The sequence below is a fragment of the Dendropsophus ebraccatus genome, chromosome 5 (assembly GCF_027789765.1).
Source record: "Dendropsophus ebraccatus isolate aDenEbr1 chromosome 5, aDenEbr1.pat, whole genome shotgun sequence".
Lineage (NCBI taxonomy): Eukaryota > Metazoa > Chordata > Amphibia > Anura > Hylidae > Dendropsophus > Dendropsophus ebraccatus.
The window spans coordinates 159,589,484-159,650,431 of record NC_091458.1 but is presented as its reverse complement, the minus strand read 5'-3'; the positions used below and the strand labels follow the sequence as shown (position 1 = coordinate 159,650,431).

Genomic DNA, 60,948 nt, shown 5'->3' with positions numbered 1-60,948 from the left:
ACCTGAACTTCTGCCTTTCTCTCAATTAATTAGTAACAAAAAAAACAACCATCAGCCCCGGATTACATGTCAGGTGACCGTGTACAGACGTCCGGGTAACAATACGGCTGTCCTCTGAGGACCTCATGTGGTACATAGGGGACATTACAGTATATGTCAGTAATGGACTGGTAGAATATGTCAGTACTGGACTGGTATGATATGTCAGTAATGGACTGGTGTGATATGTCAGTACTGGACTGGTGTGATATGTCAGTACTGGACTGGTATGATATGTCAGTACTGGACTGGTGTGATATGTCAGTATTGGACTGGTGTGATATGTCAGTACTGGACTGGTATGATATGTCAGTACTGGACTGGTGTGATATGTCAGTACTGGACTGGTGTGATATGTCAGTACTGGACTGGTGTGATATGTCAGTACTGGACTGGTGTGATATGTCAGTATTGGACTGGTATGATATGTCAGTACTGGACTGGTATGATATGTCAGTACTGGACTGGTGTGATATGTCAGTACTGGACTGGTGTGATATGTCAGTACTGGACTGGTGTGATATGTCAGTACTGGACTGGTGTGATATGTCAGTATTGGACTGGTGTGATATGTCAGTATTGGACTGGTGTGATATGTCAGTACTGGTCTGGTGTGATATGTCAGTACTGGTCTGGTGTGATATGTCAGTACTGGTCTGGTGTGATATGTCAGTACTGGACTGGTATGATATGTCAGTATTGGACTGGTATGATGTCAGTACTGGACTGGTATGATATGTCAGTAATGGACTGGTGTGATATGTCAGTACTGGTCTGGTGTGATATGTCAGTACTGGACTGGTATGATATGTCAGTACTGGTCTGGTGTGATATGTCAGTACTGGTCTGGTGTGATATGTCAGTACTGGACTGGTATCTGTCACATAATGGCCCAGATGTATAATTCAGTCTAGGACAAATAGATATTAGTCTCCTGGTGATCCACCTGTTCTCCGTCCTCACACGGGTAAGAAATCAGAGTGTCCTCCCCGCTGTCATCGTCTCATCCATGCGGCTACAACAGCTGGACACGTTTCAGATGGGATGGCGGCGGGCACTCCGACCATATGCTGCTGACATACTGCAGGCTTCTATGTAATGTGTATGTGTGTACATTGTATTCTTACAGGTCACATGATCATGTTCTCTATGGTTGTTGGGCAGAACGTTGGGGGATTGTGTTCGGTCGCTGTATATATAAAACATATATATGATTATTATCTAGACACTCCGACTTTCACATTTCCATGACCTCACAGAGAGACAACATTGTAGCTGACTGCTAGTTAAAGGGATCTTCCACTCAGACATCATTTTTAGTATGTTGCTGCCCATGGTGAGACTAACAATTCCTTCCATACTTGTCATTGTCTATTCAGTCTCCTTCCCCCAGTTCTTAGCTGCTGCTTTCTGCTCAAGACACAAAAATCTATGAGCATGCTTTTCTCTCTGTCTACCCCCTCCCTTCTGAGACGGCCGATGTAAACAAGTCCCTGGCTGGCTGTATCTGCAACATTGTAATGGCAATAGGATTAATCACACTGACCTCAGATTAACCCTTTCAGCATTACAAAGAAGCTACAATGTTGCAGATAAAGCCTGCCAGGGATTTTTTTTACATCAGTTGTCTGAAAAGGGAGAGGGAAGGAGAGGGAGACGGAGAAAAACGTTCACACACAGATTTCTGGGTCTTCAGCAGAAAGCAGCAGCTCAGAACTGCGGGAAGGAGACTTAATAAATAAAAACAAGGATGGGGTATGGCTTTGAGTCGTGGTATGCTATAGAGTGTGACTTTGAGATGTGGTATGGTATGGGGGAGTGGCTTTGAGATGTGGTATAGTATGGGGGCGTGGCTTTGAGATGTGGTTCTTATAAGGGAGTGGCTTTCAGATGTGGTATGCTATGGGGCGTGGTTTTGAGGTGTGGTATGCTATGGGGTGTGGCTTTGAGGTGTGGTATGGTATAAGGGAGTGGCTTTGAGGTGTGGTATGCTATTGGGGGCGTGGCTTTAGGTGTGGTAAGCTATGGGGTGTGGCTTTAGGTGTGGTATGCTATGGGGCGTGGCTTTAGGTGTGGTATGCTATGGGGCGTGGCTTTAGGTGTGGTAAGCTATGGGGCGTGGTTTTGAGGTGTGGTATGCTATGGGGTGTGGTTTTGAGGTGTGGTATGCTATGGGGTGTGGCTTTGAGGTGTGGTACGGTATAAGGGAGTGGCTTTGAGGTGTGGTATGCTATTGGGGGCGTGGCTTTAGGTGTGGTAAGCTATGGGGCGTGGCTTTAGGTGTGGTATGCTATGGGGCGTGGCTTTAGGTGTGGTAAGCTATGGGGCGTGGCTTTAGGTGTGGTATGCTATGGGGCGTGGCTTTAGGTGTGGTAAGCTATGGGGCGTGGCTTTAGGTGTGGTATGCTATGGGGCGTGGCTTTAGGTGTGGTAAGCTATGGGGCGTGGCTTTAGGTGTGGTATGCTATGGGGTGTGGCTTTAGGTGTGGTAAGCTATGGGGTGTGGCTTTGAGGCATTTTAAGCTATGGGGGCGTGGCTTTGAGGTGTGGTATGGTATAAGGGAGTGGCTTTGAGATGTGGTATGCTATGGGGGCGTGGCTTTAGGTGTGGTAAGCTATGGGGTCTGGCTTTGAGGCATTTTAAGCTATGGGGGCGTGGCTTTGAGGTGTGGTATGGTATAAGGGAGTGGCTTTGAGATGTGGTATGCTATGGGGGCGTGGCTTTAGGTGTGGTAAGCTATGGGGTGTGGCTTTGAGGCTTGGTATGCTATGGGGGCGTGGCTTTAGGTGTGGTAAGCTATGGGGCGTGGCTTTAGGTGTGGTAAGCTATGGGGTGTGGCTTTGAGGCATTTTAAGCTATGGGGGCGTGGCTTTGAGGTGTGGTACGCTATGGGGGCATGGCACATTTTGTTGAACGTCCCTCTTGGCTCTCAGCACAAGTTGGGTAATATGAGAACATCCTGGAAGTGACCAAAGGAAGAAATTAATTCAGGAAAAACATCAAGAAAAGTTAATTTCTCAATATATTGTCCCCTAATATGGCGGCCATTGTATACAGGGTTTCCTGCCCATCCTCTAGGGGCCTGGTACTGGTTATACACTGATGCCGCCTCCTCTAATATATGTATCTGTATGTCCTCATCTATATTACTCTATGAGCCAGATCCGAGCCCCCTGTATCCGCTGGCGGCCATATAACACCACAGTGTACCGCCCGCTGCCCATCCCCGCCATTACTGATGTCACCTGAGGAGAGACGGCCCCTCCGGCTGCTCGATGAATCTCCCCAAGAAAACCTTGAAGATATGGAGCTGCACCCCCTGTACCGCGCTGACGCTCGCTTCTTGTTCACACCATTTATCTTTTTGGATCTTTAACAGAAAATTTACATTTATTATAATTTACCCTTAAATAAAGTTTCCTGAGGGGAAGGCAGGTGAAAATGGCCCAAAGGGCCATTGTGTGATACAGTTCAGCTCCATTCACTTCAATGGAACGGAGGACAGGAGTGGTGCTGTTTATGGAAGAAAGCGGCCATGTTTTTCTAAGCTTGGATAACCCCTTTAAATGAGTCTGACCCACTCACAACTCTCGGCACTGTGAGGTCAGTGTCTCCAACCTATTTAACCCTTTAAGAACACCAGTTACTTCATCAAATCCATGGAGCGTGCTCATTTGCCCAGTCTGATGGCAGTTTATTTCACCCAGAACCCAGGACCAGGCCGGACTCCTCGGAGTTTGATGCGGGCATGCCTCTTTGTGTGTTGTCCACGGCCCATCTGTTTGCCAACCACGGGGTACTTTCCCTCATGGCACTTTATTTATGATTAAATTAAATTTTCTTAAAAAAAAAAAAATGGCTAAAATAGGAAAAAGAAAAATCCTATAAATAAAACAACAACTTCATTGTGGTCCTTATAAGGTTCTTACATGGAGGACAGAAAATATCATAAAACATCCAGCAAAAAAAAAAAAGTACATTCTGAAAAGCCCCGCCCATGAGAAGCTCTTAACCCCGCCCCCTGCTTAACCACGCCCAATAGGAGCCAAAGGGTCCCTCCAAAAATAATGTACCTATTGGCTACTATGCAGCAGTCTTCAGCCCTGTAGCTGTCAGCCTGTCTCTTTATGAAGCGCGCCATCTCTCTGTGAGGAGGTTATGTATCCGGGCGGCACATCCACAACCTCTTCCCGCTATATTCCTGTCAGCGTTCCGTCACGTGACCTCCTCCCCTGTAATGAGTGAGTGATCCGGCAGGTGGCGCTGCTGTCACCGCTGGCGCCGCTCTCCACTGTTCACGCTCTCTGTGGTATGAGCGGCGGCGCCGGGAGATGACGTAGCCTCCCACGTGCGCCCGGTAAACACATGTCTGCTGTCACCGGTCACGGAGAGATGAAGATGTCAGGTATTTGGGGCTCGTGTGTTAGAGAGTGAGTGACGCCATGTGGTCGGCTGTGGTAGATACTATGATATATATATATATATATATATATATATATATATATATATATATATATATATATACACCGCTCCTTTCCGCTGTGGACAAGCAGGGAGCGCACACACCTCATACATGGACCCCAGTGTATGAGGACCGGGCCGTGTTAGGGGGGGGGACCCCATGAGTGGGTACATCCCCCCCCCACGAGTCTCTTAAAGGGCATGTCCAGTCCCATTAATCCTCCTAGTAGTCACCACAGGTGGGGTCTCTGAATCCCTGAGGAAGCTATGGATAGTCATATATCGTCATACAGTAAGCAGAACCCAGGTGCTCAGGATCTCTGCTGATTGGTGGGGTCCCCAACAATCTTAAAGGGGAACTCCAGCAATTTTTATTTTCTTTTAAAATCAACTGGTTTCAGATTTGTAATTTACTTTTATTAAAAAAAAAAAAAAAAAAAATCTCCAGTCTTCCAGTACTTATCAGCTGCTGTATTTCATAGACATAGATATGTAGGACATGCAGCAGCTGATAAGTACTGGAAGATTTTTATAATTGAGGTAAATGAAAAATCTCGGGCACTTTCTGACACCAGTTGATTTGAAAGAATACATTTTTTTTGCTGGAGTACCCCTTTAAAGAGACTGTAGGATTACAGCGTCCTATCTCAGGGTAGGATACACTAGTGACAGAGAAGCTGAACAGGCTGATGGATCACTTACACTGATCTGTGCAGCTGATCCAGAGATCTCCTCCTGAATAACATGGACAGTAAGTAGTCCTCTCCATTATGTGCATGACCTCAGTAGTCCTGGATATTCATGAGAAGCAGAAAACTCCACCCACCTGCTGCTTATTGGCAGTTATCTATCCATGCTGTGTATAGGCAGTCACCTGTCAATCAGCAGCTGGGGGGCGGGGGAGGGGTGCGGCAAGAATCCTATTCTCCTGCATATTAGGAGAACGGCTGAACAGAATGATGTCAGTAATACACCCATCTGTCCAGCATTTCTGTCACTAATGTATGCTGCCCTCAATTAACGCACCATAAACCTAGTGACAGATTCCCTTTAAGTTTGTCGCTTATCCTGATAATTTCCATGGGTTAGCCTTCTAGGCTGTCCATGTTATACGGTCCATAAGCCGACTGTAGTGTATATTATAGACGGAACTCCCTGTAATATAACTATAATGGACAGCTAAAGCTTTTTGCTGCTGAGCTGACGCGGCTGCCACTTGCAGATAACAGACAGGTCAGGAATGGTGATTGGTTCTTTATGAACAAGCAAAAAGTATAAACCAGTGCATATCGTGTCCAGATCCAGTGTGGGGGAGGGGGGATTCTGTAAATGTCCTGTATGTGTTTTAGCAAGCCGCCACCTTTAAGAATTCTTTCTTTCTTTCTTTGCAGATATGAAGGAAGACGTGGGAAGAATTCTGGTTCAGTTTAAGAATGAGAGCGGGGAGCTGCTGGGCACCTCGTTTGATGTCCCTGTAGACATTACGCCTGAAAAGCTGCAGCTGGTCTGTAATGCCCTTCTACAAGAGGTAATGCCCACAATTTGTATCTCTTTACCTTAAGTAAAGGCGTTCTGTAAGCCTTAAAGGGATTGTCCGTCATAAACTACAAATTGCTGCTGCGGAGGACACAACAGTGCGGTATACTTACCTGCCCCGCTTCCCTGCTACTGCCAGTTCCCCGCCCTCCTGATGTCCTCTCTCTGTTGATGTCATTTTCTTATTACAATATCCAGTGACGTGCGATTCCCACAGGAAACGGCCTCTCGGCATAAACAGCGTTATACTATCTATGATTTCCTGTGGGAACGGCACGTCACCAGGTGTTGTCTATAAAAATGACAGCGGGGTCAGGAACTGTCAGCTGCAGGGAAGTGGGATAGGTAAGTATACCGCACTGTAGTGTAGATTTGTAGTTTCGGCCAGACAGCCCCTTTAACACACTTCTTAGTCTTCTCCATACATTAAGTACAGTGTTGTCTCTGTCACACCCAGTCCTGGTCTCCTCCTGTAAGCAGGTGTGCCAGAAGTCAGTGACATTCGCTAATATTTATATTACATGGTATTTTAGCCCATAGATCCTGGTGTGATCTGTTGCTGAACTGGGGTTTGTGGGTGATGACAGGTACCTGATGCATGAAGCTCTCAGCCAGTATTACGGTATTAGGCTATGTTCACACTACGTATCAGACCGGCTGTTAAGTGCTGGCCAGATGATCCATCTGGCCTCGGAGCTCTGATGCGGGCGCATCAGTGGGCGCCCGCATCAGAGCTTCCCATGGCACACAGTGAAGCAAGCGGCCAGAGCCGCTCGCTTCCCTGTGTGAACTGACAGGTCTTTCTGCGGACGGAATTCACTGAATTCCAGCCGCAGAAAACTGACATGTCAGTTATTTGTGGCCCCGTATGGGATCCCGGCCGGAGCATATACAATGTGTTTACGCTCCGGCCGGGATCCCATACCAGATAAGGTTATGTTGCGCTCCGCAAAAAGTACGGCCGTTGTTGCCGATGGCAACAACGGCCGTACTTTTACGTAGTGTGAACATAGCCTTAAAGTACGGGATGTCTTTATATTTAGGAGGAGCCGCTACCTCTGGCGTTCTTTGTCCATGATGTGGAGATTGTGACGTCTTTGGAAAAAACATTGGAAAAACAGACGGTAGAAACGGAAAAAGTGTTGGACATAATTTACCAGCCCCAGGCCGTCTTCAAGGTCCGAGCTGTCACACGGTGCACCAGTTCCTTAGAGGGGCACACGGAGGCGGTCATCTCTGTAGCTTTCAGCCCAACTGGAAAGTGAGTACGACTACAAATATACATGACTCCGATTCCACCAGCATTTGGTAAGCGTCAACCATATGTAATTGCAGGCACCTGGCCAGCGGATCAGGAGATACCACAGTGCGCTTCTGGGACCTCAGCACAGAGACCCCTCACTTTACAGCAAAAGGTAAACAGAGGGACATGCATATATACTGTGTGTGTTAATATTTCCTGCAATTTGCATGAACGTGTTATACGTTAAAACCAATCTGTATAAACAAACCAAAAAAGTAAAATTACCACGGCCAAAGTCAGCATTTTGGCCAAAAAGAAGACCGGTATTCGGCAGACTTTGGCCGTACGGCAGGCTGTGAGTTGATGTGGTGTAACAGCCGGGGAGCCTCAGGTTGGAGGACACTTTCCAGGGACAGAACAATACAGGGTTTTATAACCAGTGATGTATTGTAGTTTTATTTGTTTGCTTTTTAGTGACGGTTACATATGTTATTCCTTACAGGGCATACACACTGGGTGCTCAGCATTGCCTGGTCCCCAGATGGTAAGAAGCTGGCATCAGGCTGTAAGAATAGCCAGGTATGTGATGAGCGCCCGCCATGTTGTCTGTGTGCCGCACCCTAACATCACCTGCCATAAAAGCGACTCTGTACCCACTTTGTTCCCCCCACAACTACTTATACTTTCCTGTAGCTGATAAGTCCTTGCTGGTGGTATGTTTCTCCACGCTGGTCTCGCTTTCCAGTGCCTGAAAATCATACTTTATTGTAGCGGGAGCCATGTAGGAGCAGCCTAGAGCGATCGTGCAATAGGCCAGCACCGCCTGTGTGGTGGTGTTTTCGTCTCCTCCGCCTCCCGTTCCGCCCTCTGTCTGCCGCACATGCGCCGCCTCCTGACCCCCCCCCCCCCCCCCCTGGCGCCACTGCAATGATGTAGCCGCCTCTCTGGTGTGTCTTCTGAGCGCCGTCCCCGCCCCCTGTTCATGACGCTCACAGCCATTCCCTGCCTCTCCTGACTGTCCCCGCATCACTTACTGACACATGTATGACATCACTTACTGACACGTATGACGTCACTTACTGACACACGTATGGGAATGAACCCAGACGTGATAACTCGGGCACAGGCCTTGCACTCTTACTACTCAGGTATATTTATACAGTTCATCATTGTTTGTTTTATTGATTTCTTTATCCATCTAGATTTTCATCTGGGATCCAAACACCGGAAAGCAGATTGGCCGAACATTAACAGGACACTCAAAGTGGATAACATGGCTGTGCTGGGAGCCTCTGCATTTGTAAGTCAGGCTTGTTGCTTTGTAATGTATAACGCCCACCCGTTCCTCCTCAGATTGGAAATGGAAAGACACAACCCGCGCTGGGCTGTCAGGGTGCAGAGGCAACTACAAGGCTAAGGAGTTCCATTGGAATTCTGCAGGGAACCTTCCAGGCATTGAATGGACACCTCAGCAACATGAGATTACCAGGAGTTTAAAGGGATATTCCCGGGGAGCAAAAGATATTTGCCGATTGATTATTGGTTGTAGCTGAGCCCTTTACTGATACGTTTCTATTTATTTGTGTGTCGGCCCTTTCTCAATCTTACTCACCTCCTCCCCCACCGCATGTAACATTCAGCTACTTTCCTATATGACTGTGGACCCTGCACTCACTTCCCGTTCCATCAAGTAAATGGGGGGCACCATCTCTGGGTGCGGAGGTTACATTACTAATATAATGTAATATATTTATTATTTATTTTTCCCTTTTAGGAACCCAGAGTGCAGGTACCTTGCCAGCGCATCCAAAGACTGCAGCATCCGTATCTGGGACACTGTCATCGGCCAGTGCCAGAAGATCCTTACTAGTCACACACAGTCGGTCACTACTATTAAATGGGGTGGAGACGGCCTATTGTATTCCGCCTCACAGGACAGGACAATAAAAGCCTGGAGGGCCAGTGATGTAAGTTTATATAAAGCCACCAAAAGCAGGACTTTCTGTAATGAGGGCTCCCCAGCCAATCTGGGTTATTGTTGGGGCCTCACCAATGGATGCATGTTACTGTGCTGCATGAAATAAAACGGCAGAACCCGTATTATTTCCTAGCAAGTCGTCCTTTTACACTGTAATGATGGGCGACATGGTGGTGTCCTTTTCAATTTAATAAGCCAGAGAGGTCAGGTCCTTCCAAAGACAGAGCTGCTCTAGTCAGTGAAATAACATGGCTGTTTTCTTCCATATGCAGCTCCGTTCCATTAAAGTAAATAGAGTTGGGTTGTAATAGCACACACAACCTGAGGACAGGGGTGATGCTGTTTTTGTAAGAAAGTAGCTGTGTTTTTTTGAAATCTTGGATAACCCCTTTTAATGAAAATATCCCCAAATCTATAGAAATCATCCAAACGCAAAGCAGAAGTTAAAAACAATAGACCATTGTCATGCAATAAGAGATCTTTGTATAGAACTACCTGCGGCAGAAAGAAACGAAGGGAATTCCGGAGGGAAAATGATGATAGAGGCAATATATTGGATGTGCGGTACTACAAGAAACTGGGGCAGAGATCACACTATGTGTACATAATTCCTACAGTATGTGGTATTTTTTTTTCCCCAGAAATCAATAGTCCAGGCGATTTAAGATACCTTGTAATTGTTTTTTTTAGGCAAATCTGCCATTATCTGCATTCAAAAAGCCTTTCCCCAGGTCCCCCCCGCCCTCCTCTCTCATTCACTGCTCATTATCAGGAAATCTCGACTCTTTTTCATCAGTCGGATCCTGTGTAATCTACGGAGCGGGGAGGGGGGAAGAGGGAGATTAGTCGGCAGCAGAGAGCAAAGAACAAAGGATTACACAGCGGGGCCTGTGTGAAAGCTGATATTCAGAGGTCAGAGAGGTCAGTGCTGATTTCAGAGGAGATAGCCGGTGATGTAGCTGTAAATTAACTCTTTGTAGTCCTGCTTTGGTGCCTCATCTCCCTCCACCCCTCCCCTCTCCATAGAGAACCATGAAGGCAGGGGGAGAGCCTCAAACTGCTTTCTCATGATAAAAATACATTTTTCAGCTAATAAACCCAATTACACAGTTTCTTAAAATCACCTGTACTATTGAATTCTGTAAAAAAATGTAAATGACAGTGACACTTTAAAGCTTTAGTCCTCCAGGCATGATGGGAGTTGTAGTCTTGTAGCAGCTGGAGGGTTGTGAAGTGACTTTTTTTTTTTTTGCATCCCCCAAAAATGTTAAATCTGATCAAAACTAATAAAAACTTTTGACTCTTTCTTCTCTTTCTTCCGTTCCTGTTTTTGTGAATCCCAGCAGACATTGACTGGTTGTGACTAACCTTCTGCAGCGCCCGTATAACCACACTTCTCTTATAGGGGATCCTGTGCCGCACTCTACAAGGTCATGGACACTGGGTTAACACAATGGCCCTTAGTACCGACTACGTCCTCCGTACCGGGGCCTTCAATCCGGCTGAGGCCTCCATCAATCCCCAAGACATGCAGGGCTCCTGTAAGTGTTCTCTCTGTTGTATTATTCTCTTTATTATAGTCAGTAGCCCTTTGTCTCTATTACCACGTTACATTCGCTTTGCTTTTAGCAGTTTCCTTTTGATATTTACACATTAGACCAATCTTCTATTTGTATTGACAATAGTTTCATCTTATGCTATATACATGTTCTTAGATAGCTAAATTTTTAAAGGGCTTCTATGGTGAATTTTATTTTCTTTTATATCAAAGATTTATAATTTACTTCTATTAAAAAAATCTCCAGATGGCGGCACTTAAGATGGATATATTGCCGAGGCTCTTGTATTTGATGCAGGCCCTGCCTATGGCGCTCCCTAGAGCCTTTCTGGATAGGCTCAGATCTCTTATGATCCGTTTTGTGTGGGACCCGGGGGGGCCCCGCATCAGGTACCGGAATCTAGCAAGGGCAAAGGACAGGGGAGGAACGGGTCTCCCACATATCCTGTTCTATTATTACTCTACTGTAGTTACAAGGGTTCTGGACCTCTGCCATCACCATACCACGAAGCGTTGAGTCTCGTTTGAATCGGCCCTGTCCCCCGCATGCCCTTCTGCACTACCCTGGCTACCCCCAAGGGATAGGCCCTCTTCCACGTTGATTCCATATGTGACCAGGGTGCTGCTGCCCATATGGGACCGCATATTTCACAAACGGGCTGTCATCTAGACCCGGACCACTGACTCCCTTATATAGTAATCCTCAACTTGCTTGGGACCAAGACACTCGCTCTATACTGGGGATCCCCCTGCATGATAAGCCCCGTCTTCATCAAGTCCTAGTAGGCGCCCGCTTACGCCCCCCCACAACTGACCCGGCACCCTCCCCTGGAGCTTGGCTCTTTCATAATAGGCTACAACATTATTTCAACACACTTGCCCCTGCATCTCAGATTCACAGAGACCTTACACCCTTTGAACGCCTTTCCATCCAGTCGACCCCACCTACCCACACAATTTCTCTGACCTATGGAGCGCTGAAGGGCAATTTGGAGACAGACCTGAAACCCTCCTTTGTCCTGCAATGGGAATGTGATTTGAATAAGACGTTTTCGGAGGATGATCTCTCTTAAGATTTTCCTTCTTACTCATAAGACATCTATTTCCAGCAGGATACAGGAACGTAATTATAAAATTCTTAGTCGATGGTACCACTGTCCGGACTGGCTTCATGCTGTATTTCCCTCTGCCTCCCCCTTGTGTTGGAGGTGTGGTGGAGCCCTGGGTACTTATATTCACATTTGGTGGACCTGCCCTATTATACAGCCTTTCTGGACATCGGTCTTCCAACTCTATAATAAGGTATGCTCTACATCAGTGCCGGCTTCTCCCGAGATCGCCCTACTGTCTCTTATTCTGGGCTCCCTGCCCCTGGTCAGGAAAGGCCTGCTCAGGCATTTTCTAGGGGCGGCCAGAGCGGTCATCCCGAGATATTGGAAACAGTCCTGTCCCCCCTCTAAGGTGGAGTTGGTGGAAACTCTTAACAAGATCAGGCGCATGGAGGAACTGGTAGCAGATGACTCAGACAAACCTGCCCTTTGTGATAAGACCTGGTTTGCCTGGGATACTTTTAGGGCTTCTTCTGATCTGCAAGCCTGGCTGGGGTAGGTTCCAGTTGGTGTGGTCCCTCATTCCTTTCCCTATTCCCTCCCTCCCCCCCTTCATGTCCCGCCTACCTCCCCCCTTCCCTCTTCTGCCCCTATTTCTTTTCTCTCCTCTCCAGGGCCGCCGATAGGGCAGTACAAGTGGTACTGCCGTATGGGGCCCGGACCCTAAGAGACACGGGGGGGGGGGCCCGGCGGGCCCGCCGGCCGCCGCCCCCCGACCGCTACGCTAGGGGGGCCCGCACGGCCCCCCTTGCCAACTGTTTTTGAGCATCCCAAAAAGCTGCGGCCACGCAGCTTCTCGGGATGCACTGATCGCTTTAATGTTCCGCCCGCACAGCGGGCGGAACATTAAAGCGATCAGAATACAGGAGAAGGACCTGTCAGCTGTCACCTCCTGTATTCTCTCCCATAGGCTGCCGGCACTTCATACCAGCAGCCTATGGGAGGCCGGGCCGTGATCATGTGCCCCTCCGGCAGGCGTGAGGATGTGACGTCATCACGTCTGCCGGAAGTCCCGTCCCTGCGGCTCGCAAGATGGAGCCCGAAGAGGAGGAGGAAGAGCTGCTGCCTGCAGCCACAGCGCGGATTAGGTGAGTAGGATGTTTGTTTTTTTTAGGGGCACCTCTGGGGGCATTATTAGTGTATGGGGGCACCTCTGGGGGCGTTATTAGTGTATGGGGGCACCTCTGGGGGCATTATTAGTGTATGGGGGCACCTCTGGGGACATTATTAGTGTATGGGGGCACCTCTGGGGACATTATTAGTATATGGGGGCACCTCTGGGGGCATTATTAGCTCATGGGGGCACCTCTGGGGGCATTATTAGTATATGGGGGCACCTCTGGGGGCATTATTGGTCTACGGGGGCACCTCTGGGGGCATTATTGGTGTATGGGGGCACCTCTGGGGGCATTATTAGTATATGGGGGCACCTCTGGGGGCATTATTGGTGTATGGGGGCACCTCTGGGGGCATTATTGGTGTATGGGGGCACCTCTGGGGGCATTATTGGTGTATGGGGGCACCTCTGGGGGCATTATTGGTCTACGGGGGCACCTCTGGGGGCATTATTGGTGTATGGGGGCACCTCTGGGGGCATTATTGGTGTATGGGGGCACCTCTGGGGGCATTATTAGTATATGGGGGCACCTCTGGGGGCATTATTAGTATATAGGGGCACCTCTGGGGGCATTATTGGTGTATGGGGGCACCTCTGGGGGCATTATTAGTGTATGGGGGCACCTCTGGGGGCATTATTAGTGTATGGGGGCACCTCTGGGGGCATTATTAGTATATGGGGGCACCTCTGGGGGCATTATTAGTATATGGGGGAACCTCTGGGGGCATTATTGGTATATGGGGGCACCTCTGGGGGCATTATTAGTATATGGGGGCACCTCTGGGGGCATTATTAGTGTATGGGCGCACCTCTGGGGGCATTATTAGTATATGGGGGGCACCTCTGGGGGCATTATTAGTTCATGGGGGCACCTCTGGGGGCATTATTAGTATATGGGGGGCACCTCTGGGGGCATTATTAGTTCATGGGGGCACCTCTGGGGGCATTATTAGTTCATGGGGGCACCTTTGGGGGCATTATTAGTATATGGGGGCACCTCTGGGGGCATTATTAGTATATGGGGCCACCTCTGGGGGCATTATTAGTATATGGGGGCACCTCTGGGGGCATTATTAGTATATGGGGGCACCTCTGGGGGCATTATTAGTATATGGGGGCACCTCTGGGGGCATTATTAGCTCATGGGGGAACCTCTGGGGGCATTATTAGTATATGGGGGCACCTCTGGGGGCATTATTAACTCATGGGGGCATCTCTGGGGGCATTATTAGTGCATGGGGGTACCTCTGGGGGCATTATTAGTTCATGGGGGCCACCTCTAGGGGCATTATTAGCTCATGGGGGCACAGCTGGGAATCCTACATACAGGGGGCACAGCAGGGGATCCTACATACAGGGGGCATCCCACACAGCGCAGTTACTTTGGGAGCCTACAGGGGGGAGAAAGGAAAGGAAGTTGCTAGAAATGTGCGGAGCCTAAATTGTTTGTCTCGCAGGTTCTAAGGGGATGAAACGTATCTGGAAGAAATCATCATGGAGGTCTGGGCCGGATGGAGAGGAAAAGGGAAAGTGACGCCTCAGATCAAAGAAGACGTCACCTGTGAGTCCCTGTATGACACTTTTCTTATTTTGTAGAACATCATTTAGTAGGGGTGCCCTGAGGTGACAGCTACTACATTATCTGTACTCAGAGATATCACTGTGTTATCTGTTGTGTTACATAGGACTGCAGGTGACAGCTACTACATTATCTGTACTCAGAGATATCACTGTGTTATCTGTGGTGTTACATAGGACTGCAGGTGACTACTACATTATCTGTACTCAGAGATATCACTGTGTTATCTGTAGTGTTACATAGGACTGCAGGTGACATCTACATTATCTGTACTCAGAGGGATATCACTGTGTTATCTGTGCTGTTACATAGGACTGCAGGTGACATCTACTACATGATCTATACTCAGAGGTATCACTGTGTTATCTGTGCTGTTACATAGGACTGCAGGTGAAATCTACTACATTATCTGTACTCAGAGATACCACTGTGTTATGTGGTGTTACATAGGACTGCAGGTGATATCAGGTGATTTCTCCAGGTTGCAGAAGTTCAAACTTCATCGTGCCCTGGTGTGCTTGTGTCTGTATGTGTGTATACATGTGTGCTGGTGTCTGTATACATGTGTGCTGGTGTCTGTATGTCTGTATACATGTGTGCTGGTGTCTGTGTGTGAGATCAATTCTAGAGAACTGGCTCATATACCCCATTTTCCCCAGTGGCTTAAAATGTAACCTCTGTTATACAGTTATAAAATTGTAGAAATTAAATGTGAACAAGGTGCAATTCAAATAGACACTTACTTGTATAGCCGTCTCTTGTGCTCTGTATGCAGTGCGTTATATTCACCCCTGCAACGTACAATTTATAGCGTGTCTACAAGCCCAGCGGGGCTCATTATGATGGAGACTAAAACTTATACAAGAGTGGGGTAGGGGTTCCCCTGTATTCAGAATGCTGTTGAGTGCTCGGCAATGCCCCGTCTGGGATTATTGAATTTCGAGGGTCTATGCAGAGCAGGATAAAGACACCTCTGCTGCACAAACAGGATCTCCTAGAAAGCGTTCTCACCGCCATGTATTCGCTATCACTGGCTTGGGTGAGCTAAACTAGTCTGCCTGGGGGGGGGATGATTTGTATATGCTCACTAACATGGAACAGCCTCATTATATTAGCCTTATCAACATATTCTATGTTAGTGAGCATACCGGGGGGGGGGGGGGGGGGGGGGGGGGGGGGGGGGATATTGGTGAACATATACAAATCACACAGCCCCCCCAGGCCCTCGAAATTCAATAACCCCAAACGGGGCATTGCCTAGTACTCAACAGCATTCTGAATACAGGGGAACCCCTACCCCACTCTTGTATAAGTTTTAGTCTCCATCATAATGAGCCCCGCTGGGCTTGTAGACACGCTATAAATTGTACGTTGCAGGGGTGAATATAATGCACTGCATACAGAGCACAAGAGGCAGCTATACAAGTAAGTGTCTATTTGAATTGCACCTTGTTCACATTTAATTTCTACAATTTTATATCTGTATAACAGAGGTTACATTTTTTTTTCTTTCTTAATGCTTTTATTAGGAAAGGGCAAAAAAATAATGTACAAACATTAAGAGCGGCATTCCGCTCCGCAGCAGAGCTAGTTACAGCGGTCAAATAGTAACAACATACGCGTTCATAACAATAAAGCCGATGTTGCAAGTAACTCCAGTTGTAGGCGCCTTTCTTGTAAAACGCTGATTCTGTCAGAAAACCAACAAACCAGGGAAAAGCAAAGAAGGTTTAGAGAGAAAAAAAAAAAACAGCCAGAAAAATGAGAAGGGGAGAAAAAGAGGGAGGAGGAAGGGGGAGAGGGTGAGGAGGGGGGAAGGGGGGGGTGCCAGCACGGTCCAAGTTACAGGGCAAAAACAGGCAAAATAAGACACCTCTTACGAGGAGGGAGTCACACCGTGAGCCTGGCCACTGGGCCTCACAGCTCGAGTCATATAGGAGGGCGAATCCAGAAAGGCCATCCATGGGAACCACAGCCTAGCCGTAGGCTGAAGCTTATTGTGGAACTCTGCTTTGAGTTCCTCCATTCTTTGTAAACGCATGACCTCCTCAAACCAGTCAGTTATTGTAGGGGGAGTCTCTGAGCGCCACCGTCGTGGAATCACCGTCTTTGCGGCTAATAATAGGAATTTAAGAAGGCTCTTCTTAAGTTTTGCTGAAGGTCCCGGAAGGATCAACAGCAAAAGCGTGGCTGGGTCATTTGTCAAGGCTATACCAGTAATATCTCGTATAATATCAACCACTTCCCGCCAGAATCCTTGGAGTCTGGCACAACCCCACCATATGTGGGTCATAGTTCCCCTAGATGTCCCGCATCTCCAGCAGATGTCAGTGACTGATGGATAGAACCGATGGAGCAGGGTCGGGACCCTATACCATCGTGCTAGGACTTTATAGCACGTCTCCTGTGCTCTGCTGGAGACTGAGGATTTATGGCAAAAGAACAATGCCTTGTCCCATTCCTCCCTGGTGAAAGTGCGATTCAGTTCTGTTTCCCAACCTAATTGGAAAGTTGTCTTGTATGAGTTATCTGGTGTGTTTAATAAAGTGTATAGTAGAGAAACAGTGTGTCTAGGGGACTCAGGTTGCACACAATATTCCTCGAAAGCTGTAAGCTGTCTATGGAGGTTAGCCGCAGGGGACAGGGAGCGATAGAGATGTGACAATTGCATGTATTGCCATCTAAGCCTAGGGGTCCTATCCTGATCAGGGACAAGAGACTCAAAGTGAGAAAGAGACGTTGAAGAGCAGACATCTCTAAAGCAGAGGTGGTGTTGCCTGGGATAATTCAAAAAAGAGGGATCAATGTGCCCCGCCGGGAACTCTACATTGTGCGTTATAGGGGTGAGAGGGCCATTGGCTACATAGAGAGGGTTTTCTGATTTCATATAGCGAAACGTCAGGAGGACGGTGCGGGCTACTAGGGGCAAGGAAGATAGGTGTGTCCCTGTCCACGCGGAAGGACGAATCCACAGGAGAGACGGTAAGGAAAAGGGGGACAGGGCATTTTCAAAGCGGACCCACAATTTAGAGTCTCGATTATGGAATCCATCAAGTACCCTGGTGGCTACTGCTGCAAGATAGTACTTATGGGGATCTGGAAGGGCCAGACCACCATCAGGCTTTGCCAAAGAGAGAGTGGATCTCGACAAGCGGGGACGCCGTCGCTCCCAGATAAAACGGGAGAAAAGACGGTTTACTGCCTGGAAAAAGGAGCGCGGGAGCTGGGTTGGTATCGTTTGAAACAGATACAGCAACCTGGGCAGCAGGTTCATTTTAATGATGTTAATTCTGCCCAGCCATGAAAAGTCCTTTCTATCCCACTTGGCGAGATCCACCCTGAACTGGGCTAGCAGGGGGGTGAAGTTAAGCTCGAAAGTGTCCACTAGTGTGGCCGGAATATGCACTCCAAGATATTTAAAGGAAGAAGTACGCCACACAAAGGGAAACCGCCGCTGCAGGGGGCTAACAGATCCGGGGGGCAAGGAAACATTCAGGGCGACACTCTTGGAGAGATTTATCTTGTAGTTACTCACAGTACTGTATGTCGCGAGAGTGTCCATTAGAGCCGGCAGGGACCTCTCTGGTTCCGTAAGGTAGACCAGCAGATCATCCGCAAAGGCTGAGCATTTTAGGTGCATCTCTCCAAGCTTGACGCCTACAATCTCCTCATTCAATCTAATAGCTCTCAGCAGGTGCTCCATGACAAGCACATACAGGAGGGGAGACAGGGGGCACCCTTGTCTTGTACCGTTGTGGATAGTGAGAGGGCTGGACAGTGTCCCATTAATTCTAATTTGTGCCTGTGGGCATTGGTATAAAGCCAAAATGCGCTCTCTCATCACTGTGCCCAACCCGATACCCTCTAAGACACCCCTCAGGAAACCCCAATCCACCCTGTCAAATGCCTTTTCCGCGTCTAGTGAAAGCAACATGCATGGCGTGTTGGAGGCACGAGCATAGTGAATTACAGAGAAGGTCTTCAGAGTATTATCTCTGGCCTCTCTGGAGGGGACGAACCCCACCTGATCAGGGTGGATCAGAGTCCCCAAGAGGGGCGCCAGCCGTAGAGCTAACAGTTTGGCGTATATCTTAGCGTCAGTGTTTATGAGAGAGATTGGCCTATAGCTTGCGCATTGGTTAAGGTCTTTTCCCTCTTTAGGAATCACAGTGACTTGAGCGGCCAGGAAGGAGGAGGGGAAGGGCGAGGAAAGGGAGATCTCATTAAATGCCGCTAAAATGTGCGGGGAGAGTTCGGCTTGTAGAAGTTTAAAGAATTTACTAGTGTAGCCATCAGGGCCAGGGCTCTTACCGGAAGGGAGTGTCATGATAGCGGTGGAAAGTTCATCAGCACTAAACGGGTTCTCTAAGTCTGATAGGATGGTCGGGTCTAATAGCGGCAAAGCCGTGCGGTGTATGTATTGGAGTATATCTTCCCCAGCTGCCCCCGTTGCCGGAGGCAACTGATACAGATTAGTGTAGTAGTTTTTAAAGGCGTCTAGGATCTCCGAAGTGAGTCTGACTATGCGGCCCGATGCGTTTTTTATAGATTGTATATATAAGGAAGCCCTTTTATCCCTCAGCGCTCTGGCTAATAAGCGGCCTGATTTGTTTCCATGTTCATAGTAAGCACTGGCACAAATTTGCCTATATCTGTGTTGTTTTTTAGCTAAAAGTGTGGTTATCTCTGTCCGCACCCTAAGCAGTTCTCTATAGTCACCCTCAGCTAGTGTCGTCTTGTGTTTCAGTTCCAAGGTCTGAAGGGTGTCCAGTAGTTTATGCAGCTTGCCCGCCGCTTCTCTCTTTAATCGAGCCCCGTGCTTGATTAGTATCCCGCGAAGCACGCATTTAAGTGCTTCCCATTTAATCTGCGGGGAGGTGGTATCCGAGCCATGGTCAGATGCAAAGTGGCTCGTGGCCGCCTTCAATTCCGCAAGACACAGTGAGTCATTAAGAAGCGACTCATTGAGCCTCCAGGTGTAGGATTTCTCAGAGGCCCGGGGCAAAGAGAGTTTGCAGTGGACAGGGGCATGGTCGGAAAGAAGTATATTGTCAATGGCAGTCGAAGTTATTCTATCTAAGAGGTGGTGGTGGAGGAAAATGTAGTCTATCCTGCTATAGGTGTGGTGTACATTGGAGTAGTGTGTATAATCACGAGCATCCGGGTGGGTCAGCCGCCAGCTATCACACAGTTGCATCGCATGGAGCTCTCTTTTGATTTTGTTCCGTTTGCTACATGGGAATGAAGACAGGCCCGAGGACACATCCACCATTGGCTGAAGCGGCACATTCAGGTCTCCGCACACAACCAGGTGGCCCTGTTTAAAAGCATTAAGGTCATCCAGAGCCTTGGCCAAGAATGTTTGTTGACCTCGGTTCGGGGCATAGACACAAGCTATCGTGTAGAGTTGGGTAGCTATGGTGCATCGCAGAAAAACATAACGCGCCTCAGAGTCCGTCTTCACCTCATGAATTTGACATGGTAGAGATCTATGCAGAAGGATTGCCACTCCCTTAGATTTGTGCTCTGGATTACTGCTGTGAAACCACTGAGAATAGTAGCGGTTTCTGAAGGCAGGAACCTTATCTGCCCGGAAGTGTGTCTCCTGAAGGCATAAAATGTGAGCTCTCTCTTTATGCATAGCGTATAAAATCTGTGATCTCTTCTCGGGGACATTAAATCCTTGAACATTCAAGGATGTTATATTAAGTGTCTCCATCGAGAAACACGAAACAGCCAATAGAGCAATGCACAAGAGAGAGCACCATAAATCGCCTAAACCGACCGCGCTGGCACAGGGAGAGAGAGAGAGGGGAAAACAGAAGGAGAAAGGGTAGGGGAACAATATAGCAACACCATAAGAGAGGTGGCAAAAAGTCTAACACGTACAACATTTGTACTAAAACCAACAGATGTGTAGGAATCATCTGAGTACCTATTGGGGGGTGTAGGGAACCAAGGCTCAGGTAAGGAGCGTAGGTAGGCCATCATTGGGAACCAGATTGTAAACAGGTAACTAATCTAGGGGGTATCCTTATATCATAACATCGTATAGGGGTGTACTGAAGAGAGAGAATCAACAAATAAACAGCAAACACAGAGGCATCTCACGCATCTCCAGGTCTCGGAGTAAGTCAAAGTTCAGAGTCCGAGCGGGATGCGCTTCTTCTTCTCCTCCTGGATCGCTGCGGTCTCGGAGGCTGGGATCGGTAGGTATTCTGGGAAGAAGAGGCTTCAGATTGCCATCCAGCTGCCATGGGATTTTGCAGAATCGCTTCCCACTCTGGAAGCACGACATGGGGGAGCTCGAAGGTCTGCAGGAAGGCTGGTAGGTCCGCTGGGGTGCGCAAAGTCGCAGTCTTGTCATTACTCCGGGCGGACAAGGCAAATGGAAAACCCCAGCGGTATGCGATGTTGCGGGATTGCAGATGAGCCAGTAACGGCTTCAGCGCGGCTCTCAGGCGAAGTGTGCGCCTAGACAGGTCTGGGAAGAAAAGAAGTTTGGCCCCGTCGAAGTCTACTTCGGGAAGAAGGCGGGCTTTCCGCATTATGTCCTCTTTCACCGAGAAGTAATGAATTCTACAGACCACATCACGAGGCCTTGCTGGGTCTCCACTTTGTGGTCGTAGCGCTCTGTGAGCACGATCAATTTCTATGTGAGTTTCTGGCGGACGGCCCAGGAGCATATTGAAAACTCCTAATAAGGTTGGGAGCAAGTCCGCTGCTCGTGTCGCCTCGGGGAGACCACGGATCCGGATATTGTTGCGCCTGTTGCGATTTTCCAGGTCATCTATGTGCGCAAAGATCTGCTGTTGTTGGGAAGAGTGAGTTGATATCTGGGTACGCATTTCAGTCAGAGACTGCTGGACAGAAGATTGAAAGGTTTCAAGGTCGTGCACTTGGGTCTGCAGGGTGGACACATCCGCCTTGACTATTCCCAGGTCTTGCTTCCAAGCAGTTTTCAAGTCCAGGGCCATAGTCTCAATATCTTGTTTAGAGGGTAAAAATGCCAACAGGGCTTGCAGTTCTGGGTGGGCACTGAGAATTGTTGCCGCTTCACCCTGAGGCAACGCCGTTGTCATCTGTGGTGGCTGGGAGCTGTGTGAGGGAGTCTTGGCCACGGATTCTGTGGCCCCACGGGCCGGGAGCTGGCTGAGACAGGGCAGTGATGTCATTGCCAAAGTGGATGGGTTTCTCGTGTGGGGGTCTGAGATTGCCTGTCGGGCTGTCATAAGGCGGGCAGCAGACCCAGGAGTGCCTGAGTGCTTAGGTTGTACCCCAGGGGTGGACAGGGTATGGTGGGGACCAGCGGTGCACAGATCGTGAGTCTGCAGGGCTGCAGGAGCTGAGGAGATATGCTGTGCGACCACTGCGTCTGGTGAGTCAGGGGTTAATTGGGCAGCCGAGGGAGCCAGGACACGGCTACCCTGTGTGGTGCCAGATCTCCGCACCGCAGGCACCGGGATTCTGCTACAGCCGTGTGACTGGCTGTCCGGGCTACGGTGCACAGCTGCAGCAGGCTGAGGCGCTGGCACTAAAGGGCAGGGGCTGTATGGCACGTGTGAGGAAGATGGCGGCGCTCCCTTACCGCTCCCCGGGCAGGAAGCAGGGTCTTGCGACTGGGTCTCAGCTCCCTGGGCACCTCTCTGTCCCGTCGATCCCCGGTGAGGAGATGCCTCTTCGGATTTCTCTGCCGGCTCCTGCCGTTCTCCTCTCACCTCCTCAAAACGCCGGCAAGATGGCGGGGTCTCGTGCTGGGGAGGGGGAGGTCCGCTTAGCGAGCCGGGTCTCCGCTGCTCGCCTCTGCTGTCGGGTCCCTGTCGGGACGTGGGGATCTCCGGTGCGGTCGCCGCTGTGGCAGGCTCACGTGCTGTTTCTCCCCGCCGGGTCTGCCGTCTCCTCTGCTCACACGGCTGCTCACAAGATGGCGCCGGCTCTCGGGTCTCACCGGCAGTATCCTCCGGCAGGCTGGAAAGGGGTGAGAAAAAGTTCGAGATCGGCGTGTGTGGGGTCCGGGGCGCTGACTGCACCCTCTTGTTAGCTTTCCCTCTCTTCAGCCCCATGAAAAAGCATATAATAGCCCCAAATGCCAAGGCCTAGGACGGAGCTCCTACTCCATGCTTCCTTCTCCTTGCATGGCTAGCCACGTCCCCCCAACAGAGGTTACATTTTAAGCCACTGGGGAAAATGGGGAATATGAGCCAGTTGTCTAGAATTGATCTGAACCAAATTATACCTCCCAGCAAGGAAATTCCTGATGGCGGCCCTGCTCCTCTCTCCTCTCCCCTCTTTTTCTCCTACTTATCTGAAGGGCTCTATGCCCATCTTTTCTTTCTGTTTTTCTTCTATGTTTACTTAGGTTTCTCTAATGTAATGTGATGCCTTATATGATGTTCAGTGGTGCTTCACTTGTCGGTATTCCGATCTGTAGATAGACCCTTCCTCACTCTCCTCAAGGGCTTGTCATTCAGTTACTCCACGCCTTGGAGTCAAAGTCCCAGAACTCTGTTGGAAGACTTGCCTTTTCTATGGACAACTGATATTGTTCTTCCCTATTGGATCACATTTCCGGGACTGTCTTCCTGTGAGATTAGAACTACGCTTATGGAGCATCCGATTAGGTTTATTTACATGCTGTGTTACAGAGGCTCACTTTAACCTATGTACATGTTTGTGTTTTGGACGTCACTTAGTCCTGCTGTATTTCTTAACCATTTTTTTCTGCTTTAATAAAAAGATTTACCATAAAAAAAATCTCCAGTCTTTCAGTACTTATCAGCTGCTGTATGTCCTGCAGGAAGTGGTTTATTCTCTCCAGTCTGACACAGTGCTCTCTGCTGCCACCTCTGTCCATATCAGGAACTGACCAGAGCAGGAGAGGTTTTCTATGGGGATTTGCTGCTGCTCTGGACAGTCCCTGACATGGACAGAGGTGGCAGTAAGTTCAAAATGGTTAGTGTTGTGAATGTGTGTTCTTGTCTTTAAAGGAGTTATCTGGTTAGGTAAAATATATGTTGAATCATCCACCTTCTAGAGACTAACAATTCTTGACATAGTTTTTATTATCTATTCAGTCTCCTTCTCCCAGTTTTAAGCTCTTGCTTCCTGCTGAAGACACAAAAAACTGTGTGTGAGCTGATCACTCAGTCTCTTCCTTCTGAGACGGATGATGTAAACAAGTCCCTGGCAGGCTGTATCTGCAACTTTTTAGCTTCTTTGTAATGCTGGGAGGATTAATAGGAGGGTCAAGTTGCTGATGTATCCCTCTTACAAAGTTGCAGATAGGGACTTGTTTAGCTGTTAGCCGTCTCAGAAGGAAAGGAGGAGAGGGTTGAGAGCAGAGACGGACTCAGCAGCTCAGATACAGTTTTCTGTATGGAAGTAATTGTTAGTCTCCAGGTGGGGGGATAATACATATATTTTACCTAACCAGATTAACCCCCTGTAAACCGGTTTTCTTTAATGCCAATAACAGTGTATTTTTTTTTTTTTTTTTGTTTCTATCTTAGTGGAGCAGCTGAAAGAAAAAGCTCTACAGAGATACAATCAAGTTCGGGTGAGATGATCAGGTTTTTTTCCCCATAAAACAGAACATTGTTTGAAACCTGATCCTATTGGGTTCTAATAATGCAGATTGCAACAGGTTTGCAGATCTGCTCCTGATCCATATCACTAAGATGGGACTATAATCCATCCATCTTAAAAGGGGTACTCCAGACAAACTGCTCCTGGTCACCTGCTGGTCTCCCTGTATCTCCCCATTCATGTGTCATCACAGCAGCTGTCCTCTCAGCCAGTCACTGACTGCCGAGGTGTCCGGCCTCAGTCGCTGCTGTGGCCGTCATGTCACCGGACTGGGAGATACAGGAGACCAGGGGGTGACTGTGAGCAGTGGTGCCAGGTAATTATCACTTGATTGCTATGTTCCTACCATTCCTTGCCCTCCCTGGATCTATGTTTGCCTGGAATACCCCTTTAAGGCCCTGTTACATGACCTAACAAGCACTATAAGTTAGCCCTGATCAGTGACATTGGTGTCCATCTGCAGAGCATTGACAGGGCGGTGTTGTTCATGCAGCTTATTTACTCCGTACAAATTATGTGATTAGCTGACGAGAGATGTTTCATTCCTTGGTTGATCCGTTGACCCGTGATTATCCGCAGTTAGAGTTCCTACTTTAGGGTTCCTCTGCCATAAATCAGACAGGCACTTAGACTATCTACATGGGTGACGTAATATGCCACATAGCAATACTGTAGACAGACTCTATAAGCCCATAAAGCAGCAGACCCTCTCCACCACCTCTATACTGAACATGGAGCTTTTATTGGACCTTTGTCCCACCAATATGGCTCCTCCTGTGAAATATTGAGGGTCTATCAAGGTTTTCCAGGAGGGCCAAGAGAGGGATTGCCCATAGGGCAGCAACACCACATCAGGCACGGTTAAATGTTAGTGGTACTCACCGCCGTAGTACTAGATTCCGCCCATAGTCTTTTCCCTTGGACTGCATCGTTTTTTCTTTACAATTGTATAATGCCTTTTGATTTTGTTCATGTGTAACTTATCATGACACAAGTGATGAAGAGTCTCATCGGAGGCTTGCTTGCAGAGAGAACCTCATCTTACATGAGTTTGTGGTCTTCTACAGGGCCAGGATCCTGAGCGGCTCGTGTCCGGCTCTGATGACTTCACCTTATTCCTTTGGGCTCCGGCTGTAGATAAGAAACCTTTACAGAGGATGACTGGACACCAGGCTCTCATCAATGAAGTTCTCTTCTCCCCTGACACCAGGATCATTGCCAGCGCCTCCTTTGACAAGTCTATTAAGTTATGGGATGGCAGAACTGGAAAGTAGGTGATTTTACCTTCTTATATTATTGTCTCCCCAAAAGTCACCACTTTTATACATGGTTTGTATCTGCCATTGCATCTTTGCCCAATTAAACGATCTGGGTGTAATCTGCACTACCAAGTGCATCCTGACAACGAAAGTGGTGCTGTATATGGGGAGAAAAGAACCTGTCAGGTTCCTGGGGCCACTCATACTGACCCCTAGTGACAGGTGAGGAGAACAATGCTGCACAGAGCTCTGGGCATCATATTGAGCCAGAGGAGAACAGCTTCAAGCTAGGTTCACACACATTTAACCGCAAATAACGGCCATTGTTTGTGTTAAAGGGAATCTGTTACTAGGTTTCTGGTGTCTTAAATAAGGGTGGTATAAGCTAGTGGTGGGTGGAGTCTGCTTCTCATGAATATCCAGGACTACTGAGCTCATGCACATAATGGAGAGGACTACTTATTGTCAATGTTATTCAGGAGGAGATCTCTGGATCAGCTGCACAGAACAGTGTAAGTGATTCATCATTCTGTTCAGCTTCTCTTTGGACGTCAGTTCTCCTTCCCAGAGGAAGGTCTGGCTAGCTCACTGACGTTGAGACACGTGATGGTGTCACTGCAGTGTTTTTTGCATATTTGATTTCCCAGGGGCAATGTCCTAGAATACACTGACGTTGAGACATGTGATGGTGTCTCTGCGGTGTTTTGGTTGATCTCCTTTTGCATGCACTTACTAGGCATTGCTCCCACTAGCCACCTCCTACTCCACACTGATGAGGGGCAAATTCCCCTGAAACAGCTGTCTGTGGATGGATACCTTGCTTGGGTAATTTCCTTGGCTTGGTTGTTCCTTCCCGGAGGAAGGTCTGTCTAGCTTACTGACGTCGTGACACGTGATGGTGTCTCTGCAGTGTTTTTTGCATATCAATATATCATACTGCTGCAGTCTGGTGAGTAGTAACGTCCTTCATACATTGGTGTTGGCAGCATTGGCCGTTGCACACACATATTTAGTGTCATAGATAATGAAATGGGGTTCTCTTTTATCTTTTAGGTACATTGCTTCCTTACGGGGTCACGTGGCCGCTGTGTATCAGATTGCATGGTCCGCAGATAGTAGGCTGTTAGTTAGCGGAAGCAGTGACAGCACACTCAAAGTCTGGGATGCTAAGACCAAGAAGCTGTTTGTAGACCTCCCGGGACATGCAGATGAGGTACGTTGTCCTGTCATTCAATGGATGTGTGTGGTGCTGAGCTATTACATTATAGTCATGGTGTGCAGGGTGCAGACTAGCTCCTCCTTATCCATAACCTGCTGCCCACCGATTAGAGAGCATGGCCGCCCAACAGCAGAAGACAGACACGGAACAGGCAGGTTAAGAAGATCTGCCTCGCTTGTTTGCACATGGCTACCTGTATAGGATACTCTCTGGAGTTCATTGGAGCTTTGTGTTTATCAGCAGGCCTAATATTTAAAGGAGTAGTCTGGCGTCGGACATTTTTTTTTTTTTTCAAAAGAGACGGGAGCTGTAGCAGAGGACAGCGGAACCCAGCGGTGGAGCCAGGGAGGTAGGTGCATGTTATTATGTTCAGCCACCTCCTCCCAGCTCTCCTCCCACGTCTCATTCACTATAAAAACTTAACGGCGGGTTAGACCTTCTAACTACTGTTCAGCAAACTTAGGGAAAGTGTCCGGGTTCGGCCAATGTGAAACTTAACGCTCGAAATTCAACTCCAGGTGTCTGGAGAGGTTGGATGCCGCTCTAGGGAGTTCCTGTATCCCAGAGACCTCCATTACCGCTATATCCGGTTTGCATCAGTGCTCCCTTCCTCCCAGCCGGCCTCTCTGAGGGTGTGAGCGGCATCGGCGCATGAGAGGCGGCCAGAAGACGTAGGCAGTCGTGTGCCGAGGGGGGGGGGGGGGGGGATGAAAAGATGGAACAGGAGTAGAAACTCCACCCACCCAGCCTGCAGAAATTAGATGACTCCTTGATACAAAATGGTGGCGCAACAGAAACCAGAGGGGTCGACCCTCAGTACAAAGATATCTATATGCAAACTTCCGGCACGAACTGAAACGGCCATAGAGCAGGTGATAAAGGCGACATCGGTGAAACAAAGCCAGCACAAAATTCTAGAACGGCGTAATAGCGGTACGATTGCTGAGCGCTGCGCTGCCCCTTTAACAACTGTGTATGATGAAGCTGCTTCATGTATGATCAAGTGTGCGGGATTCTTTACTGTTACTGTATTTCCTGAATGCAACAAATTTCATTTCACATTATTTGTAAAATCATTTGGTCCAGGGATTAAGTAATAAGTGAAATGTGAGATGTCGGTCTGTACCTGCTGTCAGTAGATGTCGGTCTGTACCCGCTGTCAGTAGATGTCGGTCTGTACCTGCTGTCAGTAGATGTCGGTCTGTACCCGCTGTCAGTAGATGTCGGTCTGTACCCGCTGCCAGTAGATGTCGGTCTGTACCCGCTGTCAGTAGATGTCGGTCTGTACCAGCTGCCAGTAGATGTCGGTCTGTACCCGCTGCCAGTAGATGCCGGTCTGTACCCGCTGCCAGTAATGCCTGATGTTTTCTTGCATTTATGCTTATATGTCTGCTTGTTGCTATAGGTGTATGCTGTGGACTGGAGCCCGGACGGGCAGAGAGTAGCCAGCGGAGGGAAGGATAAATGCTTAAGGATGTAAGTACCGCCATATATCTGTTAGCGTATAGGGATATAGGATAGTACCACCATATGCCTGGTAGTATATAGGGATATAGGATAGTACTGCCATATGTCTGCTAGTGTATAGGGATATAAGATAGCACCGCCATATGCCTGCTAGTGTATAGGGATATAGGATAGTACTGCCATATGTCTGCTAGTGTATAGGGATATAAGATAGCACCGCCATATGCCTTGTAGTGTATAGGGATATAGGATAGTACCACCATATATCTGTTAACGTGTGTAGGGATATACAATATTACCGCCATATGCCTGGTAGTGTATAGGGATATAGGAGATTACCGCCATATGCCTGCTAGTGTATAGGGATATAGGATAGTACCGCCATATGCCTGCTAGTGTATAGGGATATACTGTATGGTTTTTAGAATGTTACTCCAGTAGCAGCGGCCTTCCTACAGTGCAGCGACGTACACAGCAAACACAATGTGAATCCGCCCAAACATCATTATTTACACTGCGGATATTCAGTATCGGATTTGTTCATCTTTCCTTTTATAATACACAGCTGTAATCCCCCGCCTTATACTGTACAGAAAGTCCGGATCCTCATCCCCCGCCTTATACTGTACAGAAAGTCCGGATCCTCATCCCCCGCCTTATACTGTACAGAAAGTCCGGATCCTCATCCCCCGCCTTGTACTGTACAGAAAGTCCGGATCCTCATCCCCCGCCTTGTACTGTACAGAAAGTCCGGATCCTCATCCCCCGCCTTATACTGTACAGAAAGTCCGGATCCTCATCCCCCGCCTTATACTGTACAGAAAGTCCGGATCCTCATCCCCCGCCTTATACTGTACAGAAAGTCCGGATCCTCATCCCCCGCCTTATACTGTACAGAAAGTCCGGATCCTCATCCCCCGCCTTATACTGTACAGAAAGTCCGGATCCTCATCCCCCGCCTTATACTGTACAGAAAGTCCGGATCCCCATCCCCCGCCTTATACTGTACAGAAAGTCCGGATCCTCATTGTTATTTTCTATCTTTCTGTTACAGATGGAGGCGGTGAGTCCTGCAGGAGACGGACATGACCTGAAGATATAAGGTTTGATACTTGGATTCATGATGCTGACTGTTCATGTGCGAGGTCTATAACAGCTGGACCAAGAGACCACCGAAGTGCCAGGAATACTCGGGGACCATCATAGAGAATCACATCTGTGTCACCAGAGTAATGTGTCCACAAGCAGCGCTATAACACTGCATGACGCCAGACTGTCCCCAGAAGGACTATGGACATAATACAGAGTAATGGACGCTCTGCGGCTTATATCACCAGCAGTAACTTACTCTAATAAATCATATCTGATGCTCTTTATGGCGCTATGACTATGTGCACGGGGGGATGACAAGCCAAAAGGCTTTGAGGTGCCCATCACTGATGAACAGATTCCATTGAAGTAAATGGACCCTAATTGTAGTACCACACACAACCTGAGGATAGGTGTGCTGCTGTTTTTGCAAGAAAGTAGCTGTGATTTTTTTGAATCCTGAATAACCCCTTTAAAATGGTTCCTTCCCAGACACGGCAGACCCCCAGTGTTCCTGCCTCTGTGTAGAGTACTCAGAAGATTACCCTGTCCAGTGAAAACAACGGCCACCAGGTCTTCCTTCTTCTAACGGGGGGACTTTCCGGTTGGTAGGGCAATTAGGGTCTTCTGGCCTCTTTCCTTCCCATCTATAAGGGGTTTGCTCTTAAAGGGGCACTCCAGTGAAAAGCTTTTTTTTCCTTCAAATTAACAAGGTACCAAAAAGTAATACAGATTTGTAAATTACTTCTATTTAAAAAAAATCTCCAGTCTTCCTCTCTTACTGCTGTATGTCCTGCAGGAAGTGATGTGATCTCTCCAGTACTCATTAGCTGCTGTATGTCCTGCAGAAAGTGGTGTATTCTCTCTAGTAGGGATGCACGATGCACCGAAATATCGATACTATCGATATTTCGGGCAAAAAAACGATTCAGTACCAGGATTTTCTGGTATCGATACTTTATATTAAGCTGCCTAATAACGCAGCTTAACATAAAGTATAGAGCAGAGAACACAGCCGGCGGCTAGCAGAGCGCCGGCCATGTTCTCTGTGTGCCGCCCCCTGCCCCCTGGCGTCACTTCCTCCTCCGCCCGCCCCTTCCTCCGCTCACTGCAGGGATAACTTATAGCCGGCACACAGCGATCGCTAGTGCCGGCTATATAACTGTGCAGAAGCCGCTGTCACAACTGAGAGCGGCATCTGACCCATCCTGAGCCTCTCCAGAAGCAGTGGGGGTCGGCTACTATGTGTAACAGACCCCCGCTGCTAATGACCCGCAGCCTGTCACACCTCAGCCCCCTGTCATGCAGCCGGTGTGAGGAGCTGCGTCTAGGGCTGAAGACTCTGATGCCGGCTCGCTCTCTGTCCATCCCCGGCGCTGTTCCTATGCATATTCCTGACCGGCCTGAGTGTGCACACATGAATATGCACGGAGGAACGGAGGCCTGACAGCTGGGAGCTTCCCGGAGCTGAGGGGAGGGGGATTTGTAAAGGGAGCTTATTTAAGGTGGAACATACAGCCTGAATCTTGGCCAGCAGCAAAGGTTAATCTTCCTGCTGGCCGAGGTTTAGGTTGTCTGTTCCACCTTAAACTCCCTTTACAAATCCCCCCTCCCCTCAGCTTTGACAAGCCTCATGCTTTGAGTGGTACCGCAGTAAGTGAGAGCAGGGGATGTGTGCAGACATACCAAACATCCCTGCCCTCTGGTGTGCCCCCCACATCCCTGCCCTGGGCTGTTCACCCAACCTGGACCACAACCCCCCCCCCCGTCAATCCGCCCACATTATAATCCACTACTGCCCCCCCCCCCATGCTGTCCCCAATAAACACAATGTTTGGTCCCTTGCTGCACAGAGGATGTCAGGAGAGAAGTGTGCTGATCGATAGGGGAGGTCACAGCAGCACAGAGGATGTCAGGAGAGGAGTGTGCTGATCGATAGGGGAGGTCACAGCAGCACAGAGGATGTCAGGAGAGGAGGGGTCTGATCTTATAGGGGAGGTCACAGCGTCCCAGCAGCACAGAGGATGTCAGGAGAGGAGGGTGCTGATCTATAGGGGAGGTCACAGCAGCACAGAGGATGTCAGGAGAGGAAGGAGTGTGCTGATCTTATGAGAGGTCACAGCAGCACAGAGGATGTCAGGAGAGGAGTGTGCTGATCGATAGGGGAGGTCACAGCAGCACAGAGGATGTCAGGAGAGGAGGGGTCTCATCTTATAGGGGAGGTCACAGCAGCACAGAGGATGTCAGGAGAGGAGTGTGCTGATCTATGGGGAGGTCACAGCAGCACAGAGGATGTCAGGAGAGGAGTGTGCTGATCTATAGGGGAGGTCACAGCAGCACAGAGGATGTCAGGAGAGGAGGGGTCTCATCTTATAGGGGAGGTCACAGCAGCACAGAGGATGTCAGGAGAGGAGTGTGCTGATCTATGGGGAGGTCACAGCAGCACAGAGGATATCAGGAGAGGATTTTGCTGATCTATGGGGAGGTCACAGCAGCACAGAGGATGTCAGGAGAGGAGGGTGCTGATCTTATAAGGGGGGGTTGTATTTTTTTTCGAGGTATCGAACTGGTATCGAGTATCGAACTAAAAATTCGAGTATTGGTATCGAACTCAAAATTCTGGTATTGTGACATCACTACTCTCTAGTACTCATTAGCTGCTGTATGTCCTGCAGAAAGTGGTGTAAGAAGTGGTGTATCTTCTCCAGTCTGACACAGTGCTCTCTGCTGCCATCTCTGTCCATGTCAGGAACTGTCCAGAGCAGCAGCAAATCCCCATAGAAAACCTCTCCTGCTCTGGACAGTTCCTGACATGGACAGAGGTGGAAGCAGAGAGCGCTGTGTCAGACTGGAGAGAATACACCACTTCCTGCAGGACATACAGCAGCTGATAAGTACTGGAAGACTAGAGAGACTGCACCACTTACAAATCAACAAATCTGTATAACTTTCTGATACCAGTTAATTTGAGAAGAGTTTTATCACTGGAGTGCCCCTTTAACAGCCATGCATTCATATGGACAATGTTGACCTGTGGATGTAGTATCTACTCAATAGGTCTGGGTCTTCTGGGAGCCCCCGCAGCCTGTCTATATCCTAAGGTCTATAGCCAGGAAAACCATAAACGGGGCAGTCAAAATAACTAGGACCCTGTCCTGCCTGACATTACTCAGCTCTGGGAATAAGTCTTATGGGCGGGGAGCATAAAGGAGACCCCGAGAACTCCCCCCCCCCCCCCCCTTTTTGGCCTGTCTGATGGGGCAGGGGGAGAAGAACTTCTCGACTTTCTTATCCCCCCTCAGGGCAAAAAAACTATCTCCGGCTGACCCCACATCATACGAATCTGGAACAAAACTGACTGGGACCCTTCCCACTCCCCCTGGCGTAGGTGATGTCTGCTCTTACGTGGTGGGAACTCTTGAGGTGGAGGGCGGAAAGGAAAGCTAGGCAGGATTCGGCCCGTCTGCGTAACTCTCATGAGATCCTCAAGTCTTGTGACACTTAGACGGGCCCAGCATCACATAAGTGCTCCGACGCCTTCCTTGCGGTAGACGTGCACAGTCCAGCGTTATCCTATCCCCCTCTTGGAGCTCTTAAAGGGGTAGTCCACCCAAAAAAATTTTCTTTCAAATCAACTGCTGCCATGAAGTGACAGAGATTTGTAATTTACTTCTATTAAAAAATCTCAAGCCTTCCAGTACTTATCAGCTGCTGTATGCCCAACAGGAAGTTGTATTATTTCCAGTCTGGAGAGCAGGAGGGGTTTTCTATGGGGATTTGCTCCTGCTTTGGACAGTTCCTGACATGGACAGAGGAGGCAACAGAGAGCACTGGGTCAGACAGGAAAGAAAACACTACTTCCTGCTGGACATACAGCAGCTAATAAGTACTGGAAGACTTAAGATTTTTTAATAGAAGTGAATTACAAATCTCTGGCACTTTATGGCACCAGTTGATTTGAAAGAAAAAAATTTTGGGTGGACTACCCCTTTAAGCCATGCCAGATTCACATGTAGTACAGACCCGTGGCAGGCTGCATTACATTTACACCTGGTAGGGGTTATAGGGTACAGACGGCCTCCCATGGATTACAACTCCCAGCAGGCTGCATGAAACCTGTCACTCATGGGCTGCTGCATCACACCCCAGTGGGAAAATGTAGCACACAGAGGCGGTGAGCAGGTACAGAGTATCTCGCGGGCGCCCCCTGCTGCTAATGTCCATATACTGAGAGCGTGGAGCGTATCAGGTCAGCTAGTAATCTGGACCTCGCTCAGGGGGGAGCACCGCTGGCTGAACAAAGTTATTTTGAGGACCTTCTTACAGCCTGGGGGTCGGCCGTTCACCAGTCTTCCTGGGGGATGTTCTATAGATTTCCGGATTTTATTATACAATGTAAAGTACCATGTAATTGCCACTAGATGGCGCATAAGCAACACAATAATGTGGCTAAAGAGCAGAATATCAGTAACAACAGTGCAGAAGGTGTCAATCACTAACAGCCTGTACAAGCAGGCCTATGGCTCTACATCTGTCACTTAAAGTGACACTGTCACCCCCATTATTCATTTTTCAATCTTTAAAGATGTGTGTAACCCGCAAATAGCTCTTTGCATATTTTTTCGTATTTTTTTTTTCATGAGGCGGGTTGCTGAGAAATTATAACTTTGCTGAGTGTCTTCTAGCGCCACTGGGCGGGGCTTAGTCCCTGAAGCGCCACATAGCCCCGCCCAGTACATCGCCGTTGACCCCGCCCCCTTTGGCACGTCATATCTCCCGGCCGACGCTCACAGTCTTGAGTACTCCAGGACGTCGGTGACGTACGCGTCCACATCCCCCTGCGTCCGTCAAGTGATGCGCAGGCGCAGAAGGTGACCACCGGGTCACCCACATCCTGCGGATTATACCAGCCGCACAGTCCCTCGCCGTTCCGAACGCTCCTGAGCCCTCGCTGCGGCTGTGAATCTCCTCACAGCCAGCAGCGAGGTGCAGAGATAGTTTGCAGACGCACTGCGGCGTCCACCTTGCACTGGGCATGTGCCGAAAAGAACCTCCGCATCTCCGCGCCTCGCTGCTGGCTGTGAGGAGATTCACAACCACAGCGAGGGCTCAGGAGCGTTCGGAACGGCGAGGGACTGTGCGGCTGGTATAATCCGCAGGATGTGGGTGACCCGTGCGCATCACTTGACGGACGCAGGGGGATGTGGACGCGCACGTCACCGACGTCCTGGAGTACTCAAGACTGTGAGCGTCGGCCGGGAGATATGACGTGCCAAAGGGGGCGGGGTCAACGGCGATGTACTGGGCGGGGCTATGTGGCGCTTCAGGGACTAAGCCCCGCCCAGTGGCGCTAGAAGACACTCAGCAAAGTTATAATTTCTCAGCAACCCGCCTCATGAAAAAAAAAAAATACAAAAAGGTATGCAAAGAGCTATTTGCGGGTTACACACATCTTTAAAGATTGAAAAATGAATAATGGGGGTGACAGTGTCACTTTAAACACCTTAAAATAAAAGTACCCCGGCACTATTGTTGGCTGTAGAGTCACACCATGATGTGGCTGTGTGCTGTACACCCTCCTGGGTTCTAGTATAGCAGGTGGGTTCACACATCTTTCTACCGATACTGTTGCTGTAGCCCTCGAGTGATGGAAGAAATGTTGGATGGAGAATATATGGGAGCTGTGGGCTGGAGCCTGCACATCATCCATTCTCTCGGGGTCCCTGTATTTTAGATTGGGGGGTGCAGCAATTGTCCCATCCTGCAATCTATTAGGCCCTATCCTGTGGTTAGGACAGAACTGCTTCCAATGGGGACAACACATCAGCACACTGACCCCCTATCTGCCCGTTCCTGTGGCCGGTGTGTACTCCTTCATTAAAGGGGTATTCCAGGGAAAATCAATAATTTAGCAATGGAAAGGGTTAACCAAGGTTAACCCTTTCCTAATATACTTACCTGTCCGTTTTTGGCCCCGCTGTGTGTGTGTGTATGAGGCAGGAGAGAGTTCATGCTTGCGCTGTGTACGGAGCAAGCATGAACTCTCTCCTGCCTCATACACACACACACAGCGCCTGTCAGCTGAGAACAGCTGCTTACAATAAGTGCCGATACGGGGGCCGGCGCCGCAGCACACTGGGGGATGCGGGTGAGCTATCTTTGATCAGGACAGATTACATAGGAAGGAGAAGGCCAGGAGGATCGGGCTTATAGCACAGGGAGGGGGCCGGGGGGATCGCTGTAATGATAGAGAAGGAGGGGGCCGGGGGGATCAGAACCCGGCTAACTTCGTACAGCAGGAGCACTAAACCCTGATTGGCTACACACTACAAGTCAGTCAGGGTTCAGTGCTCTGCTGCTAATAAGAAAGAGTCAGTCGCCGGCCGGGTGGTGACGTCACCGAACCGGAAGAAGAGGATCCGCGAGTCACAGCTTGGACCATCACGTGACCGGACGGGAGATCTCCGTGGGGGGCCAAAAACGGACAGGTAAGTATATTAGGAAAGGGTTAACCTTGGTTAACCCTTTCCATTGCTAAATTATTGATTTTTCCTGGAATACCCCTTTAACATTGTTGCCATACCTGAGAAACAAAGAGAAGGTCATGTGAATAGATGGTGACAGTTGTATCATGTGACTACTGTGTATGTAGTTGTATCATGTGACTACTGTGTAAGTAGTTGTATCATGTGACTACTGTGTATGTAGTTGCATCATGTGACTACTGGGTATGTAGCGGCAGGGGACTGGTGACAGTTGTATCATGTGACTACTGTATATGTAGCGGCAGGGGACTGGTGACAGTTGTATCATGTGACTACTGTGTATGTAGCGGCAGGGGACTGGTGACAGTTGTATCATGTGACTACTGTGTATGTAGCGGCAGGGGACATGCATGGGAGCGGCAGCAGCAATCACTAGTGTAATAATAATGGTGCTAAATTCCAAAGCTACAGAATGTACTGTACACAGCATTACTACAATTCCTAATAGAGAACAGAGCTTGTAGGGGGTAAATTCCGGAATATTAATCATTGAAATAACTTTGTAACTTTAAAGGGGTTATCCAGTGCTACAAAAACATGGCCTTTTTTCCCCCTCTCTTGTCTCCGGGTCAGGTGTGGTTTGCAGTTAAAGGGGAACTCCAGGTAGAGGTTAAAAAAAAATGAAACTTCTGCAGAAGCATAAAGCATTACCTATCTATCTATTCCATTTTTGAAACTACCAACAATCCATTTGTTTTGGGGGGTTTTGTTCTGTTTTGTGTTTCTGCACTTCCTGGTTTATTAGTTGTTCACAATATGGGGGAGATTTATCAGACATGGTGTAAAGTGAGACTGGCTCAGTCGCCCCCGGCAACCAATCAGATTCCACCTTTCATTTTCCAAAGAGTGTGTGAGGAATGAAAGGTGGAATCTGATTGGTTGCCGGGGGCGACTGAGCCAGCTTCACTTTACACCATGTTTGATAAATCTCCCCCTATGTGTTCTCCTCGCTGTGTCTGTATTCTGTGTGTTCTTCTCGCTGTGTGTTCTATGCGTTCTCCTCGCTGTGTTCATGTTCTATGTGTTCTCCTTGCTGTGTGTGTGTTCTCTGCATTCTGCTCGCTGTGTGTGTTCTATGCGTTCTCCTCACTGTGTGTTCTATGCGTTCTCCTTGCTCTGTGCGTGTTCTATGCGTTCTCCGCTGCGTTCTGATCGCTGTGTGTGTTCTATGCGTTCTCCTCGCTGTGTGTGTTCTATGTGTTCTCCTCGCTGTGTGTTCTATGCGTTCTCCTCGCTGTGTTCATGTTCTATGCGTTCTCCTTGCTGTGTGTGTGTTCTCTGCATTCTGCTCGCTGTGTGTGTTCTATGTGTTCTCACTGTGTGCGTGTTCTATGTGTTCTGCTCGCTGTGTGTTCTATGTGTTCTCGCTGTGTGTTCTATGCGGTCTCCTCGCTGTGTGTGTTCTATGTGTTCTCCTCGCTGTGTGTGTTCTATGTGTTCTCCTCGCTGTGTGTTCTATGTGTTCTCCTCGCTGCGTTTTGATCGCTGTGTGTGTTCTATGTGTTCTCCTCGCTTTGTTCATGTTCTGTGTTCTCCTTGCTGTGTGTTTGTTCTCTGCGTTCTGATCGCTGTGTGTGTTCTATGTGTTCTCCTCACTGTGTGTGTGTTCTATGCATTCTCCTCGCTGTGTGTTCTCTGCGTTCTGATCGCTGTGTGTGTTCTATGTGTTCTTCTCGCTGTGTGTTCTATGCGTTCTCCTTGCTGTGTGTTCTATGCGTTCTCCTTGCTGTGTTCTATGCGTTCTCCTTGCTGTGTGTGTGTTCTCTGCGTTCTGCTCGATGTGTGTTCTATGTGTTCTCCTTGCTGTGTGTGTTCTATGTGTTCTCCTCGCTGTGTGTGTGTTCTCTGCGTTCTTCTCGCTGTGTGTTCTATGTGTTCTCCTCGCTGTGTGTGTGTTTTCTCTGCGTTCTCCTCGCTGTGTGTGTGTTCTATGTGTTCTGCTCGCTGTGTGTTCTTCTCGCTGTGTCTGTATTCTGTGTTCTCTTTGCTGTGTCTGTTCTGTGTGTTGTATGTGTTCTCCTCGCTGTGTCTGTATTCTGTGTGTTCTCCTCGCTGAGTGTTCTATGCGTTCTCCTTGCTGTGTGTTCTATGCGTTCTCCTCGCTGTGTGTTCTATGTGTTCTATTTGCTGTGTGTGTTCTATGTGTTCTCCTTGCTGTGTGTTCTATGCATTCTCCTCGCTGTGTGTGTTCTATATGTTCTCCTCACTGTGTGTATTCTTCTTCTTTTTATTTTTTAATTCTCAATTTTATACATTTTTCAATTTATATAACAGAACATACAGTAAGTTGCTGCACCCGCAGGGTGCATTGACATATAATCATATCAACAGAACGTAGTCAGGTGTACAACAAAAGTAAAACTATAACAAAAACCAAGGCAATTCGCAGCTCCCGGTGGGTGGTGATGCATATCGGAAACCAACTAGGGAGTGAGCTAACGCTCAGTCAACAACCAAAGAAGGAAGAAGAGAGAAAAAACAAAACAAAGAGAAAGGAAGCAGGGAATCTACAAGAGGGAAGTAAGGGGTAGGGGGGGGAGGGAGAAATAGAGGGGACCATTCCTCACTGAGTCAGAAGAGACCGAAACTCGGTCGATTCGGTAAACTGATCCCAGTGGAACCATGTCCGGAAAAAGCGAGAGTTGCAGCCATGCAATTGCGCCGTAAGGTCCTCCATGCGCTTGATATCTTCCACTTTACGGAGCCACATGGAGATACTCGGGGGATCGGGCTGACGCCACAGCACAGGGATACAGGCACGGGCAGCGTTGACCAGGTGAGTACAGAACGACGGTAGGACTTCAGAGGGATCTCCGACAGGTGAAGGAGGAAGAGTGATGGGGAGAAAGGAAGCTGATAGTCAGTGAAAGTAGAGGAAATGCGCCATACTTCCCTCCAAAAAGGTACCAGCTTAGGACAGCTCCAGAAGGTATGGAGAAGGGACCCTTCTCCACCACAATTCCACCAGCAAAGCGGGGAGACCTCAGGGACGATCCGATGGAGTAGGGTAGGCACCCGATACCAACGATAGAGTAATTTGTATCCGGCCTCTTGGAGACGAGAGGCAATGGAAGAGTAGTGTGTACATGTGAAGACACGTTCCATGTGCGCTGCAGAGAGCGTAACATTGAGATCCTCTTCCCACGCAGTGAGAAAGAGTGGCGGGGGCTGGTCGGGAGGCGAACCCAACATGGCATATAGAAGGGAAAGAGTGTGACGAAGAGGGCCAGAACCCAGACAGAGGGATTCAAACTGAGTAGGTGACCGTGCAAAGCAGGAGGGGTTAGGAAGGGAATGAAGGAAGTGGTGTAGTTGTAACGCCCGCCAGAACCCCAGAAGTGAAGGGTCCGCGAGATCATTGAGCGAAGACAGAGAAAGCCAATTCGAGCCAGAGAGGAAAAAGGATGCACGGAAATTGCCCGCACGGGACCATGTACGAAACACTGGGTGTTCTATGCCAGCCGAGAAGGAGGGATTGCCCAGGACCGGAAATAAAGGAGAGGGGTGTGGGGCTAGGAAGCCGGAGGAGAGATGTTTTTGGCATATCTTCAGGGTCAGGGCAATGGTGTTGAGCAAGTCGGCAACAGGCATCTGGTAGCCACGGGGCTGCCAGCAGCGAGAGGGGGACAATGCCATTTCTAGGTCTACCCATAGTTTTGTATGGGCGTGACGATGCCAATCTACTACTCGCGAAAGGTGGGCAGCGACATAGTAGTGATAAAGGTACCTCTTGATTTCGGGCGATACAGGACCGCCTTTGCTAGCCGAGGTTGCTTATGAGCCCAGATAAACCTGGTGAGGATCGTTGAAAGTATCCTAAAGTAGGACAGGGGCACCGCCACCGGGAGGGCCTGGAAGAGGTATAAGAGGCGAGGCAAGACATTCATTTTACAGATAGAGCAGCGCCAAAACCAGGAGAAAGTGCCCCTATGCCACCTCAGCAAGTCTAGTTCAATACGTTTCAGCATAGGGTGGAAGTTTGTTTTAAAGAGATCGGAGGCAGAAGGTGTCAACTGGACCCCCAGATACGTTAAGGAGGAGTGCGACCATCGAAAAGGGAAGGCGGCCTCCAGGGTGGCCACTGTGGAAGAGGGGAGAGAGAGATTAAGCGCCTCAGATTTTTGCAGGTTTATCTTTATAGTATCTTATAGTTTGAGAGGGTTTGGTACCGTGAGAGTTCCGAAAGAAGGTTAGGAAGGGACACAGAGGGACGGGTTAGAAAGAAAAGCAGATCGTCTGCATATGCCGCTACCTTATGCTCCACTCGCCCCACACCCATCCCAGAGATATTTACATTGTTCCTAACATGTCTAAGGAAGGGTTCCAATGTCAAGACAAAGATGAGAGGGGACAGGGGACATCCCTGCTGTGTGCCGTTAGAAATAGAAAACGGGGCGGAGAGAAGGCCGTTGACTGAGACCTGGGCAGAGGGATGGGAGTATAGCGAGCCTATCCACACCAACATATGAGGGCCGAGGCCGATATGTTGGAGTGTGGCAAAGAGGAAGGGCCAACTGACTCGGTCAAAGGCCTTCTCCGCGTCCGTAGATAAGAGCAATGACGGCAGGCCTGAAGACCGGGCATGGTGAATGAGATTGATGGCCCGAGTGGTATTGTCTCGTGCTTCCCTCATGGGCATGAAACCTACTTGATCCGGATATATAACAGGCTGAAGGAGTGGCGTCAAGCGGGCTGCTAAGATTTTAGAGAAAAACTTTAGATCTAAATTTAGAAGAAAGGTGGGACGGTAGTTTTAACAGTGAGAGGGATCCTTACCCTCTTTGGGGATTACAGAGATGTGGGCCCGTAGGGAGTCTGGAGGGAGTGAGGAGCCAGTGGAGACGGCATTGTATGCAGACAGCAAATGTTCCTTCAGAAGGGGGCCAAAGACTTTATAGTAGGGCAGGGTGAACCCGTCGGGGCCAGGGGCTTTACCCGAAGGGGTGGATTTGATCGCCCATCGCCCATTCGATGGAGGAGATGCTCTCTTCCAGCAGAGAGGGAAGGCCCAAGTCTCGAAGGTATGTGGAGATAGAGGAGGGGAGCGAACCGGAACTAGGCGGGCCGCCAGCTGAATCGAGACCATATAGAGTCACATAATAAGATCGGAAGGCGTCAGCTATTTGAGAGGTTTGGGAGAGTTTAGAACCGGAGGCTGAAGAGACCTGGGGAATAAAAGATCGAGCTCATTGCGACCGTAAGGCCCAAGCTAAGGTCTTGCCTGGCTTGTTGCCGAATTCAAAATAATGACATCGGCAGCGTGCTAGAGCGGCCTTGGCATTTGCAAACGTAAGGTCTCTCATTGTACCCCGGAGGGCTGCCAACTCCGCCCCAGTGGCTACCGCGAGCGTCCTCTTATGCTGCTTGTCCAGAGTCGCAATTTTTGAAACCAGGGCGAGTATCTTAGCAGACCGCTCTTTCTTGAGGCGTGTGGCCAGCTTAATGAATGTTCCACGGATAAAGCATTTATGGGCTTCCCAAACTACCAGGGAAGAAGAATCCGTGGTGACATTGGTTGCAAAGTAGTTGGTCAGGTCCGAACGTACTTCGGCAAGGACCCCAGGTTCTCTAAGTAGAGTGTCGTTGAGGCGCCTTGGTTGAGGGGGGGTAAACGATAGGGAACGGGAGCTCAGCGCATGATCAGAAAATGAGATGGGGTCAATGGCGCTGTGTGTGTTCTATGTGTTCTCCTCACTGTGTGTGTTCTATGCGTTCTCTTCGCTGTGTGTTCTATGTGTTCTCCTCACTGTGTGTGTTCTATGTGTTCTCCTTGCTGTGTGTTCTATGCGTTCTCCTCGCTGTGTGTTCTATGTGTTCTCCTCACTGTGTGTGTTCTATGTGTTCTCACTGTGTGTGTTCTATGCGTTCTCCTCACTGTGTGCATGTTCTATGTGTTCTCCTCGCTGTGTGCATGTTCTATGTGTTCTCCTCGCTGTGTGTTCTATGTGTTCTCCTCGCTGTGTGTTTTATGCGTTCGCCTCGCTGTGTGTATTGTTCTCCTCGCTGTGTGTGTTCTATGCGTTCTCCTTGCTGCGTGTATTGTTCTCTTCGCTGTGCGTGTTCTATGTGTTTTCCTCACTGTGTGTGTTCTATGCGTTCTCCTCACTGTGTGCGTGTTCTATGTGTTCTCTTCGCTGTGTGTTCTATGCGTTCTCCTTGCTGTGTGCGTGTTCTCCTCACTGTAAGTTCTATGTGTTCTCCTCACTGTGTGTTCTATATGTTCTCCTCGCTGTGTGTTCTATGCATTCTCCTTGCTGCGTGTATTGTTCTCCTTGCTGTGCGTGCTTTCTCCTCACTGTGTGTGTTCTATGTGTTCTCTTCGCTGTGTGTGTTCTATGCGTTCTCCTCGCTGTGTGTTCTATGCGTTCTCCTCGCTGTGTGTTCTATGCGTTCTCCTCGCTGCGTGTATTGTTCTCCTCCCTGTGTGTGTTCTATGTGTTCTCCTCGCTGTGTGTATTGTTCTCCTCGCTGTGTGTGTTCTATGTGTTCTCCTCACTGTGTGTATTGTTCTCCTCGCTGTGTGTGTTCTATGTGTTCTCCTCGCTGTGTGTATTGTTCTCCTCGCTGTGTGTATTCTATGTGTTCTCCTCACTGTGTGCGTGTTCTATGTGTTCTCCTCGCTGTGTGTTCTATGTGTTCTCCTCATTGTTTGTGTGTTCTATGTGTTCTCCTTGCTGTGTTATGTGTGTTCTTCTCGCTGTGTGTTCTGTGTTCTCCTCGCTGTGTGTTCTATGTGTTTTCCTCGCTGTGAGTGTTCTATGCGTTCTCCTCACTGTGTGTGTTCTATGTGTTCTCCTCGCTGTGAGTGTTCTATGCGTTCTCCTCACTGTGTGTGTGTTCTATGTGTTCTCCTCACTGTGTGTTTTGTGTTCTCCTCGCTGTGTTCTATGTTTTCTCCTCGCTGTGTGTTTTATGTGTTCTCCTCGCTGTGTTCTATGTGTTCTCCTTGCTGTGTGTTCTATGTGTTCTCCTCGCTGTGTGTTCTATGTGTTTTCCTCGCTGTGAGTGTTCTATGCGTTCTCCTCACTGTGTGTGTGTTCTATGTGTTCTCCTCGCTGTGAGTGTTATATGCGTTCTCCTCACTGTGTGTGTGTTCTATGTGTTCTCCTCGCTGTGTGTTCTATGTGTTCTCCTCGCTGTGTGTTCTATGTGTTCTCCTCGCTGTGTGTTTTATGTGTTCTCCTCGCTGTGTTCTATGTGTTCTCCTCGCTGTGTTCTATGTGTTCTCCTCACTGTGTGTGTTCTATGTGTTCTCCTCGCTGTGTGTTATATGTGTTCTCCTCGCTGTGAGTGTTCTATGTGTTCTCCTCGCTGTGTGTTATATGTGTTCTCCTCGCTGTGTGTTCTCCTCACTGTGTGTGTTCTATGTGTTCTCCTCGCTGTGTTCTATGTGTTCTCCTCGCTGTGTGTTCTATGTGTTCTCCTCACTGTGTGTTTTATGTGTTCTCCTCACTGTGTGTGTTTTATGTGTTCTCCTCGCTGTGTGTGTTCTATGTGTTCTCCTCGCTGTGTGTTCTATGTGTTCTCCTCGCTGTGTGTGTTCTATGTGTTCTCCTCGCTGTGTGTTCTATGTGTTCTCCTCACTGTGTGTGTTCTATGTGTTCTCCTCGCTGTGTGTGTTCTATGTGTTCTCCTCGCTGTGTGTGTTCTATGTGTTCTCCTCGCTGTGTTCTATGTGTTCTCCTCGCTGTGTTCTATGTGTTCTCCTCGCTGTGTGTTCTATGTATTTTCCTCGCTGTGTGTTCTGTGTTCTCCTCGCTGTGTTCTATGTGTTCTCCTCGCTGTGTTCTATGTGTTCTCCTCACTGTGTGTTCTATGTGTTCTATGTGTTCTCCTCACTGTGTGTGTTCTATGTGTTCTCCTCGCTGTGTGTTATGTGTTCTCCTCGCTGTGTCTGTATTCTATGTGTTCTCCTCGCTGTGTGTTCTATGTGTTCTCCTCGCTGTGTGTTATATGTGTTCTCCTCGCTGTGTGTTCTATGTGTTTTCCTCGCTGTGTTCTATGTGTTCTCCTCGCTGTGTTCTATGTGTTCTCCTCGCTGTGTGTTATGTGTTCTCCTCGCTGTGTGTTCTGTGTTTTCCTCGCTGTGTTCTATGTGTTCTCCTCGCTGTGTGTTCTATGTATTTTCCTCGCTGTGTGTTCTATGTATTTTCCTCGCTGTGTGTTCTATGTATTTTCCTCGCTGTGTTCTATGTGTTCTCCTCGCTGTGTGTTCTATGTGTTCTCCTCACTGTGTTCTATGTGTTCTCCTCACTGTGTGTTCTATGTGTTCTCCTCGCTGTGTGTTCTGTGTGTTCTCCTCGCTGTGTTCTATGTGTTCTCCTCGCTGTGTGTTCTGTGTGTTCTCCTCGCTGTGTTCTATGTGTTCTCCTCGCTGTGTGTTCTATGTGTTCTCCTCGCTGTGTGTTCTGTGTGTTCTCCTCGCTGTGCGTTCTCCTCGCTGTGTGTTCTATGTGTTCTCCTCGCTGTGTGTTCTATGTGTTCTCCTCGCTGTGTGTTCTATGTGTTCTCCTCGCTGTGTGTTCTATGTGTTCTCCTCGCTGTGTGTTCTATGTGTTCTCCTCGCTGTGTGTTCTATGTGTTCTCCTCACTGTGTGTGTTTTATGTGTTCTCCTCGCTGTGTGTTCTATGTGTTCTCCTCACTGTGTTCTATGTGTTCTCCTCACTGTGTGTTCTATGTGTTCTCCTCGCTGTGTTCTATGTGTTCTCCTCGCTGTGTTCTATGTGTTCTCCTCGCTGTGTGTTCTGTGTGTTCTCCTCGCTGTGTTCTATGTGTTCTCCTCGCTGTGTGTTCTATGTGTTCTCCTCGCTGTGTGTTCTATGTGTTCACCTCGCTGTGTGTTCTATGCGTTCTCCTCGCTGTGTGTTCTATGTGTTCTCCTCACTGTGTGTGTTCTATGTGTTCTCCTCGCTGTGCGTTCTCCTCGCTGTGCGTTCTCCTCGCTGTGCGTTCTCCTCGCTGTGCGTTCTCCTCGCTGTGTGTTCTCCTCGCTGTGCGTTCTCCTCGCTGTGTGTGTTCTATGTGTTCTCCTCGCTGTGTGTGTTCTATGTGTTCTCCTCGCTGTGTTCTATGTGTTCTCCTCGCTGTGTTCTATGTGTTCTCCTCGCTGTGTGTTCTATGTATTTTCCTCGCTGTGTGTTCTGTGTTCTCCTCGCTGTGTTCTGTGTTCTCCTCGCTGTGTTCTATGTGTTCTCCTCACTGTGTGTTCTATGTGTTCTATGTGTTCTCCTCACTGTGTGTGTTCTATGTGTTCTCCTCGCTGTGTGTTATGTGTTCTCCTCGCTGTGTCTGTATTCTATGTGTTCTCCTCGCTGTGTGTTCTATGTGTTCTCCTCGCTGTGTGTTCTATGTGTTCTCCTCGCTGTGTGTTCTATGTGTTTTCCTCGCTGTGTTCTATGTGTTCTCCTCGCTGTGTGTTATATGTGTTCTCCTCGCTGTGTGTGTTCTATGTGTTCTCCTCGCTGTGTTCTATGTGTTCTCCTCGCTGTGTGTTATATGTGTTCTCCTCGCTGTGTGTTCTGTGTTTTCCTCGCTGTGTTCTATGTGTTCTCCTCGCTGTGTGTTCTATGTATTTTCCTCGCTGTGTGTTCTATGTATTTTCCTCGCTGTGTGTTCTATGTATTTTCCTCGCTGTGTTCTATGTGTTCTCCTCGCTGTGTGTTCTATGTGTTCTCCTCACTGTGTTCTATGTGTTCTCCTCACTGTGTGTTCTATGTGTTCTCCTCGCTGTGTGTTCTGTGTGTTCTCCTCGCTGTGTTCTATGTGTTCTCCTCGCTGTGTGTTCTGTGTGTTCTCCTCGCTGTGTTCTATGTGTTCTCCTCGCTGTGTGTTCTGTGTGTTCTCCTCGCTGTGTTCTATGTGTTCTCCTCGCTGTGTGTTCTATGTGTTCTCCTCGCTGTGTGTTCTGTGTGTTCTCCTCGCTGTGCGTTCTCCTCGCTGTGTGTTCTATGTGTTCTCCTCGCTGTGTGTTCTATGTGTTCTCCTCGCTGTGTGTTCTATGTGTTCTCCTCGCTGTGTGTTCTATGTGTTCTCCTCGCTGTGTGTTCTATGTGTTCTCCTCACTGTGTTCTATGTGTTCTCCTCGCTGTGTGTTCTCCTCGCTGTGCGTTCTCCTCGCTGTGTGTTCTATGTGTTCTCCTCGCTGTGTTCTATGTGTTCTCCTCGCTGTGTTCTATGTGTTCTCCTCGCTGTGTGTTCTGTGTGTTCTCCTCGCTGTGTTCTATGTGTTCTCCTCGCTGTGTGTTCTATGTGTTCTCCTCGCTGTGTGTTCTATGTGTTCTCCTCGCTGTGTGTTCTATGTGTTCTCCTCGCTGTGTGTTCTATGTGTTCTCCTCACTGTGTGTTCTATGCGTTCTCCTCGCTGTGTGTTCTATGTGTTCTCCTCGCTGTGTGTTCTATGTGTTCTCCTCACTGTGTGTGTTCTATGTGTTCTCCTCGCTGTGCGTTCTCCTCGCTGTGCGTTCTCCTCGCTGTGTGTTCTCCTCGCTGTGTGTTCTCCTCGCTGTGTGTTCTATGTGTTCTCCTCGCTGTGCGTTCTCCTCGCTGTGTGTTCTCCTCGCTGTGCGTTCTCCTCGCTGTGTGTTCTATGTGTTCTCCTCGCTGTGCGTTCTATGTGTTCTCCTCGCTGTGTGTTCTATGTGTTCTCCTCGCTGTGTTCTATGTGTTCTCCTCGCTGTGTGTTCTATGTGTTCTCCTCGCTGTGCGTTCTATGTGTTCTCCTCGCTGTGTGTTCTATGTATTTTCCTCGCTGTGTTCTATGTGTTCTCCTCGCTGTGTGTTCTATGTGTTCTCCTCGCTGTGTGTTCTATGTGTTCTCCTCGCTGTGTGTTCTATGTGTTCTCCTCGCTGTGTGTTCTATGTATTTTCCTCGCTGTGTTCTATGTGTTCTCCTCGCTGTGTGTTCTCCTCGCTGTGCGTTCTATGTGTTCTCCTCGCTGTGCGTTCTATGTGTTCTCCTCGCTGTGTGTTCTATGTGTTCTCCTCGCTGTGTTCTATGTGTTCTCCTCGCTGTGCGTTCTCCTCGCTGTGTGTTCTTATTGCCGTGTGCCTTCGGCTGTGCAGGTATGATGAGAGTTGTAGTATGAGGGCTCCTGTGTGGGCCCGCTGCCTGTCATCTGCCTATGAAGTAACCTGATCTTCTATCACTTCCCAGCTCTATTGACAAACCAGTCAGTGAGGGGGGGGGGGGCGATGAATAAACACGTATAAAGGAACAGCCCAGTGGTTTGTATACATACATATATATATACCTGCTATCCCTGCCTGTCAGCAGCCTATCCTGTGCTACACAGCCCGTTCTCCCCCTCTCCTCAAGGACCCGCTCCTCCCAGCAGCCCGGCTGCAGCCAATCAGAGCGCTCTCCCAGCAGTCCGGCTGCAGCCAATCAGAGCGCTCTCCCAGCAGTCCGGCTGCAGCCAATCAGAGCGCTCTCCACTCAGCGCTGTCTCCAGCACGCCTGCCTGCTCGGCGCTTCTATTGGTCCGCTCCTGCTGCCTCCTGATTGGGTATCCAGGGAGATGTGGGCGGGGCTGGGCAGCTCTGTTTGGCAGGGTCCTTCCTCCCCGCTTCCGGCATTAGCTCCAGTCGCTCCCGTTACGCGGAGACACAAAGACTTAGCGGTGATCGGTGGCGGGGGATGGACGCGGTATAACGGGCAGCATAGCCGCGAGCGGAACCGTCTGTCACTACCGCATAATGTGATCTGCTGCCCTGGATGTGACATGGGCCCCGGGGGACACGCACCATGCCCGGGATTGGGGCTCAGCTGCTGATGAGAGAGGGGCCCCGGGGGGCGAGAAGGAGCGCAGGGGCCACTGAATGAGCGGCCCGCAGCCACAACATGGAGGTGGTGGGAGACTTCGAGTACAGCAGGAAGGACCTGATCGGGCACGGAGCCTTCGCAGTGGTGTTTAAAGGGCGACACAGGAAGGTAAGCGGCCTGCTCCCCGGGCTGTCACTGGCCTGCTCCCCGGGCTGTCACTGGCCTGCTCCCCGGGCTGTCACTGGCCTGCTCCCCGGGCTGTCACTGGTCTGCTCCCCGGGGCTGTCACTGGCCTGCTCCCCGGGCTGTCACTGGCCTGCTCCCCGGGCTGTCACTGGCCTGCTCCCCGGGCTGTCACTGGCCTGCTCCCCGGGCTGTCACTGGCCTGCTCCCTGGGCTGTCACTGGCCTGCTCCTCGGGCTGTCACTGGCCTGCTCCTCGGGCTGTCACTGGCCTGCTCCCCGGGCTGTCACTGACAGCTCTCTGGCCTGCTCCCCGGGCTGTCACTGGCCTGCTCCCCGGGCTGTCACTGGGCTGTCACTGACAGCTCTCTGGCCTGCTCCCCGGGCTGTCACTGGCCTGCTCCCCGGGCTGTCACTGGCCTGCTCCCCGGGCTGTCACTGGCCTGCTCCCCGGGCTGTCACTGGCCTGCTCCCCGGGCTGTCACTGGCCTGCTCCCCGGGCTGTCACTGGCCTGCTCCCCGGGCTGTCACTGGCCTGCTCCCCGGGCTGTCACTGGCCTGCTCCCCGGGCTGTCACTGGGCTGTCACTGACAGCTCTCTGGTCCGCTCCCGGGGCTGTCACTGGACAGCTCTCTCCTCTGCTCCCCGGGCTGTCACTGGCCTGCTCCCCGGGCTGTCACTGGCCTGCTCCCCGGGCTGTCACTGGCAGCTCTCTCCTCTGCTCCCCGGGCTGTCACTGGCCTGCTCCCCGGACTGTCACTGGCAGCGCTCTGCTCACAGCTTTTTATTTCCTAAAGGTGAATAGAGGCAGCAGCAGAGTATCCAGAAGAGAGGGAGTCACCTGGCGGAGGCAACGTCCCTGGATGTGGATGTTCTGCCCCTTTAAGGAACCTTAAATCATGATTGGGAAATACTAGGCAAACTAGTGTCCTGTGCGGAGACCCCCGGGCGGCGGTGTCCTGTGCGGAGACCCCCGGGCGGCGGTGTCCTGTGCGGAGACCCCCGGGCGGCAGTATAAAGGTGTACTATACTGCTATACACCTATAGAAGTGTACCGAATCTGTTACCTTCATATTGTCCACTAGCCTGAGGGGGACCCCTCCCAAAGCTGAGTGGAGAGTCTGAAGACCCCCAACCTCCCGCTGTATGTAGAGGTGTCATCACTTTCATGCTGCCTAAACTATGACTTACTGTGGGCCTCCCCTCCCCGCTGGTCTTGGCTGATAGAACTATAAGCTGGTTAGACAACTCTAACCTGCTGATGGTTCCCTAGTGGGCACAGGGGGCTGAGGATGAGGGTATGTATCTCACCTTCATCCTCAGCGCTGTTCCCGTGCTATTAGTAGATGCCCCCTCCCCCTGCCTAATGATTATTAATGGAGTGGGTGGGCCGGATCGGAGCTCAGGGCCGGTAGCTCCACCCCCAGTGCACCTAATAGCGTACTGGCAGAGGGCTTCACTGCTAACAGCACGGGAACAGCTCTGAGCCATACCCTCATCCTCAGCCCCGCACCCACTAGGGAACCATCAGCAGCTTAGAGTCGTCTAACCCGGTTGCATTATTAATCATTATCTTTCCGTAATTGCCATAGAGCGGGCGCGGCTGTCAGGGGCTTGGCGGACAGGTTGGCGGTTGCTGCCAAGATTTCGCAGCAGGACGACATAACATGGAGTTATTCCTTTTGTGGCGGCGTTGCGTTACCTGTCACGTTGCATTATTATCTGCGGTACCTGGCGGCGTTGCGTTACCTGTCACATTGCATTATTATCTGCGGTACCTGGCTGCGTTGCATTATTATCTGCGGTACCTGGCTGCGTTGCGTTACCTGTCACGTTGCATTATTATCTGCGGTACCTGGCTGCGTTGCGTTACCTGTCACGTTGCATTATTATCTGCGGTACCTGGCGGCGTTGCGTTACCTGTCACGTTGCATTATTATCTGCGGTACCTGGCGGCGTTGCGTTACCTGTCACGTCGCATTATTATCTGCGGTACCTGGCTGCGTTGCATTATTATCTGCGGTACCTGGCTGCGTTGCGTTACCTGTCACGTTGCATTATTATCTGCGGTACCTGGCGGCGTTGCGTTACCTGTCACGTTGCATTATTATCTGCGGTACCTGGCGGCGTTGCGTTACCTGTCACGTTGCATTATTATCTGCGGTACCTGGCTGCGTTGCATTATTATCTGCGGTACCTGGCTGCGTTGCGTTACCTGTCACGTTGCATTATTATCTGCGGTACCTGGCGGCGTTGCGTTACCTGTCACGTTGCATTATTATCTGCGGTACCTGGCTGCGTTGCATTATTATCTGCGGTACCTGGCTGCGTTGCGTTACCTGTCACGTTGCATTATTATCTGCGGTACCTGGCGGCGTTGCGTTACCTGTCACGTTGCATTATTATCTGCGGTACCTGGCAATGTTGCATTATTATCTGCGGTACCTGGCTGCGTTGCATTATTATCTGCGGTACCTGGCTGCGTTGCGTTACCTGTCACGTTGCATTATTATCTGCGGTACCTGGCTGCGTTGCATTATTATCTGCGGTACCTGGCTGCGTTGCGTTACCTGTCACGTTGCATTATTATCTGCGGTACCTGGCGGCGTTGCGTTACCTGTCACGTTGCATTATTATCTGCGGTACCTGGCTGCGTTGCGTTACCTGTCACGTTGCATTATTATCTGCGGTACCTGGCTGCGTTGCGTTACCTGTCACGTTGCTCGCTTTCATGCTTCTTTGGAAAACGTTGACTTTCTCCTTGTTTTTCTCTTCAGAAAACAGACTGGGAGGTGGCCATTAAAAGCATCAATAAGAAGAACTTATCGAAGTCGCAGATCCTACTCGGCAAAGAAATCAAGATTTTGAAGGTAACGTTATTCTATATCTTCTTGGCTTCATCTTCTAAGGAACCCATCACCTCGAATAGTTTTATCACTGATCAGAGCCGAATATCGCAGCCGCTCCTTTATATTTCTCATCTGTCTCTGTTTCCCGATTGTATTTTTTGTACATTGGTATCGGAGCGGCCATCTTGCATCTGAGCATGACAGACCGGAAGGTGGCAAGATTTTACAATTATATAGATAGTAAAATGGAAAATTAGTAAAACATCACCAAAAATTCTTAAGTTAAAGGGGTTATCCAGCGCTACAAAAACATGGCCACTTTTCCCCCTACTGTTGTCTCCAGGTCAGGTGCAGTTTGCATTTAAGCTCCATTTACTCTAATGGAACTAAGTTTCAAAGCCCCACCCAAACTGGAGACAACAGTAGGGGGAAAGTGGCCATGTTTTTTTATCGCTGGATAACCCCTTTAAGTTTAAAGGGGAACTCCAGCAATCCCATAAAAAATAAATGCTCAAAAAGCAAAAAAAAACAAAAACTGATTGACACCCTTTTCTCACTTGTCTACACTCCTAGCTCCAGGTTCACTTTTACAAATGATCCCAGTTTTACATCATGGCAGCCAGCCAGGAAACTACATCACCCAGCGAGCACTGCACCACAGAACCTGCCCCTGCCTTGTAGGATTTGCCCACCGCTGGTTCAATCTGCTCCTGCTTTGCTCTGTAAATATCTGTTTATTCATTTACATAGATTAGAGAAAGCGAGATGAAACAACAGTGTGTCCTTACCCCTATACTGCTCAGGAGAGGCTGTCGTTTGTCAGCCCTTGGTCAGGTGATCATTGTGTGATGTCAGTGGTGGGAGGAGTTACAGATGAGCTGTTACAGCTTGCCTGGCAACAGAAGAGAGATCATGTGACCTCTGTCTCAGAAGGGAGGGGTAGAACAGAGGAGTGGAGACAGAGTGGAGCAGGCAGGGAGGATTTTCTGCAGCTTCAGGGGGTGAGTCAGGATGTGCTGCAGACAAACCGTATAATCTGGTCTCCTGTCTCCTGCGCTGGGGTTCCCGGGTCTCCCATGCTGCAGATTGTATCTGGAAGGTGGACTCGGCAGCCAGACGGTCATAGAGACGTGTCAGACATTGATAGATCGCTCCCTGTGTAGAGAGAGATGAAGACTGGTGGGGTGGGGAGACCCTACAAGTCACAATGGGACAGCCATGATGCACAATGTCGACTGATTGACCTAAAGTCCTGGTAACTGTAGCGATGGTCTGCTGGACCATGTAACAGGAGCCGCTATGTCGTATGGACTACCCGTCAGATCCAGGCCGCCCCTCCCGCAGCTCCGCACAGCTCCGCACCTGCTTCCTCCCCATATCGGGCTGTGGCCACTGCTGTATCCTCTGTATATCAGTCTCTAGCGGATGGCGTCCCTGTACTGATGGCCGGTGCTGTATCTGTATATCAGTCTCTAGCGGACGACGTCCCTGTACTGATGGCCGGTGCTGTATCCTCTGTATATCAGTCTCTAGCGGACGACGTCCCTGTACTGATGGCCGGTGCTGTATCTGTATATCAGTCTCTAGCGGACGACGTCCCTGTACTGATGGCCACTGCTGTATCCTCTGTATATCAGTCTCTAGCAGACGGCGTCCCTGTACTTATGGCCACTGCTGTATCCTCTGTATATCAGTCTCTAGCGGGCGGCGTCCCTGTACTGATGGCCGGTGCTGTATCCTCTGTATATCAGTCTCTAGCGGACGACGTCCCTGTACTGATGGCCGGTGCTGTATCCTCTGTATATCAGTCTCTAGCGGACGACGTCCCTGTACTGATGGCCACTGCTGTATCTGTATATCAGTCTCTTGCGGGCGGCGTCCCTGTACTGATGGCCGGTGCTGTATCTGTCCTCTGTATATGAGTCTCTAGCAAACGGCATCCCTGTACTGATGGCCGGTGCTGTATCTGTATATCAGTCTCTAGCAGACGGCATCCCTGTACTGATGGCCGGTGCTGTATCCTCTGTATATCAGTCTCTAGCAGACGGCGTCCCTGTACTGATGGCCGGTGCTGTATCTGTATATCAGTCTCTAGCGGACGACGTCCCTGTACTGATGGCCGGTGCTGTATCTGTATATCAGTCTCTAGCGGACGACGTCCCTGTACTGATGGCCGGTGCTGTATCCTCTGTATATCAGTCTCTAGCAGACGACGTCCCTGTACTGATGGCCACTGCTGTATCCTCTGTATATCAGTCTCTAGCGGACGGCGTCCCTGTACTGATGGCCGGTGCTGTATCTGTATATCAGTCTCTAGCGGGCGGCGTCCCTGTACTGATGGCCGGTGCTGTATCCTCTGTATATCAGTCTCTAGCGGACGACGTCCCTGTACTGATGGCCGGTGCTGTATCCTCTGTATATCAGTCTCTAGCGGACGACGTCCCTGTACTGATGGCCACTGCTGTATCCTCTGTATATCAGTCTCTAGCGGACGACGTCCCTGTACTGATGGCCGGTGCTGTATCCTCTGTATATCAGTCTCTAGCGGACGACGTCCCTGTACTGATGGCCACTGCTGTATCCTCTGTATATCAGTCTCTAGCGGACGACGTCCCTGTACTGATGGCCGCTGCTGTATCCTCTGTATATCAGTCTCTAGCGGACGACATCCCTGTACTGATGGCCGCTGCTGTATCCTCTGTATATCAGTCTCTAGCGGACGACGTCCCTGTACTGATGTCCGGTGCTGTATCTGTATATCAGTCTCTAGCAGACTGCGTCCCTGTACTGATGGCCACTGCTGTATCCTCTGTATATCAGTCTCTAGCGGACGGCGTCCCTGTACTGATGGCCACTGCTGTATCCTCTGTATATCAGTCTCTAGCGGACGACGTCCCTGTACTTATGGCCGGTGCTGTATCTGTATATGAGTCTCTAGCGGACGGCGTCCCTGTACTTATGGCCGGTGCTGTATCTGTATATGAGTCTCTAGCGGACGGCGTCCCTGTACTGATGGCCGCTGCTGCATCTGTATATGAGTCTCTAGCGGACGACGTCCCTGTACTGATGGCCGGTGCTGTTTCCTCTGTATATCAGTCTCTAGCGGACGACGTCCCTGTACTGATGGCCGCTGCTGCATCTGTATATGAGTCTCTAGCGGACGACGTCCCTGTACTGATGGCCGGTGCTGTTTCCTCTGTATATCAGTCTCTAGCGGACGACGTCCCTGTACTGATGGCCGCTGCTGTATCTGTATATCAGTCTCTAGCGGACGACGTCCCTGTACTGATGGCCGGTGCTGTATCCTCTGTATATCAGTCTCTAGCGGACGACGTCCCTGTACTGATGGCCGGTGCTGTTTCCTCTGTATATCAGTCTCTAGCGGACGACGTCCCTGTACTGATGGCCGCTGCTGTATCTGTATATGAGTCTCTAGCGGGCGGCGTCCATTACTGTTATTACACTGTAGTATCCTCCTGGCAGCACAAAGGATTATTCGGCCCCTGATAACAGATGCCGCGCGGCGCCGTGACCGTAATCGCTGTAATGATTGGTTAACCCCGCGGTAACTGACACAGAGTTTCCTAATGCGTCTCTTGACCTGTTTTATGGATCCCGACGGCTCCGGGTCTCATCGCTGTGTCTCCCTCCGGCTTTATTACACACCTCCGGCCTGACCCCAAAATATATATAACAAAAGCGATTTTACCGTTCACAAATTTGTTCATCCATCGTTAGGAAAACATGGCCGCTTTCTTCCAGGGACAGCGCCGCTCTTGTCTCCAGTTCAGGTGTGGTTTACAATTAAAGGAATTATCCAGCGAACATCTTTTTCTTTTAAATCAACTGGTGTCAGAAAGTTATATAGATTTGTAATTTACTTCTATTTAAAACTTTGAAGCCATCCAGTACTTATCAGCTGCTGCATGTCGTGCAGGAAGTGGGGTATTATCTCCTGTCTGACACAGTGCTCTCTGCTGCCACCTCTGTCCATGTCAGGAACTGTCCAGAGCAGGAGAGGTTTTCTATGGGGATTTGCTGCTGTCACACTGGAGAGAATACACCACTTCCTGCAGGACATACAGCAGTTGATAAGTACTGGATGGCTGCAGATTTTTAAATAGAAATAAATTACAAATTTATACAACTGTCTGACACCAGTTGATTTGAAAGTAAAAGATGTTTGTTGGAGTAAACGCCATTCACCTCAATAGAGTTGCCAAACCCGCACCCAAACTGGAGACGAGCTGTGCTGTCTCCGGAAGAAAGCGGCCATGTTTTTCTAACGCCTTTAAGGTGGTAACTCGGATTGAACATGCAGTAGATAGAAGCGTGTTATTTGCCTTAGTTCGATGTCCCTGTGCCGCTTACAGTGTGCAATGATCCGCTTACTTTTCCATTCAGTTTTATGTGGACGGAATCCAACGTCCCCCTCCCGTCTGATTACTGATGTCCCCGAGTGTCCTTCCTTTAATCTCTCAGCTTTTATTCACCCTTCTCCCACTCCGCTGGTTTACAGAAGCTGTAACCTCCATATTGTCCATCTCTGACTGCATCACTTACCAGATTGGCCGTTCAGGATTTAAAGGGCTCTCCTGATTGGTAACCTTTGACCTTTGCGGAGGTTATGTCCTGCAGAATATTTCTCTTTACCTGTTAAAGGGCTTGTTCACCAAAAAATGTTTTTCTTTTAAATCGACTGGTGTCAGAAAGTGCCAGAGATTTGTAACTTCTATTAAAAAAATCTGCAGTCTTCCTGTATTTATCAGCTGCTGCATGTCCTGCAGGAAGTGGTGTATTCTCTCCAGTTTGACACAGCGCTCTCCCCTGCCACCTCTGTCCTTTTTCGGACTAGAAGTAAATTACGCCATCCGCCATTGTTCATGTTCTCCAGCCCACAGAGCTGCGTTCCGGCCTCCCTGCTCCCCCTCTCTGGTTATTACTCCTCATGTCTCTTCAGAGCTGAGCGGCCGCCCTCTAGGTCTGTGGAATATGAGGCGTCTCGGCCCAGTGACGGCCGATCATCCAGAGGATATTAGCAGCCGTGCGATGGGTTATAAGCTCGGCCATGGGCTCCTGGTCTGTAATCACCCAAAACCGAGCGGCATAGAGGAGGGAGCACAGAGAGGAGCGGCCGTCACCCATCAAGGGGCTCCTGTCTGTAATGGCTTTGGACGTTGTGTCAGATAATTACGTTAGTGAATGTCTATGAGCTGTGACCTGAATGAAGGGGATGAGACGGATTCGCCTCTGGGCATAATAGAAGCCTGGAGATATATAGTCAGAGAGCGCGGAGATACAGAAACAACGGCCGCACTAGGACTGGGCGATACGGACACAATATACAATCTCTATTATTTTTTTGCAAATTATGATGGGTGGAGTAGTAGAATGAGGTGTGGGAGCAGTATTGGTAGTAGTAGCCATAGTAATAGGAGTAGTAGTATCAGGAGTGGGGGTTGTAGTAGCCATTGTAATAGGAGTAGTAGTATCAGGAGTGTGGGTTGGGAGTAGTAGTATCAGGAGTGGGGGTTGTAGTAGTAATGGTAGTAGTAGTATCAGGAGTGTGGGTTGGGAGTAGTAGTATCAGGAGTGGGGGTTGTAGTAGTAATAGTAATATGAGTAGTAGTATCAGGAGTGGGGGTTGTAGTAGTATTGGGAGGCATAGTATCAGGAGTGGGGGTTGTAGTAGTAATAGTAATGGGAGTAGTAGTATTAGGAGCGGGGGGTTGTAGTGGCCATAGTAATAGTAGTAGTAGTATCAGGAGTGGGGGTTGTAGTTGTAGTAGTAGTAGTAGTAGTAATGGGAGTAGTAGTATCAGGAGCGGGGGTTGTAATAGTAATGGGAGTAGTAGTATCAGGAGTGGGGGTTGTAGTAATAGTAATGGGAGTAGTAGTATCAGGAGTGGGGGTTGTAGTAGTAATGGGAGTAGTAGTATCAGGAGTGTGGGTTGTAATAGTAATGGGAGTAGTAGTATCAGGAGCGGGGGTTGTAGTAGTAATAGTAATGGGAGTAGTAGTATCAGGAGTGGGGGTTGTAGTAGTATTGGGACTAGTAGTATCAGGAGTGGGGGTTGTAGTAGTATTGGGAGTAGTAGTATCAGGAGTGGGGGTTGTAGTAGTATTGGGAGTAGTAGTATCAGGAGTGTGGGTTGTAGTAGTAATAGTAATGGGAGTAGTAGTATCAGGAGCGGGGGTTGTAGTAGTAGTAGTAGTAGTAATGGGAGTAGTAGTATCAGGAGTGTGGGTTGTAGTAGTAATGGGAGTAGTAGTATCAGGAGCGGGGGTTGTAGTAGTAATAGGAGTAGTATCAGGAGTGGGGGTTGTAGTAGCAATAGTAATGGGAGAAGTAGTATCAGGAGTGGGGGTTGTAGTAGTATTGGGAGGCGTAGTATCAGGAGTGTGGGTAGTAGTAGTAGGATCAGGAGCGGTAGTATTAGTAACCTTGTAGGTGTAGTGGGGGAGGGGCAGGGCGCTGTGCTGAGTACTCACCTGCTCCCCAATCTCTCCTCACGCTCTGGGTCTCTCCTTCCCTGGGGGGCTGCTTATCCCCCGGCTGCTGCTCCTGTAGCCGTTGCGGGCAGGCGGCGGGGTGGCGATCTTGTGGGCAGGCATTGATCTCGTGGATGGGGGCGGGCAGCGGCTAACTCCTCAGTGCCGGCGGGTAGCGATCTTGTTTGGGGACAGACGGCGGGTGCAGACGGGCAGTACAGCAGGGGGCGCCCTGACTTGTAGGAGGAGGGGCTTGCCCAGAGCGCCACAGCTTTTCCTGCTGGTCAGAGCGCACATATTTTTATTTATTTATTTTTCCCAATTGAAAATTTTATTTATGATTTTCAAAGCAATTGAAGGCGATTGTCTAAATCTGGGCGAATAAATGAATTAGTTTGATTAGTGGCCCAGGCCTAGGGTGCCGCCTGCCACCTGTCATGGCCACTGAGGAGATGGGGCTCCTAGAAGTGTAGGGAGACTGTAAGGCTACTAGCCGCGCTCGGATGATCCGCCTTACTTATCTGCAGGAATTTGGTCTTTTATTCGGACACGTGAGACATGAAGAGAGGCGGGAAGGGGTTACCTGGACGGTCAGCGCACTCGGCGAGGCAGCCATAGCCGGGCGTGGCGGAGAATGTTACCTGGGCGATTGGTTCTCTGTTACTACATTTAGGTGACGCTCTGGCTTTATGCGTCTTCTTTGTTATAATAAAGGTAGAAAACCGCAGCACTCCAAGTAGAATCAAAAAAACCCAAAACTTGTTCTATACACTGCGGAGCTATATACCCCTACACACCACAGCGGGGGGGGGGGGGGGGGGGCGCTGCTGCTCTAATGGATCATGGTGGATGAGGGAATCTCCTGACTCACCCAGTTACCATAGTGATCAATAATCTATAATTTACCAGCTGTTACCATAGTGATCAATAATCTGATTTACCAGCTGTTACTATAGCGATCAATAATCTATAATTTACCAGCTGTTACCATAGTGATCAATAATCTGATTTACCAGCTGTTACCATAGTGATCAATAATCTATAATTTACCAGCGGTTCAGTGATCGGTGCGGTGCCTGCGTCCGGCCGGGCTCCATGTCTTATTCATTGGGGGGGGGGATGGTCCTCGACTTTTAGTGACATTTGTGTCGTTATTAGATTCCCGATCTCTTCCCGTTATTCCTCCTTGTCCTTGTCTGACTTCTCAGATCGGAGTTCCTCCATGGACCAGCGAGGGGGAACCTCCGGCTGATTCCAAACTACAACTCCCATCATGCCTGGTTAGGTTAAGCTTTGGTCTTCATTGTCCAGGCATGCTGGGAGTTGTAGTTGTGCAGTGGCCTGAGGTTCCCCATCCCTTCCCTAGCAGGGTTTGTGTGTAGTGGGGGTCCCGGCCTGTGATTGGTTGAGCGCTCCGTCAGCTGACCGGCCATTCTGAAGATAGAGCGCGCGGAGCAGAAGACTGGACAGGTAATGTAGGCTGCTGCTGCTGCCGCTTGTCAACTCGTCGGTCGCCCGCCGTACACTGCTATTCAACCGTAGCGATGCGCGGTGGGGGAACGATGATTTTAGGTCTGGCCCTAAATGAACGATCGGCCGATCACACGATCATCAGCTGATCGTTCTCTCTATTTCACCGAGCGATAATCGGCTGAATGGGGCCGATTATCGTTACTGTGGAATAGCGCCGCTCTGGAGGAGGAAGGAGCCGGTGCACACAGCATCCTCCGGTGTCTGTGACAGCTGCCGGATACAGGAGGATGCTGTCTATGCCGGCTTCTTCCCCAGCAGAGCGGCGCGTGTTTTCAGTCTCCTGCGGGCCGCGCGCGATGACGTCATTTCATCGCGCGCCGCCTGCAGGAGAAGACCGGCACAGAGGACCTGGGACAGAAGAGGACCTGGACAGCGTGGGAGCGGAGGAAAGGTGAGTGGGATGTTTATTTTTTTATTTGGGGGTTAACTAGGCCACCAGGGACATGCCTGATGGGGGTTAACTAGGCCACCAGGGACATGCCTGATGGGGGTTAACTAGGCCACCAGGGACATGCCTGATGGGGGTTAACTAGGCCACCAGGGATATGCCTGATGGGGGTTAACTAGGCCACCAGGGACATGCCTGATGGGGGTTAACTAGGCCACCAGGGATATGCCTGATGGGGGTTAACTAGGCCACCAGGGACATGCCTGATGGGGGTTAACTAGGCCACCAGGGATATGCCTGATGGGGGTTAACTAGGCCACCAGGGACATGCCTGATGGGGGTTAACTAGGCCACCAGGGACATGCCTGATGGGGGTTAACTAGGCCACCAGGGACATGCCTGATGGGGGTTAACTAGGCCACCAGGGACATGCCTGATGGGGGTTAACTAGGCCACCAGGGACATGCCTGATGGGGGTTAACTAGGCCACCAGGGACATGCCTGATGGGGGTTAACTAGGCCACCAGGGACATGCCTGATGGGGGTTAACTAGGCCACCAGGGACATGCCTGATGGGGGTTAACTAGGCCACCAGGGACATGCCTGATGGGGGTTAACTAGGCCACCAGGGACATGCCTGATGGGGGTTAACTAGGCCACCAGGGAGAAGCCTGATGGGGGTTAACTAGGCCACCAGGGACATGCCTGATGGGGGTTAACTAGGCCACCAGGGACATGCCTGATGGGGGTTAACTAGGCCACCAGGGACATGCCTGATGGGGGTTAACTAGGCCACCAGGGACATGACTGATGGGGGTTAACTAGGCCACCAGGGACATGCCTGATGGGGGTTAACTAGGCCACCAGGGACATTCCTGATGGGGGTTAACTAGGCCACCAGGGACATGCCTGATGGGGGTTAACTAGGCCACCAGGGACATGCCTGATGGGGGTTAACTAGGCCACCAGGGACATGCCTGATGGGGGTTAACTAGGCCACCAGGGACATGCCTGATGGGGGTTAACTAGGCCACCAGGGACATGCCTGATGGGGGTTAACTAGGCCACCAGGGACATGCCTGATGGGGGTTAACTAGGCCACCAGGGACATGCCTGATGGGGGTTAACTAGGCCACCAGGGACATGCCTGATGGGGGTTAACTAGGCCACCAGGGACATGCCTGATGGGGGTTAACTAGGCCACCAGGGACATGCCTGATGGGGGTTAACTAGGCCACCAGGGACATGCCTGATGGGGGTTAACTAGGCCACCAGGGACATGCCTGATGGGGGTTAACTACAATAGCAGGGGAACTAGGGGAACAATACTTTGCCCTGGGTGCTGCAAACCCACGCTACTAACTGCCGCACACGGTATGCGGCCCTCGAATGATTTTATTAATGCCCGACCGGCCCTCGACATGGAAAAGGTTCCCCACCCCTGCCCTAAGGGAAGGCATGAGGACCAGAGACTTTTTCCCACACACACAGCCAGTCTGCCCCTGGGCTATGCCATCCCATACATCTCATTTTCCCTACCTTTTTTTTTCACACCCATACACAGTGAGGAGAAGGGAGTAAGCCGCTGCCAGACACTTTAGGTGGTGACTTTCTCCAGTGAGAACAAAAGAGCCAGCATGAAATTCCGCATACCTGACCACCATTTTTTCAGGACGACCCCTTTCCTCTAATACACAATAAGTCCCCAGAAATAGTAGAGGTTTGTCCAGCATGTTGCTAATATGTACAATGGTCGTAGAGGGAATGTATTTATTTATTTTTTCTAATCTGTTTCTATTTTTGCCTGTAAATAAATATATATATATATATATATATATATATATATATATATATATATATATATATATATATATTATAATGTGACTACTGAATGTGGAAGCACAGGATGTTCTGCCTCTATATCTGTTATTATACATGCATATTGTGACCCCTGTAA

At 49.6% G+C, this 60,948-nt stretch overlaps 2 protein-coding genes across 2 annotated transcripts in view; both read left to right on the top strand.

Moving 5' to 3' along the window:
• Positions 1-4,337: 4,337 nt before the first annotated feature.
• On the top strand, positions 4,338-29,523 carry NLE1 (notchless homolog 1). The gene is made up of 13 exons (XM_069972723.1): positions 4,338-4,445; positions 5,893-6,029; positions 7,081-7,298; positions 7,373-7,452; positions 7,783-7,859; positions 8,483-8,580; positions 9,055-9,247; positions 10,664-10,799; positions 24,131-24,177; positions 25,274-25,476; positions 26,519-26,678; positions 28,090-28,160; positions 29,206-29,523. Exons 1-13 carry the CDS (start codon positions 4,406-4,408, stop codon positions 29,216-29,218), a joined length of 1,473 nt encoding a protein of 490 aa, XP_069828824.1. The 5' UTR covers positions 4,338-4,405; the 3' UTR covers positions 29,219-29,523.
• A 17,812-nt stretch (positions 29,524-47,335) lies between these two features.
• The window catches only part of ULK2 (unc-51 like autophagy activating kinase 2), a 78,470-nt gene continuing 64,857 nt past the window's right edge, over positions 47,336-60,948 (top strand). The window contains exons 1-2 of the mRNA XM_069971772.1: positions 47,336-47,715; positions 50,507-50,599. Of these exons, the coding sequence (XP_069827873.1) occupies positions 47,626-47,715; positions 50,507-50,599 (183 nt within the window). The 5' untranslated portion in view covers positions 47,336-47,625. The remainder of the gene's footprint in view (positions 47,716-50,506; positions 50,600-60,948) is intronic.

What these genes read in the sequence shown, in the direction of transcription:
- NLE1 (XM_069972723.1), top strand. Translation starts at nt 4,406, where the DNA reads ATGTCTGCTGTCACCGGTCACGGAGAGATGAAGATGTCAG. An exon ending in AGAGATACAATCAAGTTCGG is followed by an intron (nt 24,178 to 25,273) that starts GTGAGATGATCA and finishes GGTCTTCTACAG; the next exon opens with GGCCAGGATCCTGAGCGGCT. An exon ending in TGGGATGGCAGAACTGGAAA is followed by an intron (nt 25,477 to 26,518) that starts GTAGGTGATTTT and finishes TTTATCTTTTAG; the next exon opens with GTACATTGCTTCCTTACGGG.